The following is a 72,089-nucleotide window of genomic DNA, read 5'->3' as shown; positions in this document are numbered from 1 at the left end:
CTGAGGGTCTGAAATGGTAAGACCTGCAGAGAAGTTAAAATTTCTGACTAAAAAAAAAATTGACTCTTTTTTTTCCTTAATCTGATACTACTTTTGACTATATATAAACTGCCCCTAGTACAGGAAAATACAATAGTCATATCAGATTGCATACTTATCTCATACATATTTATTATGCTTTTATTATTCATAATCCTTCTACCTAATGGCTTCGCAGGTGGCACACGTGGTGAAGAACCCGCCTGCCAAAGCAGGTGAGACCTAAGAGACACGGGTTCCATCCCTGGGTCAGGAAGATCCCCTGGAGGAGGGCATGGCAACCCGCTCCAGTGTTCTGTCCTGGAGAATCCCATGGACAGAGGAGCCTGGTGGGCTACAGTCCAAGGGGTCGCACAGAGTCAGACACAACTGAAGTGACTTAGCACATGCACATGCTACTTAATTACAAATAAAATCATTAAACATCAAATAATCTTATAATAAAATTACTAATTGGTATTCCTGACTTCAGGCAGATGGTAAATAATGATCCTACTTAATAAGATAACATTTTGTTGCTTTAGTGTTAATTTCTCCACCATGTACAAAGTAGCATTCAGATGAATTCATTAATAATAGGGCATCGAGAGGCATCAGCTATCCTGTGCCCTGACCTTCAAGTAGTTTCAGGCTAAAATTATTGTATCCAAACCGCATAGACTATAATCTTTGAACTTCTGCCATCTATTTATCTATTCAATAAAGCAAGTTTGAAAAGATCACTTAAGCAAGATCCTGGCTTCGTTAGATTAGTTATCAGATCATCTCAAATACACACGGGATGACTTTCTAACTAGGCTGTGTCTCTGGTGGGTTCTTCAGCTTCCGTAAGACACAGAATACCCTCTCGCCTCATTTCCTGCCAAGGCAGCATGGAAATATACACATGTCCCTATCAGCCTTCAGAATTTAGTCAAGAAAAGTAATCATTCAAGACAATTTTCTCAAAAGATATCTGGCCCATCCATTCTTCTAGGTATTTCACAATGAAAATGGCGATGGGTCAACGATGGATCAGCAGAGACCCGTAAGAGCAGAACTGCTTAGCTGCTCTAACCTCATCATATGTATAGAGGTCCACGCAAAGAGGAGCTCAGCGAAACAAAGCGACACGTCAGCAAGAACGTGTTCTCAAGAACGTATGAATCACATCACAATGTTCTTCAGTTTAAAAAATCGGAGATAGTTTCTATTGTTTTAAAGAACTTCAGCGATTTTTTCAAATTTTGATTTTTCTCTGTCTTTTGTCTCATTTTCAACTTAAGTTTCTGTCACATATAAATGACTATGAATATTTTTGAAAATAAAAATATGTACATACAGATATACATATTAAATATATATATACACATCGCATATGTATGAAATACATAATACACAGTGCATAACATATAATATAAATATATGACTAATTCTTCTAGCAACTGTCTCAAATCGAGTCACTAGCCTTTTTGAGGAGAATGTTTTTAACCAAAGAAATAAGTCTACGATAACACAGTTTTACCCCAAGGGAAGGCATGAGGAAGGTATTAGTGAGTAGGTAGAAAAATAGCCAAGTGACACTCAAATTACAAGTTAGCTGTTACCTATGCCGTCTGATCACTGGACCACTGTGATGTACACACAGTTTTCAAAATCAATTTCTTTCTAGATTTAAGGCAGAAAATTGGAGCCTAGTCTTATCACTTTGATCCTGTTATTGATTTATCTTGGGCCATCATTAAGCTATTTGGTAACTTTCTTTTCCCATATTGTTTCTTCTTTTATCTCTACTTCATAGTCAGGAATAGCATACCCAGGAGATCTCCTGGACTTTAAAAATTAATCTATTCATAATTTGTTAAGGAACACTCACTCTGTAGGCAGCACAACTCTAGACTTTGGGGATTATTAATGAGTCCAAGCCACAGTGTTTTTCTGTGTGTCCAGCCAATAGTATAATAGATTCATATCCACTGCTGTGTGGGTGACACAAAAATGCAAAAGAGATAAGAAACAAAGGCTGTTTTTCTTATGGGAGGGGATGTCTGAGTTGACATTTCAAGGAGAAAATCTGGACCCTGAAAAGTAGAGTGATTTTGGTATGGTAGCTTTAAAAAAATGATATAGAATTTCTGAAGATAGGATAAGTAAAAATGTAAATATAAGCATGCTTTGCAGAAAATCCATAGATTTTGAGAACTTTGAGAAGCAGTATAGCATAAAAATAATAATCACAATAGTCATAGTTATTATTGTGATTATTAATAAGAATAATATTTACTAAGCAGTTAAAGTTTATATGCATTGGCTAATTAAATCCTCACAACCCTATGCTTTAGGTATTATCAGTATTCCCATTTGACATATGAGGAAATTGAAGTTCAGAGATGTTAACTCTTTATCCCAAAGTCACACAACCAGACCAAACATGATGGCCCCAGAGTTCACCCAACCAGGCATACCCTTCATATCTGCTGTGTATTTCCTGTGTGCCCTTAGGTGAGTTATTTCACTTGTCTGGGGTCCAGCGGTTTCATATGTAAAGTGGGATTATATGGAACTACCTTTCCAGAGTCATTAAACTCTTAGTAAGTAGTTGCTACATGTTACTCATTTTCACTGTTACTGTTTTCATCCCATTGTTCTTGCTGCTGTAGCATAATGTTCTTTTAGTTAGAAAGGTAAGTGGAGGCTGGAAATAGAGATCTATCACATTGTAGGTCCTTGAATGTCTGGTATTATCTGCACAAATATGAATATTGCTGTCTGTAAGTTACCCCAGGACAAGAGTACCGCTTGATGCTTCTGAGTGTCATGAAGTCTGGTGGAGAATTGAAGAGCAGATTTATACTAGATACTGAATGCACCAATGAGTTCGCTCACTCATACTCCTCGCTTCTTGAGATATGGATCGGCAAGTCCACGGCTTGTCATGGAGCTGTGTGAGATAACTGAATGGTTCATGAGGCTCTCCCACTGAAGCCACGTGGAACCAGAGAGCCACTGTGGTGACAGAAGGAAATGGGGAGGAAGAAGAGATGGCAAGCCTGCCCTTCACCACCTGGAGCATCAGCTGTGGGGAAACTGTCCAAGTCCACAATGCTTGCCGGAAAGTTCAGACAAATATCAGGGCTGAGTGGTTTTGCCCCTCCTTCCTGCAGTACCCTCACCTGTGAGACATCTTTGCTAAGAGGATTAACCCCAGCAGGAGGGCCATTCTGAAGAGATTCAGAATTGCCAGCCTCATCCCCTGAGGATCTGAGAATCCACCACCATCTATGTGTTTATACTGCCTTCCTGCATCTCTATCAGTGGTTCTTAAAATATTCTCCCACTTTTATAAACCCTAAACTGGACTAAGGTTTTCTGTTTTTAAGTGGAAACTTTAAAAGAATAAAATGTAAACACTAAAAGCTCATAGGTAACACTCTTCTAGGTACAATTATGGAACAGTAAAAGCAAACCTTAGACAAAGAGTTTCAGATCACAAAATTATACTTTTTTTTTTTTGCCAAATACAGTACAAAACAAATAAGTCTAGTGAGTTTTTCATAGACTATATTATTTTCAAGAAATTCATCTTTGATCCCTGAGCCTACAGCCCTCTCAAAGACTTTCCAGAAACCCTGAAATGGAAGCAAAATGAGGAAGCCAGCACAATGCCATGAGCCAGGATACAGAAATGCTATTTCAATCGCAACTGTTTTCTAACAGCTTCCTTAACCTCGTGATCTTCGCCATTGTGGTGTGTTCAGTATCTCTGCACACTTGGAAGTACGAGACACTAATTTCCATGTCCCTATTTTTACAGGAACTGAGAAGCAAGGATGACTAGTGAGGTGGGGACTTAAAAGACATTCAAAAAGATGATGGCTTTTAAGGTAGCGTAATGTCGGGCAGAGAAGTTATGCTCACACAAGACATTAAGGCTTTAAAGAATTGCAGGAGTCCATTAGAAAGAAATTGCTCGCTGAATTTTAGCCCTTTCTCCTTAAAAACACACTCCTACTACTTTTCATAATTTGAGACAGACTTTTTAAATGCGTGTGATGCTTTTAGGAAGTGGGATCTGTTCTTTTAGGTCACTCTATTAGCTAACTTAGGAATCTTTTTGTAAGAAGCCCTGCTTTATGTGATCGCCAACATTTGATTTTTGGTTTGTAGGAAAGCTCACATCAACTTTTATGGCAAATGCATTTTATTTAGTCAAACAGTCACTATGTCAGAACTCTTTCTGCACGTGTGTGTGTATGTTAGGGTCTGGATTGTAATGGTTATCGAAATGGGGCATAGATTTTTACACCCTAATGAATAAGATGGGTATTAAGAGCATAGTAACAAAAACAAGTGGTAATTGCTACAAATGAGACGTGTGTGTTTTCGTGATAAAGTCTAGCAGGTGAGAATAAGAGGGATTCTTGTCTAGACCTGGAAGGAGGAGAGGCTATTCTACTCACCAGTGAGTGAGTCAATCCAGGATAGATGTCAAGGGTGATGAGAGAAAAATCACAGCCTCATTTAGTACCTGAAGTCAAAAATTATATAAAACATTTCCTTATAATAAACAAAAGCAGTTTCCTTTGGTTTGTAAAATCTCTTTTTAGAAACACACACATGAATTTTCTTTCTCTACTTAGTTACTCTCCTGCCCTAATCCTGAAAATTCAGACCCTGACTGTTATAATAGCTGAAACTGAAGTCTATTGGACTAACGGTGCAATCTAAAATGAATTTTCTTAAGTCCTCGTGAAAGGTCACAATTAGGTCCAAAGATTTTTTTTTTTTAGTGAAAACTGGAAGCAAGTCTTAAATTGAGTGTTTTGCTTGCTTGTCCAGGTTGGATCCTCTTCAGTAAAAATCATAAAAGAGCAGACAAAACAAAAACACAACCCTCAGTCTAATAACTTCACTTATTGAAAACAATTCCTCTGTTCATCAGTGGGCGATAACAGAATTCCTTTTCATTTTTCTTGTGGACATTGCCAATGAAGATACACATTCCTAAATGACCATTTTAAATGCTTGCCCTAGAAATAAAAGCCAGACACTGTGTACAGAAAAAAAAAAAAAAAGCCTTGCATCTGAAATCACTTTCCTGCTTCAACACATTTCACTATCTGAATTTATGGAGCTGTCTGAATTCCCATAATAATCATGGGATAATGAATCCCTTCGGCCAGGTAGCTGCAGGCTCTAAAACGGACTATTTGTTTTTAGGAGGAAAAAAAAATTAGTGGACACGGACACAATATTAATGGCTTGCTTAATCCACTCCTTGTTTTTCTTTTCTTTGATTAAAATATTCTGTGATTGTATGGGCAGCGCTCATCGTTTTATACCAAGCGATAAAACTCAAAATAAAATGGCACATCTGTGTCTCTGCCAGGGAATTTTTAGTCACTGAAAAAGGTAAAAAGTTTTGTCTTAAAAACCAATCACTTTATGATGTGTTTTTTAAAACTAAAATGCATTCATCTTGCACTTGAAATGTGTATCATGAATGTAATTCATTTTCTTCAACCATTAACACGCAGGGAAGGTCTGTATCAAACAAAGCAAGCAAATTGGGCCCTTTCTCAGACTTCTGGAAACCCCAAAGTTTTAGTAGTACACCTTTTAGTGCCTGCTTTATTTATTAATTTATAAGGTTTTAATCATATGTGGATCACTTATCCAAACATATGCAGTCATTCTGGCTTCAGTATGGAAGTTTCTGCTGTTTGGAATGTGCACAAATTAAAACCCTGCTCTACGGGGGCGCTCAGCTCAGTGTCTGTGCGACCTAGAGGGGTGGGATGGGGTGAGGGGTGGGAGGAAGGTCCGAGAGGGAGGGCACTTATGTACACTTGTAAAGCAATTATAGTCCAAGATAAAAAATAATAAACAAACAGTTTAAAAAAACTTTTAAAACCCTGCTCTATAGAACATGGCTCACCTTTAGAGCAGGATGGACAGTGAAGATTCTTGACCCTCTCATTTTACATATAGTAATAATAACAAGCGCTGCATTGGGCACGAAGGTTAACACATTTAAACTAACCACAAACCAATAAGATGGTGCGTTTGCTGTCCCCATTTTACAGATGGAAAAGTGCAGAGCGGCTGTAATGCATTGCCATGGTCACCGAGCTTGGAACTGACAAAGTGAGAAAGGACCCAGGTCTCCAACCCCTTGTAGAGGTCATGGCAAGAGTATTGTGAGAATCCACAGAGCCACTGCAAGCAAATCACTTGAGCCAGTATTTTTTGGCCTCATTTTTTTTTAAATTTTTATTTATTTATTTATGGCTATGCCTGGTATTTATTGCTGTGCACGGGCTTTCTCTCGTTGCAGCTTGCGGGCTGTAGGCACAATGGCTCAGTAATTGGGAGGCATGGTGGATCTTCCAGGATCACAGATAGAATCTGTGTCCCCTGCATCGGCAGGCAGATTGTTAAATGCTGGACCACCAGGGAAGTCCCTCATTTTATTTCTTTACTTTTCAGATCCATTCTAACCAAACAGAGAAATCCCAAAAACTTCCGAGGAAAAAGGAAATGCTTCCCTACCTTCCTCATCTCTGTTTAGGACTTCTTTTCATCATGAGTAGTACTGGAAAACTACACTTAGCTTAGGACCTAGAAGGCCTCTAAGAAACTGCAGTGGTTTGATTTATCCTTTTATTGCAAACCTAGTTACAGAAATTCTTCACATTCTACACACAGAAAATCTTTCAGATCATGTGAGCAACATTCAAAACAGTGACTTAAACAGATAAAGAATTCACCTGTCGATGCAGAAGACGCAAGAGACACGGGTTCGATTCCTGAGTCAGGAAGATCCCCTGGAGTAGGAAATGGCAATCTTCTCCAGTATTCTTGCCTGGAGAATCCCACGGACAGAGGAGCCTGGAGGGTTACAGTCCATGGGGTCCCAAAGAGTCAGATATGACTAAGCGACTGAGCACACACACAGCTATACGGTGATGTTAACATAGCCATAGTCAAGAAGAACTGTATTTCATCCTGAGGTCTTCCCCTAGTCAGCACGATGCTTTGCATTCTGTTTTCTTCATCTCATAGCAAGCTCCCTATTGCCCATCTCTGAGAGCTGCGGCTAAACCTGATGCATTTGCTTTGTTCTGCATGGCAACCAAGGCCCAAGTCGCACTGCAGGTAACTGGCTTCTAGAAGTGCTCAGAGAATTCCTCTCTGCCCTGTTTGCAGTCGGCCTGTTCATCCCATGATAGAACTCTGCCATCTATCCTGTGCCCATTTCCAGCTCAACAAAAAGCGAATTACATGAGGTAGAACTTCAGAGTTGTTCTCATTCAACATTACAAATGGTTCTCGGCTGACATTGATGAAACTCCTCAAATGTCTGATGGGACGCTGGTGACAAAGATAAATGCCATCGGCCTGTGTGAGAGCAGGCGCTCGTGTGAGTTGGGAAAACAGTGAGTATGGTTTAAAACTTTAGTCTGGAAGTCACCTTTAGAGGAACATTGATTTTAACCATTATCAACATTTAGTTTCTTTCTGTTTAAATAATGAACATTGTCTACATTATTTGCTTAAGAAAATGCCAATTGCTATAATGACAGGGTAATATTTACTTATCAAATGAGATAGTATGTAGAATATTTGAAATCATCTCTTATGTAAAGGTGACTTCCCTCCGATCTTGCATGGTCCTAGAATAGATGTATTGTAATTTTAAATATACAGTAATTATTGATTCGCTTGGCTGTCTGCTTCAGATCATAAGCTCTAAAGGACAAGACATATGAACAGATAAATAAGAAAATGAATGAATGAGGGGACAAATGTATTCTCATTCATCCCACTGTGCTTGGGCTTACAGAAAACTACAATGAGTACAGACCATCCCTGTTAGCACGATCATTCCTTTCTCTGAATCTAGTCAATCACTAGGATCCACTGCTCTTACTACCTAATTTTTAGGATAAGACGTGTGACCTCTTTCCTTACTCTGCTACTGAAATCCAAGCCTTCTTCACTTGTACCTCAACTCCAGTTGTTTTTTAATCCCCGCTTTGAAACTCAGCTTTCATAAGACCACCAGCAACATTCGTTTTCCCAACATGCAAATCTGAGCCTGCCATGCTCCTTGACAGGCTTCATCACTTGCTCACGGATGGCGCGCAAGGACCTCCCCGGTCTGACTCACCTATGGACACACCCTGCCCCTCTGGTGGTACAGACTCTAAGAGCCCTGCCTACCCTTCCACTGGCACTGACTGCTTTTTGTCACCACGCTCTATTCCTCTCAACCTTGATCTAGTCCTCCGCGGCAGGGTGCAGTTCAGGTTGCCTCTTCCAGGGGGCGCTCCAGCGGTCTGTGGATGCTCCTCCAGAAGGGCGCCCCATCCTGTCTCACAGACAGCTTGGCATGCACACCCCACGTTGTTCATAGGAGCCGTGGCAGCAGCCAGTTCCACACCTGGCAGAATGATTAGCATGGATATTCCTCATCCATCCTTATTCTCTTCACTTAAAAAGTGCCTGACTCAGAGAAAACACAGAAGGGATGAAGAACTCAGGCGAACCTTGTGGAACAAGCTGCCCCATCTCTATTGACGCAAATTAAACACTGGTTTCTCCAGGACAACACGTCGCAGCCTTCTACCTCGTGACCGAGTGTAACTTTATGTTTATAAATTTGAAAGTAATGAAAATCAGATTTATCTCCCTCATTTTGGATTTGGCTAGTTGTCCTGAACAACCAACCATTTAAAACACCTTCCATTTCATGAGAAGTCATTGATTTTTTTTTTTCCTGGAAGTTGTACAGGTAATAATTTCCTAACCAAAACTGACTACATAATTGGTCTGTCTTTGCATTGGTAGAAAAACAAAAAGTCAATTAGATGGTTATTTTCAATTTGTTTTTCCCCCACTGCAAGTATTTCAGTTGTACCCACACATGTTCAAAATTAAACATATTTATTACCTTATAGTTCAACTTATTAATAGTAAAACGTGTAAAATCTCCAAAAGCAGAAAACTGGTAACCAGTCTAGAGTTCTTCCATTTTTGGCCAGCAAAGCTGAACCCCGAAGTCAGGAAGAAAATTCATGTGTGTTCTTGGTATTGAGGCCATACCTGTTCTGTCTGAAATCTTGCCTTTGTCACAAAGGTTGAGTTGACATAGAATGTGGCAGATTGATAAGAAGGGCAACAGTAAAATATTGGCCAGAAATTACGCCGGATGCAGGCTTTGCCCACAGATAAGGGGGAAAGTCCCATTCAAACCTTCCAGTCTTTGTGTCTAAACAAACAATAGGTACCAGTTGTACAGAAATCCCTGGCATAACAATAGACTATAATCACTCTGTGACATAAATCTTTAAACCGATCCTAAGCTTCTGGATTAAAGTGAGTCATGGAGTATCAAAGAAAAGGGTGGAGGCTCTGAAACATAAAATAAGGAAATGACATGAAGTGTCATTTATTAAAGCTGCCCTAGACATAAAGGGGGCACCATAATACTCATTGAGTGATGGCTGCAATCAGGGCTCTGGGACAGGCCATTGAGATCTAAAATGAAAAATTGAATTATTACTAAATAAAAGGTTCTGTTTTCATTGTTGAATTTATTCATGTATTTAATACAATTTGGTTATCTTGGGGGTTATATTTGAAGGTCAAAGAATGAAAGGGAAGCATTTAACCTATTGCAAAGATGTCCCTTGGTTCTGGGGAGTTCTCCTGGATTTAGAAAAAGGTTACATCTCTTATTTAGGCTTTATGAGAGTAGACATTTCTAGGGAAGGACAGAGCACCAGGGGATGGAGAGAGGCAGAGACAGAGATAGATAAGGGCTGCCCAGGTCACTCAGTGGTAAAGAATCCACCTGCCAATGCAAGAGGCGGGGGTTCCATCCCTGGGTCAGAAAGATCCTCTGGAGAAATGGCAACCTACTTCAGTATTCTTGCCTGGAAAATTCCATGGAAAAAGGAACCTGGTGGGCCGCAGTCCATGGGGTCACAGAAGAGTTGGACACGACTTCTCCACTGGAAAATAACAACATAGGTGAATCGGTTCACATAGTTATGGAGGCTCACATGATTACGCAGGCTGATCTGCCATCTGCAAGCTGGAGACCCAGGAAGTCCTGTGGTGTAGCTCCAGTCCAAGGTATGAAGCTCTAGGGCCAGAAAAGCTGATGATCCAAGTCCCAGTCCAAGGCCAAGAGAAGACTGATGTCCCAGCTCAGGCGGTCAGGCAGAGAACAAATTCCCCTGCGTCCTGCCTTCCGTTTTCTTCAGGCCTCCAATGATTTGGATGCGGGCCAACCACACTGGGGAGGGCAGTCTGCTTTACTCAGGGCACTGATTCAAATATTCATCTCATTCAGAAATGCCTTCACATACACACCTAACATTTCTCTAATGTCTGGGCACCCCATGGCCCAGTCAGACCGACACACAAAATTCAAGCAGTGAGTCACTGTGTAATGACTACAGTGATACATATTAGACAGTGATATCTACTGCATTCGTTGGGTTCAAATGCTGTCATGTCCAGCACATGGATTGTAGTCCACCAGGCTCCTCTATCCGTGGGATTTCCCAGGCAAGAACATCGGAGTGGGTAGCCATTTCCTTCTCTAGGGGACCTTCCTGACCCAGGAATTGAACTTGCATCTCCTGCGTTGGCAGGTGGGTTCTCTCCCACTAAGCCACCAGGGAAGCCCATCATGTCTATTAGACAGCTGCTAATCTCCTACCATTGAGCATCTACCTAAAACCTCATATTTGTATGACATTTATGCTTTAATTTGCTTGCAAAGGTATTTAAGCTCCCAGCCCTAAAAACAGCAGAAAACTACTTCTTCTCTTGAATAAGAGTTCTTAATTTCAACTAAGAACCAACAATTTTTAAAAAAGCGTAGACATACTGCAGATTTTTTTTGTCTGCTTGCTTTTTGGGCTTTTTCACTTAACTTTCCCTCTTGTTGAGCTGCCAGTGGTTTCTCCTGATCTTTCTTCTTGTCAGAGTCTCACAGCAAATATTCACTTAAATAACACAGTTCAAGTCCCTTGGACTGCAAGGAGCCCAAACCAGTCCATCCTAAAGGAAATCAACCCTGAATATTCATTGGAAGGACTGATGCTGAAGCTCCAATACTTTGGCCACCTAATGCAAAATGCCGACTCATTGGAAAAGACTCTGATGCTGGGAAAGATTGAGGGCAGGAGAAGGGGACGACAGAGGATGAGATGGTTGGATGGCATCACTGACACAATAAACATGAATTTGAGGAAACTCCAGGAGATAGTGAAGGGCAAGGAGGCCTGGTTTGCTAGTCCATGGGGTCACAACGAGTTAGACACGACTTAGTGACCGAACAACACAACACATTTTGAAGCAAATATTTATAAGTCTTCATCTTTTCCAGTCCTTTTATTTTCTACTGGAAGATTAAGTTTACAAGCTGTGACCTCAAAGTCTTCCAGAAACTTTAACTCCAATGCCAGTGGCCCCTCCAGTAACTCAGTGTTAGTGTGATGCTCATTTATCATGCTTTTATTGTAAAATATCACCCTCTGAAAAGCAAACATTTTTTCCTGAAGTCAAAGTTATGGAAAAGAGAAATTGTGTTTTGTTATTAAGAAATTGAAAGGTGATTGATCACAGCAAGGTGAAATCTTTTCCCTACCTAGGTATATTTCCCCAGAGAGCTTTCCTTTAAAGTCCTGTAGTCATGTTTTCAAATGTCCAATGATTCAAAATGAATTCTTACAGCCTTGACAGACTTGGCAAGCCTTAGTTGATACTTCGCTGCTGTATTATCTATTAATCTAGTCTTGGAGAAAGGGGGGAGAAGAGACGACTCTATTTGGCCATCTTCCTAAGCAACTTTCTCTGCCAGGCAACGTGTCTGATCTTTGATTTTGAACCATGCCCAGGGAAACAGAAAGTCGGACAAGAGACATGTTTCCAGGGGAACCTAAAACTGTCTTGACATAAGTTACTCATCCTGGATGCATTATCAAGTAAGAACAGCAGGCCATTGAATTAGGGTCTTGCTGCTGCAAAAACCATGCAAGTACAGTTCAAAAACCAAAGCCCAAACTACCGGCTATTAAACTTTTCAAGATAATGGCCCCTGAGCATGTAAGCAGTGATTTTTCAAATGTGTGTGCCACCTTTTTGGCAATTACACACCATAGAACACATATTCATTTTCTTTCCATTGGTGTTTATAAAGAATATGCCAGGCTTCCCTGGTGACTCAGGGATTCTTTACTCAGGTGGTAAAGAATCTGCCTGCAATGCAGGAGACCTGGGTTCTATCCCTGGGTCAGGAAAATACCCTGGGGAAGGGACGAAGTACATTCTAGTATTCTTGTCTGAATTTTAAGGCCAAAAGAGCTTGGTAGGCCAGAGTCCATGAGTCGGATATGACTGAGCGGCTAACACTTTCACTTTTCTCTCTTTTTTTTCCCAAAGGGTATGCCAGTAAATCACTGCTGCCTAAAAAGTTTCCAGCTCAAAAGCCCGTGTCTCCCGTCATTGCTGCAAATTTCCCATCTCTGTGTTCCTGCACCCATCCTATCAAAGCCGACCCAAGAGTTCAGTTGAATTCCAAACAGAATTGAAAATAGATTTTAATGGTCAACTGTCATATATGTGTGTGAGAGTACATCAACCGAGAAAAGGTCTATTAAATATTCATGGAAATCATTTTTTTTGGTCTCCAAACAGCACAGTTCAAATTAAACTGCCCTCATAAGAAAAGCCGTGTCATCACAGGTAACTCCGTACTACTGCTGAGATTGCCAGTCTCTTTTCAAATGTTGCCCGAATGGATGGAAAGGTACAGGTCTTTCAGATTTAGCATTTTCAGCAGACTTTCCAGCAATCTGTAGTGATTTCAGTGTTCTCAAAGACCCTTGTCAGTCCTTGCAAAGGAAGCTGCTAAATGCTGTTTACCCACCTATGGCTTCTAATTTTTAAATATACCTTTTTTATTTAATATTTATTTATTTGGCTGCATAGGTTCTTAACTGCTGCACACAGAATCTTCATCGCACCATTGGAACTGTTCGCTGTGGCACACAGACTCTCTAGTCGGGTGGAGCTCAGAAGTCGTGGGCGACGCCTTAGTTGCTCTGCAGTGTGTGCGAACTTAATTCCCCCACCAGGGATCGAACCCATGTCCCCTGCATTGCAAGGTGGATTCTTAACCACCGGCATCAGGGAAGTCCCTAGATAACTTTCTTCGGACATAATGTGCTTTGACTGTTAATGGAAAAATAACATCACCTGTATAAAAGTTGTGCTGTTTGGTGCTCTTCTTTCTATTTTTTGACTTGCTTGGTGGCTCAGATGGTAAAGCATCTGCCTGTCATGTGGGAGGCTGGGTTCAATCCCTGGGTCAGGACGACCCCCTGGAGAAGGAAATGACAACCCTCTCCAGTACTCTTGCCTGAGAAATTCCATGGACAGAAGAGCCTGGTAGGCTACAGTCCATGGGGTTGCAAAGAGTCGGACACGACTGAGCAACTTCACTTTTCTATTTTAAGGGTTACTGCTCTTCCCTCGAGAGGAACCCAACAATAAAACTGCATGGGTCACTTCTGGACAACGACTGTATTTTTCCTTCCAGTTAATGCTTTGACTTGTTAAGTTCTACACAGCATAATATGCAAAATTTCAAGTCCTCTCCCCTACTGCTTAATGGATGAGAATGCTCCCTGCACCAGCTGAGATCTGCATGACTTCCAAATTGTGTGGCTGGGGTGGCGGGTGGGGCTGAGGAGAGGCAGGGAGGTTGTCTCCTAATTACCCACAGCTGCAATTTGCCTTGGCTGTGTGTTCACACAGGGTTGTGATGGAGGTCCCCAATTTTGTTTCAGGAAGGAAATGAGTGTGATTCTCTTTTTCATGGGAAAAAGCAAATAAACAATTACCTACTCTGTCCTTCAGCTTTGAAATGGTCCTGTCATACTCTCATGTAAGAAAAAATGATACTAAGTGATAGAATGCTGAGGTTTGACTTGGAGAAAAGTGTCCAAATCAGGTTACCTCTCCGATTATTTTTCTTTTGTACAAGACCACTATAAAATGATATGATGAGATTTGCAAAGGCTGTTTTACCCATGAGGCTCCAGAAATGTTTCAGGACGATTCACCCATGACCTGTGGTTGAGCTGATGTGCCAAAAGCCCTTCCTCCCAGTGGCATGAGAAGCAGAGACCAGAGTGTCTGCTCAACTGTGTTGTCATGAGAAGGGGCCACAGGTGAGGGGCTTGATTGAAAGTTACCAGACCAAGACTAGATGCAGTTCTGCTGGCTAAACAGAAGCAAGCAAAGTACATTTTCACAAAAAGTTCTCAAAGGCCACAGTTCAGTTCAGTTCAGTCGGTCAGTCGTGTCTGACTCTTTGTGACCCCATGGACTGCAGCACACCAGGCCCCCCTGTCCATCACCAATGCCTGGAGTTTACTCGAACTCATGTCCACTGAGTCACTGATACCATCCAACCATCTCATCCCCTGCCATCCCCTTCTCCTGCCACTTTCAATCTTTCCCAACATCAGGGTCTTTTGTGAAATGAGTCAGTTCTTCATATCAGATGGCCAAAGTATTGGAGTTTCAGCTTGAGCATCAGTCCTTCCAATGGATATTCAGGACTGATTTCCTTTAGGATGGACTGGGTGGATCTCCTTGCTGTCCAAGGGACTCTCAAGAGTCTTCTCCAGCACCACAGCTCAAAAGCATCAGTTCTTCGGTGCTCAGCTTTCTTTATAGTCCAACTCTCACATCCATACATGACCACTGGAAAAACCATAACCTTGACTAGATGGACCTTTGTTGGCAAAGTAGTGTCTCAAAGGTCACAGCACTCATTAATGAGAGCATCATTAAGTCACCTTTGAACTTCCTTTGCTTGGTTATATTTTATAATACACTAAAGGAAAAACTGTTTTATTGCTTTTGCTGAAGGCTTAAAGTGGGCGCTACTAGTAAAGAGCCCACCCGACAATGCAGGAGACATAAGAGATTTGGTTTCCATCCCTAGATCGGGAAGATCCCCTGGAGAAGGAAATGGCAACCCACTCCACTATTCTTGCCTGGGGAATCCCAAGGACAGAGGAGTCTGGTAGGTACAGTCCATAGGGTCCCACGGAGTCAGATACAACTGAAGCATCTTAGTATGCATGAAAGCTTAAGAAGAGAAGGTTTATATTGATCTAATGATTATTATCTTCTCCCCTGTGTTCTTAGAGGAGAGGAAAGCTAAGGGCAAATATAAAAAGAAATTACTTAACTCTACTACTTCCAATGGCCTGGATGATAAGTATTAACTCAAGTTCCAAGTCAAAAGAAAAAATATGCCTGTGTGTGTTAAGGTGGGGGGGGTTCACTTATTACTCCATATAATCTATTAAAAATACAAATAAATTTATTTCAGCTATTTACTTCCATTTAATCTAACATCCAGGGTGCTTTTATTTAGGACTATAGGATACATTTTAAAACTACAAGAATCAAAGTAACTCCTCTTAGCATCCCAAACAGTTGGTGGAAATTGCATATCTCGGCTCTTCTTTCTAAGCTCATGGGAGTCCTGGGTGTTATAGTGAGTGACAGGATGTCCCGGCAGAGTCTTCTGTCTTCATTCAAGTTACCTCCTCTGAGCAACAAGAAGCAGAGAGACAGGGTGTGTGGACTGGCCAGCTGGTCAATTCCCCGCACTCCCAGAAGACCAAGTGATCCCTGCCTGACCTTGGCAAAGGTCTCCATGTACCTTGAAGGAAGTGATGCTTCTCAGGCCCTGGAATCTCACTGCTGGTTTCAGGTAGAGGTTACAGAGAGATGATGAGAGGGGTGTCTGAGCTAAGAAACCCTGAAAACAAGCCAGAAAGCCTCTAAAGCTAGCGTTGCCTTTCCCCCAATCTGGAGTTATTCATAAAATTTGAAATCTATGAAAAATGAATTTAACTTCACTATGTTCATTTGGATTTGTTCTTATTTTAATTTCTGGCAGAGCCAGCTTGCAGGAGCCAGAGGATGCTCTCTCGATGGCAAAGACATCAAGTGACACTGTCAAGGTTACCGAGTGTCTGATCGATAGAACTGTACAGACAGGAGAGCGATGAGGCGGCCAGGCTGTCAGGTGATAAGCAGACAGATGGGGAGAGTGTCACCGCAGGGCTGCTGGTATGAGGGGACACGCCACCTGCCCTAGACAGAGCAGGTGAAGTGGAGCAGGAGGTGAGAGACCTGAGTTCTCCTTGGACCGAACGGGCTCAACTCAGGTCTCCCCACATTACAGGTGTTACAGCCGAAGAAACAGCAAGAGGAAAATGTAGCTGGAACTATTTTAATGACACACAAAATTAGACAAGAGAATAGAGGGGAATAATTAACAGCAGAATAGTGCAAAGTGGAACTCAAAGTAAGGGCGGGAGAAATAGATGTATGCCTTCGGAATGTCCGCTGATGACAGCTGTTCGACAGCCGTGATGCAGAGCAACTGGCATTCAAGCCTTTTCCTCCTTCTTGAGAGCTCAGGACACTGTGGTTCAGAGAAGTGGCTTCCTCATAGCCACAGGGAGAGCCCTGAGTGGATCAGATCATGGATCCCCACTGCATCACACTGCAGCCTCCTGGAGGGCACAAGTACGAATTATTAATATTTGATCCTTGTGACCTGAACTGACTCTACCTCCCAAAACGATTCTGACCTTGTGACTAAGAGACAAAAATATTTGCAGATATCCCTTTCTCCCTCCTGCACAGAATGGCCAACACATTAAAAGAAGCCAATGGTCCACATGCCTAGAACCCTGGAAACACCCAGAAGGGAAGCTATGAGGTCCTAGAGAAAACACTTGACCCAGAGGCAGAATTCCTGTATCCAAATTATAGTCCCACTCTGACCAAGTTATTATGTGACTTTGAATAAGACACTTAAGCATTCAGAGACTCTGCCTCTTCACCAGATTGACGGGCTTAAAATATGGAAGAGTTATTGCATGCAAATAGAGCAGTGGGCACCTACGAGGTGTTCGATATGTCTGTAGGCATCACCCCGAGAGCCACTGCTGTGTATGAAGAGGAGGCCCTCCTGCAGTCAGGCTGTGAAGGTGTACACTGCGGGCTCAGCGATCTGGGTCCTTGTGGAACATGGAGATAAAAGTGAGCCCTGAGGACCCAGAACAGTTGATGGGAACAGGCAGCGCTGGACAGCATGGCTCAAGAAGGTTGAAGCAAAGACCTGGAGGAGTGTTCAAGTCAGAAGTTCATCTTTAGCTCCCCAGGTCAACATCTGGAAGACGTGTTGTGTAAGACAATTCAATGAAGATGTCTTAGGGTCTGATTTGGTAGCTGTTAATTTATGTACATCTTTTATCTCTTACCAAAGCTTTTCTGCAGTAGGGTGGGAAGTCATCTTTAAATGAAAACATTTTAAGAAAACTGGCCCGGGACTTCCTTGGTGGCTCAGTGGTAAAGGCTCTGCCTGCCAATGCAGGAGACACAGGTTGGATCCCTGGTCCCAGAAGATCCCGTATGCCTTGAGCAACTAAGCCCATGTGGCACAGTTACTAAGCCTGTGCCTTAGAGCCAAGGAACCAAAACTACTGAGCCCATAGACTGCAACTACTGAAGCCCATGAGCCCTAGAGCCCGTGATCCACAGGAGGAGCTAACACAATGCAAAGTCCATGCCCCACAACTACAGAGTAGCCCCTTCTCCCAACCAGAGAAAGTCCACACAGCAATGAAGATCTAGCACAGCCAAAAAATAAACAAATAAAATTATTTTAAAAAAAAGAACCTGGCCTGGGTACCCAGTGATAGCTTTGAGGTTATTAGAGCTTGGAATATTTTTTAGTAAAATTCTTTGACTTTAATGATATAAACAAAAATTAAATCATTTGCCTGGCCTGTAGCACATGAATTAAAGGTTAAGCTTTACTGCCTCCCTTTATATAAACTTCTTGTTTTGTTCATTTACCAACCCACTTTATTGACACATCTTCTATGATACTCAAGTGCTATGGTCCACATCATTGTAATTGACTAAATTATCATTTAATTACCATTCATCAGTTATTACTTAATTAATTACAAATTTTGTCACTCTAGGCACACTGTTTGCTCAGACTGTTAAACATATTCAGTAGCTTTAGATGATCTCTAAAAGTTGAATGAAAACTAAGATCATGGCACCTGGTCCCATCACTTCATAGCAAATGGATGTGGAAACAGTGGAAACAGTGGCTGACTTTTTTGGAGGGCTCCAAAACCACTGCAGATGGTGACTACAGCCAAGAAATTACAAGATGCTTACTCCTTGAAAGGAAAGTTATGACCAACCTAGATAGCATATTAAAAAGCAGAGACATTACTTTGCCAACAAAGGTCCATTTAGTCAAGGCTATGGTTTTTCCAGTAGTCATGTATGGATGTGACAGTTAGACTATAAAGAAAGCTGAGTGTGAAGAATTGATGCCTTTGAACTGTGGCATTGGAGAAGACTCTTGAGAGTCCCTTGGACTGCAAGGAGATCCAACCAGTCCATCCTAAAGGAGATCAGTCCTGGGTGTTTATTGGAAGGACTGATGTTGAAGCTGAAACTCCAATACTTTGGCCACCTGATACAAAGAACAGACTCATTTGAAAAGACCCTGATGCTGGGAAAGATTGAAGGCAGGAGGAGAAGGGGACAACAAAGGATGAGATGGTTGGATGGCATCACCGACTCAAAGGACATGAGTTTGGGTAAACTCCAGGAGTTGGTAATGGACAGGGAGACCTGGTGTGCTGCAATCCATGCAGTTGCAAAGAGTCAGATATGACTGAGAGACTGAACTGAACCTAACTGATCCATATACTTTTTAATATTAGTCAAGTTGACATGTTTGATGGAGTACAAAATGAAGCAGGGCAAAGGCTAACAGTTATTCCAAGAGAACACGCTGGTCATAGCAAATACCCTTTTCCAACAACACAAGAGAAGACTCTATACATGGACATCACCAGAAGGCCAACATCAAAATCAGACTGATTATATTCTTTGCAGCCAAAGATGGAGAAGCTCTATACAGTCAGCAAAAACAAGACTGGGAGAAGACTGTGGCTCAGATCATGAACTCCTTATTGCCAATTTCAGAATTAAATTGAAGAAAGAGGGAAAACCACTAGACCATTCAAGTGAAAGTGAAAGTTGCTCAGTTGTGTCTGACTCTTTGCAACCCCATGGACTGTCCATGGAATTCTCCAGGTCAGAATACTGGCATGGGTAGCCTTTCCCTTCTCCAAGGGATCTTCCCAACCCAGGGATAGAACCCAGGTCTCCCGCATTGCAGGCAGATTCTTTACCAGCTGAGCCACAAGGGTAGCCCAAGAACACTGGAGTGGGTAGCTTATGCCTTCTCCAGGGGATCCTCCTGACCCAGGAATTGAACCGGGGTCTCCTGCATTGCAGGCAGATTCCTTACCAATTGAGCTATCAGAAAAGCCTGACACTAGGTCATTCAGGTTACAGTGGAAGTGAGAAATAGATTCAAATGATTAAATATGATAGACAGAGTGCTTGAAGAACTATGGACAGAGGTTCGTGACATTGTACAGGAGGCAGGGCTCAACACCATCCCCAAGAAAAAGAAATGCAGAATGGCAATATGGTTGCATAAGGAAGACCTACAAATAGCTGAGAAAAGAAGAGAAGCAAAAGGCAAAAGAGAAAAGGAAAGATATATCCATTTGAATGCTGAGTTCCAAAGAGTAGGAAGGAGAGATAGGAAAGACTTCCTCAGTTATCAGAGCAAAGAAATAGATGAAAAACATTAAAATGGGAAAGACTAGAGATCTCTTCAAAAAAATTAGAGATACCAAGGCAACATTTCATGCAAAGATTGGCACAATAAAGGACAGAAATGGTATGGACCTCACAGAAGCAGAAGATACTAACAGGTGGCAAGAATACTCAGAAGAACTATACAAAAAAAGAGCTTCATGACCCAGATAACCATGATGGTGTGATCCCTCACCTAGAGCCAGACATCCTGGAATGCAAAGTCAAGTGGGCCTTAGGAAGCATCACTATGAACAAAGCTAGTGGAGGTGATGGAATTCCAGTTGAGCTATTTCAAATCCTAAAAGATGATGCTGTGAAAGTGCTGCACTCAATATGCCAGAAAATTTGGAAAATTCAGCAGTGGCCACAGGACTGGAAAAGGGCAGTTTTCATTCCAGTTCCAAAGAAAGGCAGTGCCAAATAATGTTCAAGCTACCACACAATTGTACTCATCTCACACACTAGCAAAGTAATGCTCAAAATTCTCCAAGCCAGGCTTCAACAGTATGTAAATCATGAACTTCCAGATGTTCAAGCTGTATCTAGAAAAGGCAGAAGAACCAGAGATCAAATTGCCAACATCCAATGGATCATTGAAAAAGCAAGAGAGTTCCAGAAAAATATCTACTTCTGCTTTATGGATTACACCAAAGCCTTTGACTGTGTAGAACACAATAAACTATGGAAAATTCTTCAAGAGATGGGAATACCAGACCACCTGACCTGCCTCCTGAGAAATCTATATGCAGGTCAAGAAGCACCAATTAGAACCAGACATGGAACAACATACTGGTCCCAAATTGGGAAAGGAGTATGTCAAGACTGTATCTTGTTACCCTGCTTATTTAATTTAGATGCAGAGTATATCATGTGAAATGCTTGGCTGGATGAAGCACAAGCTGGAATCAAAATTGCTGGGAAAAATATCAATAACCTCAGATATGCAGATTATACCACCCTTAAGGCAGAAAGTGAAGAGGAACTAAAGAGCCTCTTAATGAAAGTTAAAGAGGAGAGTGAAAAAGCTGGCTTAAAACTCAACATTCAAAAAGCTAAGATCATGGCATCCAGTTCCATCACTTCACGGAAAACAGACAAGGAAACAATGGAAACAGTGAGAAACTTTATTTTGGGGGGCTCCAAAATCAATGTAGATGGTGACTTCAGCCATGAAATTAAAGGACTCTTGCTCCTTGGAAGAAAGTCTATGACCAACCTAGACAACATATTAAAAAGCAGAGACATTACTTTGCCAACAAAGGTTTGTCTAGTCAAGGCTATGGTTTTTCTAATAGTCATGTATGGATGTGAGTTCAACAATAAAGAAGGCTGAGTGCTGAAGAATTGATGCTTTTCAACTGTGGTATTGAAAATCCCTTGGATAACAAGGAGGTCCAACCAGTCCATCCTAAAGGAAATCAGTCCTGAATATCCATTGGAAGGACTGATGCTGCAGCTGAAACTCCAATACTTTGGCCACCTGATGAGAAGAACTGACTCACTGGAAAAGTCCTAATGCTGGGAAAGATTGAAGGCAGGAGGAGAAGGGGATGACAGAGGATGAGATGGTTAGATAGCATCAGTGACTCGATGGACATGAGTTTGAGCAAGCTCCAGGAGTTGGTGATGGACAGGGAAGCCTGGCATGCTGCATGCAGCCCATGGGGTCGCAAAGAGTTGGACATGACTGAGTGACTGAACTGAACATCTTCATGGTTAAAAGGAAAACTAATAGAACATAAAATAAACAACAATGCTCTTAAGCCACTTTATTCTACTTCTTGTTTAGCTTCATTCCCAAGAGCTAACCACTGTCCTTGCTTTTTCTTTATGTTGTTCTTTATTATCTTCATAAATATTAATAATTTTTACACCACTACTTTTATATAGGCATTATCTACTAACTCCAGATCATGGAGGTTGTGAACTTACCAAACTGATAACCCTTCCCACAATTATTTTTCTCTCTCCAATTTTTGAAAGCTCTTTTTCTGGTAGCTCCATCTATAAGATCAAATAATATGTTTAAACCCACTATTTACTGTTCTGCCAACAGTAAATACTATCCCTTGAGTACTTAGCCTGTAAATGGTGCATTATTGATGAACCTTTCTCCCCCATCTTCAGTTAACTATAAACTTTTACATTATCGAGATTAATGATATTTATATTCTGGCTTGAAATTATGGTTAATTTGGAGGTTTGACTATAATTTAAGCACTGCAGTTCAAAATCAGTAGAGTATTTACATTTCTAGTAAATATTACTCCCTGGGGACCCATGCTAGACAGAGGTCAACACATTTCCTTCCCCCTGGGTCAGATGTCATGACACACAAGCCATGTAGAAATGCCTGTTCCCAGCATATGAATCAACAGCTTTTTCTGCTGATAATTTACCAGGTATTAAATCCACGCCATGTTTTTCTTTTTGACCTATTTGATCCATATCATTCTTACAGTATTTTTTCCTCCATCCTTCTAACATTGGTGTGTAATATTAATTAAGAGATCCGGGTCATCCTTTAGCTCCATGAAACATTTTTTGTTGTATCTTTAATTTCATTTCAAAGTTTATTTCTGTTCATTCTTTCTGGAATGCTTATTTATCAGACATTGGCCCTTCTCTACTATTGTCTTATTCTTTAATCTTTCTCTGATATTATATGTTAAGCTGTTTGTTGAATTTTCTGGGGCTTTTACTCAATTATTGCCACTAACCTTTCTATTTATTAACATGCTTATGTTAACAATTATTTTTAATTTTTAGGAGATCTTTGTATTTTTGATTACTCATATTTCATAGCATCCTGAACTTATCCTTAGATTTGCATTTTCTTTATTTCTCTGAGGATAATAATTAAAGGTTTTATAAAATCATGATAGTAATAATAACATTAAAAATACTTGACTCATCCTTAAATTTTCCTGGCTTCCTCTTGAATTTGTTGTCATGATTACTTATCTTTTTCTTTTGCATGTGGGCAGTCTTCAGCTGACTGGTAATTGCTGATTTTCATTTTCCCTATTCTGAATCTCAGTATATTTCTTTGGTGAACTGCTTCTTGAATGGAAGCCAGTCTGGGGGCTCTGTTGATATGGGTGGGCTTGCAGACTTAATGGATAGGTGGACAGCAAATAATATCAGGAAGCTCTCTAAAGCTAGTTCAATGAAGGATCTATTCTGGGCAGCCCACCTCACACCAGCAACTCTAGTTCTTCCCAGGAAGTTTATCCAGTTTTGGGGTGGGGGAGCATATAAACTCTCTAAGTTTTACCTAGGGCTTTCCTTATGACTCAGACAGTAAAGAATCATCCTGCAGTGTGGGAGACCTGGGTTCAATCCTTAGGTTGGGAAGACCCCCTGGAGGAGGCATGGCAACCCACTCCAGTATTCTTGCCTGGAGAATCCCCATGGACAGAGGAGCCTGGCAGGCTACAGTCCATGGGGGTCACAAAGAGTTGGACACAACTGAGTGACTAAGCACTGGTTTTGTCCAAAGATGAATGCTGAATCTCCAATTTCTTTGTTCAGAGACAAGAAAATTAATTAGAGATCTACCCAGGAAAAGTTTCTTGGATACAGTTTGAATTAACTCTATGTTTTGCATCCATCTCACCCCCATCCTGGAAAGCTGGTAGACCCCAAGTCAAGAGTTTCTCTTCTCAGTTTTATAGACAAATGATCTTTAACTTCCACTATCCACTGTAGTTCAGAGCTTCTTCAAGCCTCTTTCATCCATCAGTATGTTTTCTAAATTCACGGAAGTTTGAAATTCACCACCTGTTGACCAGTGCTCTCCTTTCCACTGTCTTTGCTCTTGTAAGTCTATTTGCATTGCTAATTCTATATTATATGTGTAGTGGGTTTGGGAGAAAAAGGGGAAAACTATATGGGGGAAGGCCAACCCAGTCTTTGGTCCAACGTCTTAAATGGGATACCCTTTGACATGTCAATAAAAGGCATTAGTGCTTGAACAAGAATCCCAGAGTGACATTGTGTCAACGTTCTAAACAGTCTATGCTGCTTCTATCTGTGGAAAACAAGCATGAAATTAAATGACATCTAAACTCTGGAATCACACTGTCCAAATATATGACTACTTAAACTTAAATTCAATAAAATTAAATCTAATCTAAAATTCACTTCCTCAGCCCCACCAGTCACATTTCAAGTACACTACACCATGTGTCTAAAGTCTACTGTGCGTGCATGCTAAGCCATGTCCAACATTTTGCAACCCCATGGACTGTATCCCACTAGACTTGTATGTCCATGGGATTTTTCTAGGCAAGAATACTGGAGGGGGTGGACAATTGCTACTCCAGGGGATCTTCTAGATTCAGGGACTGAACTCATGTCTCCTGCTTGCCAGGTGGATTTTTTACTGCTGAGCCACCTGCGAACCCCAAGGCCTACTGTACTAGGTGGCAAAGATAAAGAAGATTCCCTACATGGTGTAAGGACACAAGCATAGATGTTCTATTGAACAGCATGTCGCTAATGTAAACTCAGAACTCGTAGATAAAGAACTAATCAATGAATTTAGCATAGTTGCAGGATACAAATCAATATACAAAAATCACTTGAATTTCTATATACTATGAAAAATCAGAAAGAGAAATTAAGGAACCAATCCTGTTCACTATTACAACAAAAAGAATTAAGTATCTAGGAATAAATTTACCTAAGGAGACAAAAGAACTGTGCAAAGAAATTTATAAGACACTGATGAAAGAAATCAAAGACAAGATAAACAGATGGAGAGATATTCCATGTTCCTGGGTAAGAAGAATCAATATTGTGAAAATGACTATACAACCAAATGCAATCTACAGATTCAGTACAATCACTATCAAATTACCAATGGCATTTTTCACAGAACTAGAACAAAAAATTTCACAATTCATATAGAAACACAAAAGACCCTGACTAGCCAAAGCAGTCTTGAGAAAGAAGAATGGAGCTGGAGGAATTAACCTTCTTGACTTAAGATTATACTACAAAGCTACAGTCCTCAAGACAGTATGGTACTGGCACAAAAACAGAAATACAGACCGATGGAACAAGATAGAAAGCCCATAAATAAACCCATGCACCTATGGGTATCTTATTTTTGACAAAGGAAGCAAAAATATACAATGGGGCAAAGAGAGCCTCTTCAATAAATGGTGCTGGGAAAACTGGAGAACTACATGCTAAAGAAAGAAATTAGAACACTTCCTAACACGATACACAAAGATAAACTCAAAGTGGATGAAAGACCTAAATGTAAGACCAGAAACTATAAAACTCTTGGAGGAAAACATAGGCAGAATACTCAATGACATAAATCAAAACAAGATAATCTATGACCCACCTCCTAGAGTAACAGAAATAAAAACAAAAGTAAACAAGTGGGACCTGATTAAACTTAAAAGCTTTTGCACAGCAAAGGAAACTATCAGATCAGATCAGATCAGTCACTCAGTCGTGTCCGACTCTTCGCGACCCCATGAATCACAGCACGCCAGGCCTCCCTGTCCATCACCAACTCCCAGAGTTCACCCAGACTCACGTCCATCGAGTCAGTGATGCCATCCAGCCATCTCATCCTCTGTTGTCCCCTTCTCCTCCTGCCCCCAATCCCTTCCAGCATCAGAGTCTTTTCCAATGAGTCAACTCTTCGCATGAGGTGGCCAAAGTACTGGAGTTTCAGCTTTAGCATCATTCCTTCCAAAGAAATCCCAGGGCTGATCTCCTTCAGAATGGACTGGTTGGATCTCCTTGCAGTCCAAGGGACTCTCAAGAGTCTTCTCCAACACCACAGTTCACAGTCACCATCTGCAGTGATTTGGGAGGGGCAAAGGAAACTATAAGCAAGGTGAAAAGACAACACTCAGAATGGAAGAAAATAATGGCATATGAAACAACTCTAACAAAGAGTTAATTTCCAAAATATAGAAGCAGCTAATACAACAACAGTTGGCTTAAAACTCAACATTCAGAAAACTAAGATCATGGCATCCAGTCCCATCACTTCATGGCAGATAGATGGGGAAACAGTGGAAACAGTAGCTGACTTTATTTTGGGGGGTTCTAAAATCACTGCAGATGGTGGTTGCAGCCATGAAATTAAAAGACACTTACTCCTTGGAAGGAAAGTTATGACCAACCTAGACAGCATATTCAAAAGCAGAGATATTACTTTGCCAACAAAGTTCCATCTCGTCAAGGCTATGGTTTTCCCAGTGGTCATGTATGGATGTGAGAGTTGGACTATAAAGAAAGCTGTGTGTCGAAGAATTGATGCTTTTGAACTGTGGTGTTGGAGAAGACTCTTGAGAGTCCCTTGGACTTCAAGGAGGTCCAACCAGTCCATCCTAAGGGAGATCAGTCTTGGGTGTTCATTGGAAGGACTGATGTTGAAGCTGAAACTCCAATACTTTGGCAACCTGATGCAAAGAGCTGACTCATTTGAAAAGACCCTGATGCTGGGAAAGATTGAGGGCAGGAGGAGAAGGGGATGACAGGATGAGATGGTTGGATGGCATCATCGACTCGATGGACATGTGTTTGGGTGGACTCCAGGAGTTGGTGATGGACAGGGAGGCCTAACGTGCTATGGTTCATGGGGTCGCAAAGAATCAGAACATGACTGAGCAACTGAATACAACTCAATACAATAAACAACCCAATCAAAAGTGGGAAAAAGACCTAAACAGACATTTCTCCAAAGAAGACGTAAAGATGGCTAATAAACACATGAAAAGATGCTCAATATTGCTTATTATTAGAGAAATGCAAATCAGAGCTACAATGAGATATCACCTCACACTGGTCAGAATCAGTCAGTTCAATCACTCAGTCATGTCTGACTCTTTGCGACCCCATGGCTGCAGCACACCAGGCCTCCCTGTCCATCACAAACTCCCAGAGTCTACTCAAACTCATGTCCATTGGGACTTCCCTGGTGGCTCAGACAGTAAAGTATCTGCCTACAATGCAGGAGACCTGGGTTCAATCCCTGGGTTGGGAAGATACCCTTGAGAAAGAAATGGCAACCCACTCTAGTACCCTTGCCTGGAAAAGCCCATGGATGGAGGAGCATGGTAGGCTACAGTCCACAGGGTCACAAAGAGTTGGACACGACTGAACGACTTCACTTTCACTTTCACTTTTATGGCCATTGAATTGGTGATGCCCCCTGGTGGTAGAACCAGATGCCATGATCTTAGTTTTCTGAATGTTGAGTTTTAAGCCAACTTTTTCACTCTCCTCGTTCACTTTCATCAAGAGGCCCTTCATCAAAAAGTCTACAAACAATAAATGCTGGCAAAAGTGTGGAGAAAAGGGAGCACTCTTGCACTGTTGATGGGAATGTAAATTGATACTGCCCCTATGAAAGATGGTATGGAGATTTTTTAAGAAACTAGCAATAAAACCACCATATGACCCTGCAATTCCACTCCTAGGCATATTCCCTGAGGAAACCAAAATTGAAAAAGACATATGTATCCCACTGTTCATTTCAGCACTATTTACAATACCTAGAACATGGAAGCAACCTAGCTGTCCATGACAGATGAATGGATAAAGAAATGTGGTACATATACACAATGGAATATTACTCAGACATAAAAAGAATGCATTTGAGTCAGTTCTAATGAGGTGGATGAACCTAGAACCTATTATACAGAGTGAAATAAGTCAGAAAACAAAAGATAAACATCATATTCTAACGCATATATATGGAATCTAGAAAAATGATACTGCAGAATTTATTTACAGGGCAGCGATTGAGAAACAGACATAGAGAACAGACTTATGGACATGGGGAGAGTGGAGGAGAGGGTGAGATGTATGGAAAGAGTAACATGGAAACTTACATTACCATATGTAAAGTAGATAGCCAACAGGAATTTGCTGTATGGCTCAGGAAACTCAAACAGGGGCTCTGTATCAACCTAGAGGGGGTGGATGGGGAGGGAAATGGGAGGGAGGTTCAAGAGGGAGGGGACATATGTACACCTATGGCTGATTCTTATTGAGGTTTGACAGAAAACAACAAAATTCTGTAAAGCAATTATCCTTCAATTAAAAATAAATTAATTAAAAAAAAAAAACTAATCATTGAGGGACCTCCCTGGTGATCCAGGAATTAAGACTGTAGCTTTCAATGCAGGGGTTGAGAGTTTGATCCCTGGTCAGGAAGCTAAGATCCCTGATGTCTCATGGCCCAAAAGTCAAAACACAAATCAAAAGCAATATTGTAATGAATTCAATAGTTTAAAAATGGTCCATAGCAAAAAAAAAAAAACTAATCATAGAAAGGCAAGACATAACTGATGGAGCATGGGGAAGGGCTCTCCTTTAACTTTGCATAAAAATGTCCCTGCATATGTTTTGGGAAGGGAATCTGTTCTCACAGGTCCTTTGTTTTCCATCTGGAGCAGCTCAATGGATTAATCTTGACTGTATGAATTGACAGACGGCTTGGCCACTGCAGACTTGATGAATAGGTGGGAACTCTGAAAGCCTACAGTGCTTCCTGGAGGCAGCGAGCAGGCGCGGCAATGTTTATTCTGTACAGTGAAGCTTAGAAATGTGGAGGATCTTAAATTACCTCTGAGAGACAGCACACAAGCACAGGCAAAGAGAGGAGACAGAATCTGACAAGGACTTTGTTCTGTTTAACATTCCAGTTCATGGGCCAACCTTGAGGTGGGGGAAGGGACCAACCGGTCAGACTGCAGGAACTCTTCCCTGAACTGCTAGCTGTAAACCTTTGAAACAGAATGCTGATAAGGAAGAACTACTTCTAGCTGGCCCTACATTGTTGTTTTTTTATCTACTTCGGGGTCCTTTGTGATGAACTGGATACAGTCTCAGAAGTGGAAAGTAATGGAGAAAGTCAAAGATTTGTATTGATCCAGAGATGATATGGGATCGGGGGACAGGCTTATGCGATTCAGCACCTCGGGAATTTAATGCACTTGGTTTTATGCCCAAGTAGTAGGTACAGAGTACAAAACAAAACTAGAAATAAACTGCACACTAAAATAGAGCTAACACTGAGGTCAGTCAGTGACTCCCTTGGGAATTTGGAGACATGACATAGATACACTACCATGTATAAAATAGATAACTAACGAGAACCTACTATGTAGCACAGGGAATCCTACTCAATGCTCTGTGGTGACCAAAATGGGAAGGAACTCCCAAAACGAGGGGGTGTGTGTGTACAGAGGGCTTCCCAGATGACTCGGGGGTACAGAATCTGCAGGAGACATGAGTTCGATCCCTGGGTCAGGAAGACCCCCTGGAGAAGGAAACAGCAACCCACTCCAGTATCCTTTGCCTGGGAAATCCCTCAGACAGAGGAGCCTGGTGGGCTACAGTCCATGGGGTTGCAAAAGAAGTCAGACACAACTTAGCACCTAAAGAACAACAACAACCCTAACGAAGGCACATCTTTTTGAAGTATAGTTTTTCATGAGAAAATTAATAGTATGTCATAATACCTTTTAATACAAAATGGTCAAGAATTTACGGATGTAATTCTTTTTCGACTTAGAGAGCCTGAATAATAACATGGGGGAAAAAAATGCATTTTCAAGTCAGATTTTCAGCTTGAATATCTACAAGTATCAAATTAATTGGGAGGTGTTTTCATTTCCATGTTCCATGTGTGCAAGATGGACACATACTTATTCATGTCATATTATCTTTGCTGTATCCACCTATCCGCTCAAGAAATACAAGTTGAGAGCCTGATAGAAAGGACACCTCATGGAGAGAAAAATGAATCAAACACAGATTGCTGCTCAGAAGTTGGTAATTTTGCAGAGATGATGAGACTAAATAACTAGAATCTAGGGCAGCCCTGAATCTCCATTTGGGCCAAATTTTCTGATTTTTCTCCAGAGCTTTAAGATGAGGTTAATGATAGTCCTGAGTCGTCTTATTCCAGCCACTCCTTCCCTCCTCACGTGTCTGCCAAGCTGGAACAGTAAAGTCTACCTGTGACCCACTGGGGGGGAGGTCCCAGGAAACCAAGGATGAATGGAAAACTGAAAATGTTAGTCGCTCATTCATGTCCGACTCTGTGATCCCACAGACTGTAGCCTGCCAGGCTCCTCTGTCCATGGGATTCTCCAGGAAAGAATAATGGAGTGGGTTGCCATTCCCTTCTGCAGGGGATATCCCAGACCCAGGGATCAAACCCAGGTCTCCCACACTGCAGGCAGAAACTTTATACTATCTGAGCCACCAGGGAAGCCCAAAAGATGAATAGAGGAAGCAGCATTTCAGGGCAGCCCTGTCTGCTTTATCCCTGAATTTCTTTCCCAACAACTTAACCAGAGAGCATAAAGGGATTTTATTTCCATGCACATGGATTTCTAGAGCTAAATAGAAAGCAACACATCTTTTCTGTATTTTAAGGACATAGCAGTCAAGAAAGGAAGGAAAGTCCGAACAGAAATGGTTCTACCACCACGAGCCTGGGAGGGTTCTGCAGAATTGGGATTTGTGAATGCCCTGGGAAGCTAAAAGGGTTGCCTTTGAATTCACATCCAGTTCCTGGGCAAGCCAGGGTCTGGTAGGCAGGGGGAGTGTTAGGTAACCTGTGGACAAGGAGCTTCCCCCATAGAGGTTTTTTGGGGGATTAAATAAAGCAACAAACCTGAAGGGCCTATAGCAGTTGCCACAGAGAGGATGCTCGGTGAGTCTTGGTTTTTGTTTTCTTTTTTCCTCTTTAGCCACTTGATGTCTTTAGCAATTAATTAAGAGTGAAGTGAAAAATTTTAATTGTATGTATATAATACACAGGTTGTGTTGTCATGCTGCGCTCAGTTGCTAAGTCATGTCCGATTCTTTTGTGACCTCATAGACTGTAGGCACCAGGCTCTTCTGTCCATGGGATTTTCCAGGCAAAAACACTGGAGTGGGTTGCCATTTCCTCCCCCAGAGGATCTTTCTGACCCAAGGATCAAATCCACATCTCCTGCATCTCCTGCACTGGCAGGCGAATTCATTACCACAAGAGAGTTCCAGAAAAACATCTATTTCTGCTTTATTGACTATGCCAAAGCCTTTGACTGTGTGGATCACAATAAACTGTGGAAAATTCTGAAAGAGATCGGAATACCAGACCACCTGATCTGCCTCTTGAGAAATTTGTATGCGGGTCAGAAAGCAACAGTTAGAACTGGACATGGAACAACAGACTGGTTCCAAATAGGAAAAGGAGTATGTCAAGGCTGTATATTGTCACCCTGCTTATTTAACTTATATGCAGAGTACATCATGAGAAACACTGGACTGGAAGAAACGCAAGCTGGAATCAAGATTGCCGGGAGAAATATCAATAACCTCAGATATGCAGATGACACCACCCTTATGGCAGAAAGTGAAGAGGACTCAAAAGCCTCTTGATGAAAGTGAAAGTGGAGAGTGAAAAAGTTGGCTTAAAGCTCAACATTCAGAAAACAAAGATCATGGCATCCGGTCCCATCACTTCATGGGAAATAGATGGGGAAACAGTGGAAACAGTGTCAGAATTTATTTTTTGGGGCTCCAAAATCACTGCAGATGGTGACTGCAGCCATGAAATTAAAAGATGCTTACTCCTTGGAAGGAAAGTTATGACCAACCTAGAGAGCATATTCAAAAGCAGAGACATTACTTTTCCAACAAAGGTTCGTCTAGTCAAGGCTATGGTTTTTCCTGTGGTCATATATGGATGTGAGAGTTGGACTGTGAAGAAGGCTGAGCGCCAAAGAATTGATGCTTTTGAACTGTGGTGTTGGAGAAGACTCTTGAGAGTCCCTTGGACTGCAAGGAGATCCAACCAGTCCATTCTGAAGGAGATCAGCCCTGGGATTTCTTTGGAAGGAATGATGCTAAAGCTGAAACTCCAGTACTTTGGACACCTCATGCGAAGAGTTAGCTCATTGGAAAAGACTCTGATGCTGGGAGGGATTGGGGGCAGGAGGAGAAGGGGACGACAGAGGATGAGATGGCTGGATGGCATCACTGACTCGATGGACATGAGTCTGGGTGAACTCAGGGAGTTGGTGATGGACAGGGAGGCCTGGCGTGCTGCGATTCATGGGGTCGTGAAGAGTCGGACACGACTGAGCGACTGAACTGAACTGAACTGAACTGAGCCACCTGGGAAGCCCCATAATATCCCAATAAACATATACAAATATAACATTTATATACATTTTCTCTATATATAATGCTAGAAGAAAACAAAGTTGTTTTCTTACTAATGCCTTTTTTAAAATATACTGCCTTCAGTCACATTTGTATTTCTTTCAGTGCACATTCTGGAAAATTCCTTACCTTTTTTCTTTCTTTTTCATGCCCCAGCACCGTGCAAAGTTGGACACTCAGTAAATGCATTTGATGACGATAATAAGCTTGCCATTTCAAAGGATGGCTAATTTGAGTCGTTGAAAGGTTAAACAGCTTGCTTGGAACTACCCGACACTTTCTTGTGCAGCCTGGGAGCCAGGCCCCTAAATGCGTTCATCTCTTCCTGATCTCACTCTTTGATCCTTCATAGGTAATTGATAAACAAAGCCATTTCTTTGCTTAACAAAAGAATGGGTCTTCCTGACTAAATGAAAGTCTTGGTTACCCAATTTATTCTCTTAACTCCGCAGAACAAGCAATTGATTTCCTTCCCCATTTTCAATCCTGAAAACATCGTCACATTTCATTCTTGCTCTTGGAGTTATTAGATTTCAGTTCTTGTTTCCACATGCTTTATATGCACAAGTCAAGTGTAACCTGAAAGATATTAAAGTGGATTTGCAATGAAATGGCCCAGATCTGGGAAATCTGTCTTATTTTCTCTTAACTCCTCTTTTGTTTAATGTGCTTATTGGTATTTTCTTGGATGGAGCTGCCGCTGCCGCAATGACACATTTCTGCTGACAGCCCTGAACTTTCAGACGGAATCTCTGTGAATAAAGGTGAGAAGGAGGCTTTAATTAATGTCCTAAGCCTGGGAATGAAAACAAAGAACAGGAAGGTTGGGAGATGGATCTGGCTGTCAACACAAAATGAAATAAAAATCCCCGAAAGCTTTGCACCAACAAGCAGCCCCACCCCGTGCTGCTGGGCACCTACCCTCTCCTGGGCCTGGGCCATGACCCAGGGACCATAGACCGATGCTTCATTTGGAAGGAATCAATGAAGCAACTTGCCACAGAAATTCTCTACCCAGGGCACCCTCCTGATCACTCCCATCTCTGCCATTAATGCTGCTTTCAAATCCCCGATGATCTTAAATTCCCTGAAAAGAGCTTGAAAGCTTCCCCCAGTAATTATGGCCCTAGCAAGAAACAATCAAACTGGGGAAAAGGACTCAGAAAGAATCCTTAAAGTCAGGCCCGGCCATTGTATCTGTTTTTAGATTTTAGATGAGAAATTCGTGTTACACTTTAGGAGGCCTCTTTGGTGAAATAGTTTGAACGCCATCGCCCAAGGCTAGAATTCTCTTTCTTTAGAAAGAGATATATTTCAGAATCAGGATATGACTTTGAACACAGCCTGGAAATCCAATATTGTACAACAGAGATGTGTTAGCACCAGGGTTCAAGGACAACTGAAGATTGAATACTTTTCCTCTTTTAGTACCTTTTCTTTGTCTGAACTGCTCGCTGCCCTTCTCTATGATCAACTGATGTTCCTGTCTACATAGGAAAACTAGTCTAAAACTTAATCATATTAAACAAATATTTACAGGGCACTTTAACCATCTGCCAGGCATTGTCCTAGGAGCTGGAAACCCAATGAGCTGTTAGTTGCTCAGTTGTGTCCGACTCTTTGTGACCCCATGGACTGCAGCCCACCAGGCTCCTCTGTCCATGGAATTCTGCAGGCAAGAATACTGGAGTGGGTTGCCCTTTCCTTCTCCAGAGGATCTTCCCAACCCAGGGATTGAACCCAGGTTTCCTGCACTGCTGGCAGATTCTTACTGTCTGAGCCACCAGGGAAGCTCAGAGGTTACTTTAAAAAGCAAAATTCCTGTTTTTGTAGATGAAACATCATATTAACCCCTCAAAACACAACTGCCCCACTGAAGGTGCACACAGCGGTCTGGATATTTGTACATAAGGAATACACACTTGACTCTGATCTCACTCTCTTCTCTGCTTATCTTAGACTTGCTGTTCTGTCTCAGGCTGATTGTAAATTCCCCAAGGGCAGGACCACTACCTCTGTTGATCTCTCTCCAAATATGGAGCTGTGCCCACCGTGACTACTCAAAACACATAATAGGCATGGCAGACATTCAGATATTTTCTAGTCATCCTAAATTACACTCTTGTGACACACAGAGAAAGCTATTAGGCTTATTATTTATATTCTTGCAACGTGAGTCAACTGTGCTTGAATAGTTTGACCAAGGAGACAAACCAAGAGGTCAGGATGAGACCAGACTGTGAAGCTTTGGTTTTCCATCCAAATATCTAACCTAAAGAAAAAAGGGGGGAAAGGGGAGGGAGTTTCTCTCAAGCGTGCAAAAGGGTCGTGACGAAGTATGATGTTAGAAGACCTCAAGCAAATGGAAATGCTGCTGTTGGTAAGAACAGCACCTACACACGATTAGGACTTTATACCTTTCATTGAGTCATTGATTCAAAAACAAGTATCATCAAGTGACAGAACCACAAGAACAGGGCAAGATCCGTTCGGTACCTGCCTTCAGGGATCTGGTCTGTTTTCTTATTGAAACCAAGTGGGGCCTGGGCATGGAGGCCTCTTTTTGCCCCCATTTCTTGTACGCAACATGACCTTTCCTGATCTCCAAAGGGCAAACTATCGAACCCTGGTTAATCAAGGGTGTTCTTGTGGTTGTTCAGTAGCTACGTTTGACAGTTGTGACCCCATGGACTATAGACCGCCAGGCTCCTCTGTCCATGGAATTTTCCAGGCAAGAATACTAGAATGAGTTTCCATTTCCTTCTCTAGGGGATCTTTCAGGACCAAGGGTCAAATCTGCATCTCCTGCCTTGGTGAATTCTTTACCACTGAGCCACCAGTTCAGTTCAGTTCAGTAGCTCAGTCATGTCCAACTCTTTGTGACCCCATGAATCGCAGCACACCAGGCCTCCCTGTCCACCACCAACTCCTGGAGTTCACTCAGACTCACGTCCATCGAGTCAGTGATGACATCCAGCCATCTCATCCTCTGTTGTCCCCTTCTCCTCCTGCCCCCAATCCATCCCAGCATCAGAGTCTTTTCCAATGAGTCAACTCTTCACATGAAGTGGCCAAAGTACTGGAGTTTCAGCTTTAGCATCCTTCCTTCCAAAGAAATCCCAGGGCTGATCTCCTTCAGAATGGACTGGTTGGATCTCCTTGCAGTCCAAGGGACTCTCAAGAGTCTCTTTCAACACCACAGTTCAAAAGCATTAATTCTTCAGCGCTCAGCCTTCTTCACAGTCCAACTCTCACATCCATACATGACCACAGGAAAAACCATAGCCTTGACTAGACAAACCTTTGTTGGCAAAGTAATATCTCTGCTTTTGAATATGCTATCTAGGTTGGTCATAACTTTCCTTCCAAGGAGTAAGCGTATTTTAATTTCATGGCTGCAGTCACCATCTGCAGTGATTTTGGAGCCCAAAAAAATAAAGTCAGCCACTGTTTCCACTGTTTCCCCATCTATTTCCCATGAAGTGATGGGACCAGATGCCACGATCTTTGTTTTCTGAATGTTGAGCTTTAAGCCAACTTTTTCACTCTCCACTTTCACTTTCATCAAGAGGCTCTTTAGTTCCTCTTCACTTTCTGCCATAAGGGTGGTGTCATCTGCATATCTGAGGTTATTGATATTTCTCCTGGCAATCTTGATTCCAGCTTGTGTTTCTTCCAGTCTAGCATTTCTTATGATGTACTCTGCATATAAGTTAAATAAGCAGGGTGACAATATACAGCCTTGACATACTCCTTTTCCTATTTGGAACCAGTCTGTTGTTCCATGTCCAGTTCTAACTGTTGCTTCCTGACCTGCATACAGATTTCTCAATAGGCAGGTCAGGTGGTCTGGTATTCTGATCTCTTTCAGAATTTTCCACAGTTTATTGTGATCCACACAGTCAAAGGCTTTGGCATAGTCAATAAAGCAGAAATAGATGTTTTTCTGGAACTCTCTTGCTTTTTCCATGATCCAGCGGATGTTGGCAATTTGATCTCTGGTTCCTTTGCCTTTTCTAAAACCAGCTTGAACATCTGGAAGTTCACGGTTCACGTATTGCAGAAGCCTGGCTTGGAGAATTTTGAGCATTACTTTACTAGCATGTGAGATGAGTGCAATTGTGCAGTAGTTTGAACATTCTTTGGCATTGCCTTTCTTTGGGATTGGAATGAAAACTGACCTTTTCCAGTCCTGTGGCCACTGCTGAGCTCCCAGCGAAGCCCCCTAATCAAGGGAGGGGCAGTCAAGAACCACCTGAGGCATGATTAAAGAGATCAGAGAAGCTCCTGAGACTCTGTACACACCCTAATCTTGTCAACAGCCTCATCCATGAAGTATTGTTATAAAGTGAAAGTGAAAAGTGAAGTCGCTCAGTTGTGTCTGACTCTTTGTGACCCCATGGACTATAGCCTACGAGGCTACTCTGTCCATGGGATTTTCCAGGCAATAGTACTGGAGTGAATTGCCATTTCCTTCTCCAGGGGATCTTCCCGACCCAGGGATCAAACCTGGGTCTCCCGCATTGTAGACAGATGCTTTACTGTCTGAGCCACCAGGGAAGTCCTATTGTTGTAAAACTCCTCATCAAATTCTCCCAGGTTGGAATACATAGACTTTGAAGGTCGGAATCTACTATGTTCCCTTAATAAAGCTATTCTTTTCTCCTTCACCCAAACCTCTGTCTCCAAGATTCAATTTGGCACTTGTGTACAGAGAAGTTGAGCTTTAAGCATCTTTATCAACCTTCTAAGATCATTTCAGGGCAGTTTGGCAGGCAGTATCATCCTTAGGCAGTACAGCCTAACGTGTTAAACTTTATAGACTTCAGAGTCGAAATGCAAAACACAAAGTTAACTCCTAGTTAACTCTTCAAGTTTCATTATATTCATAATAGTGTTCAAAGTAGGGTTAGAGGAACCATACTGACTGAAACCGCCCATCCTGGCCAGGTACCATAGTAACCATTTGTGTGAATTATTTTACAACAGAAAGCCCTGATAAGGGACACAGAACTAACAAGCCACCACCAACCGGAAGAATCTGGGAAAGGTCAGAAGGAGGTGCTACGTGTTCTACCACCTCCCAGAATCCTCCTCACTGGCATCCATGTTGGCTGAGCAACGCATGCAGAACTAGGAAGGACCCTGAGTCAAAGTGCTTGGCCAGAAACAACCGAGAAACTAGCCGCATCACCGTAAAACCCGAGACTGCAAGCCCCGGAGTAGAGCAGTTCCCCTGAGTTCCCTTACCCTGTTGCTCTCTGCCCGGACACCCTTCTCCCAATCAAGTCTCTTGCTTTGTCAGCCAGTGTGTCTCCTCAGACAATCCATTCCCAAGTGTTAGACAAGAGACTCGGTTAACAGACTTCCTTCAATGGTAGCATCCATCTTTGGGGTGGGTTGGGGGTGGGGGTGGGGCATTAGAGTCAGGATTCAACATAAAGGGATTTATTACAGGAAGTGACTTACCCTGTTGTGGGAGCTGGCTAAGTAAGTGTGAAGTCCCCAGGGAAGTGGTCAGGAAGGGAGTGGGCAGGCTGGAACCCCTAGAGCTGAAGCTGGGCACCCACCCCTGGTGGTTGCCAGAAAGAAGGACCCAAGGGAAAGGAGAGATTGCAGACACAGCAGCTGTTGTCAATCTCTAAGCTCCCAGGAGAAAGACTAACCCCTCTTTCCTTAAAGGCCTTGCAACTGCTAAAGTCAGGCCTGCCCAGGGTAATCTCCCCTTTGACCAGCATGAAGTTAACTCATCAGGGACTTTAATTATACCAGCAAAGTCCCTTCACAACAGCACCTACGTTGGTCTTTGAATAACTAGGAAAATAACCATAGAAGGGTCTCTGACTCCCTTGGCCTAGAGCTCACTCCTAGCCCACCCTCACCTGATTGATTCTAGTCAGGATGACTCAGCACAGATGCATTCTGTGGGGTTATTGTGAAGCTTAAAGAGATGATACACACAAAATGTCTGGGAAATGCATAGCAAGTTGTATCACCACTTAGCAGATGAGAAAATCAAGCTCGGAAAACAAGCCAATAAACAAAGTGAACACACCATGGTTGGTCTGTAGAGCAGAGAATGAAAAAGCTGGTTTTCGTTCAGAACCCTTTGCTCTGACCATGGTCCCTGCTCCACAGTTTGTGTTTCTTTGCCTGAGTCCTGAGTCAGTGCACGGGGCCACAAGTTAAAGAGAAGAGTGAGAAACAGCTGTAAAGTGAGCGGGTCTGAGGTGAAATGATCAGCCACTTCCAAACAGAGATCTCCCCTGCCCTGGACTTCAGCCTGGGATTCTTAGGCACTCTTACAGGGCAGGCTACTTGCTCCATGAAGGTCCTGGGTCACTCAGTCATGCCCAGCTCTTTCCAACTGTAATGACTGTAGCCCACCAGGCTCCTCTGTCTGTGGGATTTTCCAGGCAAGGATAATGGAGTGGGTTGCTCTTTCCTCCTCCCAGGGATCTTCCCAACCCACGGATAGAACCCACGTCTCCTGTGGCTCCTGCACTGCAGGCAGATTCTTTACCACTGAGCCACTGGGGAAGTCCACATGCCCTACATCCTCCCATAATAATCCACCTCTTCTTTGTGAGCTCCTGGAAAGCTGAGTCTAATATAAATCCATTTTCTAATATAAATCCATTGTTCTCTCTCCATCTTCTTTAGAAGCAGTTCTCACTTCAGAAATGCCTTGTCACTTCCTTTCAGTTGACTATTTTTAGGCTACAAATTTAAAATTTATGAAAAGCCTTTCAATGATTTAAGACCAAATGTTGTTAGGGTAGGTTGGAGGGATATTTGGGTGCTTAAGAATGAGCAACACTCTTTCTCCACCCACTATTCTTACTGTGAAGCAAATAATAATGGACACAAAAGCACACACAGCTCAAACAAACTGTCAGCATAAATTAATTCTCCTGCTGTAACTTTGGCAAGGAAACAGAAGCAGCCAGTTACCTCGTCCTGGTTCAGCCTCTTTCCTAGATATTGTCTCAGAAATCAGCTAGAGCACTGCTGACCCTGGTCAGGCAGCCCCTTGAACTGATCTCATTCCATCTTCTCCTGTGACTGAACTTGAAAATATCCATGTGCTAAGACAGCAGTCAAAATGCTCCCCCAAGGTTACAAGTTACCCAGTGATGCATTGACAGAGTTCTAATCTTTAAAGCTGAGTTCAGCCATCTTTGTTGCTGTTTTCTAACCATTAAATTGTATATGACTCTTTTTTGATCCCATGGAGTATAGTCCGCCAGGCTCCTCTGTCTATGGGATTTCCCAGGCAGGAATACTGAAGTGGGATGCCATTCCCTTCCCCAGTGGCTCTTCCAGTCCAGGGATGGAACCAGTGTCTCCTGCATTGGCAGGTGTAGTCTTTACTATTAAGCCATCAGGGAAGCCCTTAATCATCTTAAACCACCAAATATTTATTAAGCTTCTTTTTTTGTATCAGAAACTCTTCTTGATGCTGAGATCAGAGTTGAGAACAAGACAAAGAGGGTTTTCTGCTCATGAGACTTACATTCCAAAGAAGCTCCAGAGACATTAAATAGTAAACAGGTAAACAATTCAAACTGTGCAAGTGCTGCCAGCTGCTAAGAAAAAGAACAGGATGGTCCAATCAAGAGTGATTATGACTCCAGATTGTGACTTAAAAATACAGAAAACTTGTTATCCAAATAAATAGTATTATACATCCTTTGATAAAGATCATTTATCAGTTATTATGAACAATTCTATATATTTGATGCATTTTGTTCAGAAGTTGCATCCAAATATAATGCCATACATTTTGTAAAATACTTATGTATCCACCCAAAAAATATGGGATAAAAGAAACGTTAACATTTAAAACAACTTTCTGGCATAATACTTCTCATGCGAAGAAGAAATAGTAGGTGTCTATTTTACCATCCTTGATGGAAGATTAATATCTAGAAATCAAGAACAAGCCACATTTTAGTCCAAAACAGAGATGCAGAGGTGAAGAAAATGCCCCTGGGTCCTCGATGGACCCCAGTGAGACTCACAGTAAGTTCACAAGCATCCCTGGCAGTCCAATGGCTAAGACTCCGCCTTGCAAAGCAGGGGGTGGGGGTTCGATTCCTGGTCAGGGAGCTAAGATCCGACATGCCTCCTGGCCAAAAGACAGAAACAACATTGTAACAAATTCAATAAAGACTTTTAAAATGGTCCACATTAAAAAAAAAATCTTAAAAACCACTTACTTAAAATTATCCAGATTATGAAAACTGTGATTATTTCTTTTTTGAACAGGGAGGAGGATGGTCTCTGATGGGCTTAGTGTTAATAGTCAGCAAACAGAGCACTTGAGTTGTTTCAGAGGCTGATGGAACAGTGACAGATTTATAGCAGATTAAGGAGCTCAATTTTATTTCTTCCTCAAATCTACGCAATTCTGACCTATTTTTTGCAGTCCATGTCCTTAGGAATTTTCCTCTTAGTGGCTCAAAGATATTAACAGTCAAACCATTTTATAAATGACAAGCTCGGCTTTATTTTTTTTTCGAACCAGTGTATTAACCCATTAGCCAAAAATATATACAAAAAGCAGCCTTGGTAGCCTGTAGAGAAGATAGACAGCAGTGTAGTGAAAGTCACTCAGTCATGTCCGACTCTTTGCGACCCCATGTACTATACAGTCATGGAATTCTCCAGGCCAGAATACTGGAGAGGGTAGCCTTTCCCTTCTCCAGGAGATCTTCCCAACCCAGGGATTGAACCCAGGTCTCCCGCATTGCCGGTGATTCTTTCCCTGCTGAGCCACAAGAGAAGTCCAGACAACAGTGTGCTTACTGAAAAAAGTTAAGCTCAGCCAAAGAAAGTGAAAGTGAAATCACTCAGTCGTGTCCAACTCTTTGCCACCCCATGGACTGTAGCCCACCAGGCTCCTCCATCCATGGTTTTCTAGGCAAGAGTACTGGAGTGGGGTGCCATTTCCTTCTCCAGGGGATCTTCCCGACCTGGGGATCGAACCCTGGTCTCCCGCATTTCAGGCAGACGCTTTACCGTCTGAGCCACCAAAGTTCAAAAAATTCACTCAATTTTTTAAGCCACAATCACTTACATATTCCTCATCTTCCTCTCTTTTTAAAACTATACCAAGCCCTTTACATCACATTAAAAAAAAAAAAATTAAGAAAAATAGTCCCCAGAGGATTTCCTCTATACACATAAATTTCTTTGGCTGCTTTAAGATTCTGTTTGGGGCTGTGGAATGAGTCAGTCCTCTAGTAAACATCTTGCATTTCCTATCTCATTTAATCTTCTGGACAATGTTATGAAAGAATTATCTTCATCATCATCATGATTCCTAGTCTATTAATTAGAAGGTTCAATTCAGGTTCAAAGAGCTAATGCAAGTCAGAACAGTGATTTTAACTATATAGCCTTTGACTCAGAAGTCCCAGGAAAACTCTGCCTAGATTTCATGAATACTTCATCAACCTCTCTAAAGCACTTACTCTCTACTTTATATTGGAAATCCTTATACAGTATACATACGTTTCCTCTGTAAGCTCTTTGTGAGTAGAATACATGCCTGTTATTTCCTTGCAGATGGGGGTTGATATAGCAACATCTAAATAGCAACAATCTTCACCATTGCAATCATCATGAACACTGAGATCTTATTCTGTACCTGGGATCCTGCTAAGTGTTTTGAAAAGTGAAAAAACTGTGAAAGTGTCCATCGCTCAGAGGTGGCCAACTCTTTGTGACCCCAAGCTTCTCCGTCCATGGGATTTCCCAGGCAAGAAAACTGGAGCAGGTAGCCATTCCTTCTCCAGGGAATCTTCCCAACCAAAGGCTCAGACCCAGGTCTCCTGCATTGTAGTCAGATTCTTTACTATCTGAGTCACCAGGGAAGCGCTGCTAAGTGTTTTAATTAACTCTAAAATTTAATCTTCAAGTTAATTCCAAGTTACGTAAGTACCAATAGTATTATTGTTATTTTTTTAAGTGGGGAAACTGAGTCTTAAGGAGGTTTCTTTCCAAGATAACAGGACAAACAGATGAACAATTGTATTAATATTAAACACATCCAACAGGATTATTTAAAATATATTTATTGAGCATCTAAAATATGTCCCGGGTGCACTTCTAGCTCCTAAAGAATAGAGTAGAACTTAACTACAGTGGTGGGGAGACAGAAATAGAGACTGCACACTGGTGATACTTGCCATGGCAGGAAAAAGCAGGAAAGAATACTTTTTTTTTGTTTGTTAAACAAAAAAAATATTTGTTTATTTCTGTGACAGATCTTAGTTGCCGCACACAGGATATTTGATCTTTATTGCAACATATGGGGTCTAGTTCCCAGACCAAGGATCGAACTTGGACCCCCTGCACTGGGAGCTTGGAGTCTTAGCCACTGGACCACCAGGGAAGTCTGAAAGCTGTTTCCTTCATGAGAATTTAATGCATTTTCATTTTACAGAGAGTGATCAGGAAGGGGAACCACAGGAAGATAACCTTGAGGGAAGACCTGAAGTTTGGGGCTGTTCCTGATTGCTCAAAGGACAAAGTCCACGAGGTGGGGCAGGCTTGGTTTATCAAAGGAGGGCAAAGAGGTCACTGTGGCTTTGCCGGGAGAGAGAGAGAGAGGGGGCATAGTAATCAGCAAGGAAATCAGAGATTCACCGTGGGCTTCTCTCTGGCTGTATAGGACTTTGAAGGGACTTTGGTTTTTACTGGGAGAAATAGGGAAGCCATAGGAGGCTTTTGAGCAGATGATAGTCACAGTCAGACTGTGTTTTATAAAAACATCATTCTGAGAATATGTTCAAGACAGTCTATTGGAAGTAAATGTGGTGGAAGAGAGGTCAATAAGAAAGCTGTTGTAATAATCCAGTCTATGGGTAATGGTGGCATAGACTAGGTACCAGGAGTAACATTTTAAAAAATAGTTAGATTGTGAATGTATTTCTAATGTAGAGTGAATAGGATTTGCTGACAAATTAGACATAGGGTATTTAAAAAAAAAAAAAAGGAGTACTTAAGGATAACACTGGGTTTCTGATCTGAGCGACTGAGTGGATGGGGCTGGGTAGAGAGAAGAGAAGGAAGGTCAAAAGTTTAGTTTAGATTAGAGCTGAAGTTTGAACCCCTACTAGATAAATGGAGCTGGTGAATGGGCAGTTAGTCCCATGAGTCATAAATTCCCCGACTGGACAGAAAAATCAGGGGAGTTCTGCCATATGGGTTCCTTAAATCCATGTCACGAAGTATGCTCACTCAAAGAATGAGCCCACACAGTGGGAAGAGACCCAAGGACTAAAAACTGAGCCACTCCCAAGCTTCGAGATAAGGAAGATATAGAAGCATCAACAGAGGAGACAGAGGAAGAGAGGCTGTCATGCAGCAGGGAAAACAGGGGAGTGTGTGTTCCTGGAAGCGGAGTGAAGAAGCGATGCCAAAGAGGAGGACGTGACCAGTGTATCAGATGCTGATGATAAGACAGATGAGATGTGCCCTGAGAGCTGATCTGGGTTTCCCCTGGGCAGTCACCGGAGACCCACAGTCCAGACTCGGTGGGGCAACCACCGTCACGATATTGAAAGGTCATTTAGGTGAAACGTCCCCGCACATGGGAACCTGGGCTTTTCTCCTGATTATTAGTACCACTGGGGGAAAGGTCAATCTTTCTCATTGCAGGTTTTCTCATCCTCTATTAAAGGAATTCAGCTGGCTTCCATTATCAGACCTTTTTCTTTTATGAGATGTTTGTTTTTGTGTTTACGTGTGTATGTACATGTGTGTGTTTTAATTTCCAAGCCAGAGCTGCTTTGATCCCAGGGAGAGAGAATACTCAGAATTCCATCCAGATGAGTATTGCTGCTAAGCCCTGTGTTTGCTTTTCCCCTCCCCTGCTAGCTGAAACTCTACAGAGGCCAATTAAACTGCCTACCCCAGCATCAAACACAACATACACTATCTCGACATGGAGGTGATTATAAACAGCCAACAGAATGCTAGCAAAAGTACTGAGCTGTGCACGGGGTGTTTTCACTTTACATGAACTATCTTTTGAGTAGAAACACATTGCAACTTGCAGCGCACTCAGGTTCTCGGGAGGGTTACCGTTAACGACAGGAAGACACCTGCCCTGAACTCCTCCTCATCATTAGTGAGGTCAGATCATTCCGTTCCTATGTGTATTTCAGTTTGGGCATTTTCTGGGGCCCCCCTGATTAAGTTTGATGCATGACTCACACACTAAAGTCTTTATGAAAAAAAAAGGTAAATAAAACATGCTAGCAATGTTTGAAAACTCAGAGGAAAAGTAATTCCTGCTGAGGGGAGAAGGAGGCCAGAGAGTTTCTAAGAATACAAAAATATCGAAGTTTGTGCACCTCACAGGAATACTTGTCTGAGCCTATTCGGAACAAACATATTGGAAAATTATGTTTTCATTGAAAAATTGCCTCTATTGGAAGTGCTGGAAAGGGCCAGTATGTTAAACAAGGAAATCATATTACTCCCAAGTAACAGCTGAATCTACATGACTTTTCTCCTTTATGATTTAGGAAAAACAAAGCAAAACGCATGTTAACTTCACAGATATGCAAAAATTGGCATGAAGGAATTCTGAAAGCTTTTAAAGTTACCAGCCAGTAGACAGTAACAAACTGCAGAGACGCTGCTGATTGTCACAACCAGGTAATGTATCTGGTAGCTGGTTGTAGTACTGGTGGGCTAGGGGCCATGAGGGAACCCCAGCAGGTCTCTTTTGTCTCCTTTCTGCACATAAATGAGACGATTTCGTAAATTAGTAAGAGGAGTTGTGTTGATAGTGTGTTATTAGGTGCTAACGTGTGCTTGGAAGAGGGTTACCCCAACCCCAGGTCCTGCTCCCCTTCCAGGCCGCTGAGCATGTTCAAACATCAGTTCCTTGAAGAGTGGCCATTCATTCACTCATTGGCTTGTTTACTGGGTTGGCCAAAATGTTTGGGTTTTTCCATAACATCTTACGGCCAACCCAATACATCCTCAGTCATCCCACTGAGCACTGCTTTGTGCCAGGAGCTTATAGGGTCTGGCCACTCAAGATGGCTGTTCTCTTGCTCTCTGCATATCCCCTGCCTGACCAGGGCCTGCACCACTACACCCCACTCCCATGACTGACCTTCCTTCACACTTTCCCTTTGCCCCAGTTAATGACTGCCCTAATCTTTAGATCACAACATCTCCATGATATCTTATCAAAGGGGCAGTGAGGGGGACCCTCTGCTGGTTTCCCACCTGAAATCAGTGCCCCTATAACTGGTAACCTGCCCTTCCTCCCTGGAGTGAAGACCTCCTCCATGTCCTGCCCCCCGCTATCCACCACACATGGTGGGGTGCCGCTCCAGGACCTTGCTCCATCCAGGAGACCACTGATGTCTCTGTTGCTGACTCCCAGCCCTATGGTCTAGAAGCTGAGTAAGCCCAGCCCTGTAGATCTGTGGGGTGCAGCCCCAAACAAGCTCTGTTTGTTTGCCTCCAACAGAGGGATTTCCTTGGAGATGATTTCAGAGCTGATGCAGTGGTAGGTTCATGCCATGAGAAGCCAAAGGAAGGAGCTATTTGCTCCCCTTCTTTATATCCTCACACACTCCATGTGCACACCTGTAAGAAGGCATGAGCACAACCCACACAAAAGCCTAAGTGTGTCCGTTCTTATCTCAAATGTCCCATCTCCCCTGAATCCTCCAATCTTAAACTGATCCCCAAATTATTTCTTCTTAGTCCTCTATTTTGATCCTTCATAACATCACCACAAGTTACAATGTGCACATAACATGTGTGTGTGGGTTGATTTAATCAACATCCCCAGCATCCATGGGGACAGACAGCTTACTGGGTTTGATCACCACAATACACTCTGTGCAAAGTATAGCACTGGGCACACATTCTATTAATTGAATGTTCTTAAAAAGTGTTAATGATCAAATACAGGGGCGTCAGAGGATGAGATGATAACATAGCATCACCATACTCAGTGGACATGAATCTGAGCAAACTCCGAGAGACAATGAAAGATAGAGGAGCCTGGCATGCTGCCGATGGGGTTGCAAAGAGTTGGACACGACTTCGCAACTGAACGACAGTTGCCCAGAATTTCTTTGTAGGTGTGCCACTCTTTATTTCCTAGAAATGTTTCAGTCTTGGATAGCTCTAATAATATATTTTCTGTCCATTTGGCTTTTACTCTGGATAACTTGTGCTGGCGTGGATATTTTTCCCTAACACTCCACCCAAGTTTCCAATGCCTGACTGAATTTGGATGTCCAGAGCTATGTCTTCTATTTCCTGTTTTCTAATATAGTCTCGAGTACAAAGTCATTTGGATCCCTGAGAGAGAAAAATTGAGAGGGTGGGGATGGAACGTTACTTTTACTGAAGCTATCCAGAACTGGTACTTATGACTCCATGACGTTGAACGTCATCAGAGAACAGAGGTCTCAACCCAAATCACGTCAATAGTTCATCCACATCTACCACTTTCTTCCTCCTCCCAACAACTTCAGGGTCCTCCTCCCACCCTCCGCCTCCAGCTTCCTTTTGGTTACTCCAGGGTGTGTTGCAACATCCTCCACTTGTACATATTTTCAGCGGTACCAGTATTCTACTGAGACATATAGCACCTGATTGCTTTGTTTTCAAATTACTTTCATCAGCAAATCCCATCTCAAAATTCATGTATACTAAAGCTAAAACTACTTATGACTGAAGGGAAAGAATATAGAGTGAGATCTGTATATATAAGTTCTATTGAATTTTCTAACACTTGGTGAAATCTATACACCATATGCTAGCAAACTATGGATTCATTCAGTGCTTCTTCAAAAATGGTAGTTCTTTCTTATTGCTTCTTTGAATTATTGTACGCATTATCATGCTTTCAAATTGTGGTGCTGGAGAAGGCTCTTGAGAGTCCCTTGGACTACATGGAGATCAAACCAGTCAACTTTAAAGGAAATTAACCCTGAAGTATTTCCCCAAGTATTTGCCAAATCTCAAGATGCAACCAATCACCCAGTTGCTCAAACCAAGCAACTCCAATCTACTTTTGATGCAACCAATCACCCAGTTGCTCAAACCAAGCAACTCCAATCTACCTTTGATTCCTCCCTTTGCATATGTAATAATTATCACGTTTTACTGCTTTTATTTCAAATTTTATCCTGTGTGTATATACCTTCCCTAACTTACACTCAACCACTGCATACACCAGGCCAGCTCCTTACCTGCTCTATTGTAAGATCCACTTTACCAGGTCCTAGTTTCCACTGTGGGCTTCCCTGGTAGCTCAGCAGTAAAGAATCCACCTGCAATGCAGGAGACACAGGTTCAGTCCCTGGGTCCAGAAGTCCCCTGGAGAAGGAAATGGCAACCCACTCCAGTATTCTTGCCTGGAAAATCCATGGACAGTGGAGCCTGGTGGGCTACAGTCCATGGGGTTGCAAAAGAGTTGGACACAACTTAGAGACTAAACAGCACCAACCACAGTTTCCATTGCGGCCATTACGCATCCTCCATACAAGCAGCTAAACAGATCTCATTTTAAAAGAGAAACCATATCACCCCCTTGTTCATGACCTTTCGATTGTTCTCTGTGGTTTATAAAATTAGATCAAGACACCTCACTGTGTCCTATAAAGTGACATGAGATCTGTCCTACCTCAGCCCTTCACCTCCCTGGTGGCCACTCCCTTCCTTCCCCATTGGACTTAAGTCCCATCAGTCTCCCTTTCAGGTCTCTAAACTTCCCAAGGTCTATTCTCTCCTTGGGAACAGCAAGATGCCGAAGGTGAATGACTCTGCCTCATGGTAGCAAAATGTCTCAACATTTAAACACCCTTAAGCTTAGTGTTGATCTTGAAGCATGTTGCAAGTGTTGATCAGCAGTATTGATCAGTTCCTTGACATGTACATAATAAGAAATTGTTTTATAATTGTATCCTGACACTACCGGTTCCTCAAAGTCAGAATCAGGGTTTTCTTATTTCCTAAGACCCCCTGGGACCACAGAAGTTTGCCAGATGAATGAATACATGAGTGAATCAATACAGCATGTGGAAGCATCCATTCATCAGGACTTTCTCTACCCTTGAAAGATAAGCAGTGTTTCATCTTCCCCCAATTCTTTCTCTCACCTAGCTGAGACAGTCCTGAATTAAATTCACTAGACTTGGACTCTACCCATCTATCTAGTAAATGTGTGATCTTAAAAAAAGTACCTCTCTTGAAGTCTTGAGTCCTTAATTGTGAAATGATGGATTTAGAGTAAATTGGTGGTTTTCCAACTTTCTAAATGAAACAAAGATTTTAAAATAAAATTATATAATGAGCCATAATTTGTGAATCATTTAAAAATGATGCTGCCTTGGTTGAAGGGGCTGGGGTTCTTGGAGCCCTGCCAATCAGTAAACTGCTCTGTCCCCCACTCTGTGGACCCCAGAGGCACCTCCAGAGATGCTGAGGGCTCTGCAAAGCCCGGTTCAAAAACCACTGGGCTCAAAAAGCCTCTGAGGCCCTGGGTGGATCTAACATTTCATGATTCCAACTCTGAAATAAACAACAGATGTTGCCAAGTAAAGCCGAGTGAAATGTATTCATGCACTCCTTTAAAAATTAAATGGAAGACTTTTCTCCCCTTTAAAAATCAAGCAAAATTCATTGCTTGGAATTCTGACAGAGTATACAAAGAGCCTTTTAAATGCTAAAGAACATTCATAAATGACTTTGTCACAAAGTGTTATAAGATTTTGCAAAATTGAGCTTATGTAGGTTTTCATTGACTTGAAGTGTTATTGATTAGAAAATACCTTCTACCCTCCGGGCCATGCGTGCCTCAGAAGGTTTCAGATCCAGGAACTCAAGTCAGCTCACCTATGTACTGGAAAGGTCAACCCCACCATGGAAACCCATTAAAACACACGCGAACATTCACTCAGCTTGGAGGTTGAGAGTGGCAGATCCAATCTCACCCGGAGCCACACTGCAGCCTCCGGGAGGCTGATGTAATTCTCCTGCGACTCTGTGGTTTAAATGGAATTGATTATTTAAAAATATTAGATATGGCATTGCTTGCTTTTTCACATTGCATTAAGCGCTCCCGCATAGAAGCAGAAGTGAAGTAGACAAATACACAGAGCCGTGCGAACTGCCCCCCTCATGCATATGCATGCACACACCTGCACATGGGGCACACATATACAAAGAGGAGGCAACATTAATGGTTTACATATGTGTGCGGATTCACATTTGTAAAACACTTTAATATACAGCAGTTCATTCAATCCCCCTAAGAACCCTGTAAGCTAGGTATTTAAGAGCTTCTATGGACAAAAAAGTGCACTAAGTGATTTCCCTGCACTTATCTGGTTTAATTGTTCCCACATTTTAGCTGAAAAGATGGAGGCTCTGAGAAGTCAAAAGGCTTATTCAACATCAGGACACCAAGAGGGCAGATTAGTCAATAAAAACCAGGGCTGTTGACTGTTGAGGACATCATTTCTCTATCATTACAGGTTCCATTAAATATCAAAACAGAATGTAGGTGTGTTTCTTGGGGTTTTTGTTTGGCATAAACATTTGCTCTATCAGAGCAGTTTTGGCTAAACACAGTTGTTCTCGATTGCTTTTTTAATGCCGAAGCTGGTTTTTCATAGGTCCATTCATGTCCACTGTCTGGGCTCTCCATTGTGTCAGATGACACCATTTATGACAAGCTGGGGGACATCAGAGCTGCAAACCGACCCACCTAAGGTTCTGCTTATTGACTTTGAGCTCATTCATCATCCCATTGCTCATCGATAGAAAGATGATTCTGATAAGAGGAACGGCACTGGGGCAATGGTTTGCCTCATCCTCCAAGCATCCCACCTCCCCCGTGGAATGGTTAACTCGACCCCTTGCTTTCACTTCCACCACTGCAGTCCATGTTATAGTTTCCCTTCCATGTGATAAGATATATGATCTTCCCTGTCTGCTTAATTTACAGCTGGCAGGATTAGCTCTCTGGTCTTGTAGGAACAAGAGAAATGTGATGATTACCTTTAGTGGTTTAGGAGCCTTACGCCACTGGGTCTCATTAATAGGGCATCCGCCAAGAAGTTTCATTCACATAGTAAGCTTAAGCCCATTGTGCAAAATCTCAAGAGCCTGCCACAGCCTGGAAGTTGTGAAAATGATCCCGGATTAAGCTGTTCTGTGAAGAAGGAATGAGAACTACCCAAGATAAACTACCAGTCCTGTAACTAAATGGTACAGCGTTTCTAGGGCAGAAGAAAGATAAATGATTTCCTTGATTACAAATCTCTCCCTCTTGTAGAAAATCCTATTCTCCAACTCTGAGACCATGTTATTGGAAGAGCACCACCTGCCACTGGCTTAGCTCTAAAGAAGAAAGAGTTCAATATAGTACTGATGGATTCTCTCAGTGGTTGCATTCATCCCAGCCAAGCTATTCTGACCACTTCCTGCAGCAGCAAACCTCTCCTCCGCCCCTGCTGTTCTATGTGGAAGCTGATCTTTTTTCCTAGGAGACAGGACAATAGAGGGAATCCGAAGATGCTGTGCTATAGTCCTGCTGTTGGCCCCCCAGTCTACCTTGGAGCTCATGGCATCCCTGACAATCATCCTGGGACTCAGTTTATCTATCCATAAGTGGAGTTCATGGGGTTCTCAAGGCAAAAATACTGAACTGGTTTGCCATTCCCTTCTACAGTGGACCACATTTTGTCAGGACTCTCCACCATGAACCATCCATCTTGGGTGGCCCTACATGGCATGGCTCATGGTTTCATTGAGTTAGACAAGGCTGTGGTCCTTGAAATCAGATTGGTTAGTTTTCTGTGATTGTGGTTTTCAGTCTGTCTGCCCTTTGATGGAGAAGGATAAGAGGAAGCTTCCTGATGGGACAGACTGACTGAGAGAGAAGCTGAGTCTTATTCTGATGGGTGGGGCTGTGCTCAGTAAATCTTTAATCCAATTTTTTGTTGATGGGCAGGGCTGTGTTCCCTCCCTGTTATTTGACCACAGGCCAAACTATGGTGGAAGTAATAAAGATAATGGTGACCTCCTTCAAAAGGTCCCATGGACACACTGCTACACTCAGTGCCCCCAACCCTGCAGCAGGCCACCACCAACCCACGCCTCTGCTGGAGACTCCTGGACACTCACAGGCAAGTCTGGGTCAGTCTCTTGGGGGGTCACTGCTCTTTTCTCCTGGGTCCTGGTGTGCACAAAGTTTTGTTTGTGCCCTCCAAGAGTCTGTCTGCCCAGTCCTGTGTAAGTTCTGGTGGCTCTATGGTGGGGTTAATGGTGACCCCCTCCAAGAGGGTTTATGCCATATCCAGGTCTATTGCACCCAGAGCCCCCGCCCCTGTGGCAGTCCCCTGCTGACCCGAACCTCCACAGGAGACACTCAAACACAGTTCTGGCTCAGTCTCTGTGGGGTCTCTGGGTCTTGGTGTACACAAGGTTTGTCTGAGCCTTCTGAGTGTCTCTGGCGGGTATGGGGTTTGATTCTAAATGCAATTTCACTCCTCCTACCATCTTGCTGGGCCTTCTCCTTTGCCCTTGGACAACGGGTATCACCTCAAAGTTGCTCCAGCACCGCACAGTGAATGCAGAGTCAAGTGGGCCTTAGGAAGCATCACTACAAACAAAGCTAGTGGAGGTAATGAAATTTCAGTTGAGCTATTTCAAATCCTAAAAGATGATGCTGTAAGAGTGCTGCACTCAATATGCCAGCAAGTTTGGAAAACTCAGCAGTGGCCACAGGACTGGAAAAAGGCAGTTTTCATTCCAATTCCAAAGAAAGGCAATGCCAAAGAATGTTCAAACTACCGCACAATTGCACTCATCTCACACACTAGCAAAGTAATGCTCAAAATTCTCTAAGCCAGGCTTCTGCAATACGTGAACCGTGAACTTCCAGATGTTCAACCTGGTTTTAGAAAAGGCAAAGGAACCAGCAGTCAAACTGCCAGCATCTGCTGGATCATTGAAAAAGTGAGAGAGTTCCAGAAAAACATCTACTTCTGTTTTATTGACTATGCCAAAGCCTTTGACAGTGTAGATCACAACAAACTATGGAAAATTCTTCAAGACATGGGAATACCAGACCAGCTCACCTGCCTCCTGAAAAATATGTATGCAGGTCAAGAAGCAACAGTTAGAACCGGACATGGAACAACAGACTGGTCCCAAATTGGGGAAGGAATACATCAAAGCTGTATATTGTCAGCCTGCTTATTTAACTTATATGCAGAGTACATCATGAGAAATGCTGGGCTGGATGAAGCACAAGCTGGAATCAAGATTGCCAGAAGAAATATCAAAGACTTCAGATAAGCAGATGACACCACCCTCATGGCAGAAAGCAAAGAACTAAAGAGACTCTTGATGAAAGTGAAAGGGGAGAGTGAAAAAGTTGGCTTAAAACTCAACATTCAGAAAGCTAAGATCATGGCATCTGGTCCCATCACTTTCTGGCAAATAGATGAGGAGACAATGGAAACAGTGACAGACTTTATTTTGGGGGCTCTAAAATCACTTCAGATGGTGACTGAAGCCATGAAATTAAAAGATGCTTGCTCCTTGGAAGAAAAGTTATGACCAACCTAGACAACATATTAAAAAGCAGAGCCATTACTTTGCCAACAAAGTTGTGTCTAGTCAAAGCTTTGGTTTTTCCAGTAGTCATGTATGGATGTGAGAGTTGGACTATAAAGAAAGCTGAGCACCAAAGAATTGATGGTTTTGAACTGTGGTGTTGCACCAAAGAATTGATGGTTTTGGACTGTGGTGTTGGAGAAGACTCTTGAGAGTCCCTTGAACAGCAAGGAGATCCAACCAGTCCATCCTAAAGGAAATCAGTCCTGAATATCCATTGGAAGGATTGATGCTGAAGCTGAAACTCCAATACTTTGAATGCCTGATGCAAAGAACTGACTCATTTGAAAAGACCCTGATGCTGGGAAAGATTGAAGGTGGGAGAGAAAGGGGACAACAGAGGATGAGATGGTTGGATGGCATCACCAACTCAATGGACATGAGTTTGAGTAAGCTCCAGGAATTGGTGATAGACAGGGAAGCCTGGCATGCTGCAGTCCATGGGGTCAGAAAGAGTTGGACACAATGGAGCGACTGAACTGAACTGAAATGTAGTTAGCATAAGTCACCCAGAAGTTCTTAGTACAAAATCAAGTGTGCAGTGACTATAAACATCTGTATGTTCCTAGAAGGATATGACACTAGAACTGTGGTTCTCCCCAAGGAAAATGCCTTCTTACATTTGATTCTTTTTGCTGAAAGAGGAGATTTGACACACTGCTGATTTCTAAAGTAAATTTGAATCCTGCATGCCACAGTCAGGAAGGAGCTCATAGCTATGTAGGTATCAACTGGGTGACTCCTTCTAGATTTAATACCTTCCACACATGTGAATTAAGTATGCTTACATTGTAGCTTGGTCCTCTCGGTAGTAACTCAAAAGCTTTTATTACTCTACCTGACTCATTGATGTATCTACCCAATTTCTGGCCATCAATTCAATAGAGATCAGCAAAATCTCTCTAGTAGAAAAAGTGCAAAGACAGAGAGAGGAGAAAAAACCATGGGGAGCAAGATTAAAGGTGTCATGATAATAGCAAAAATACCTTGAGAAAGAAAATTATGATTCTTCATCCTACATTGGCGGGGAAACAAACTCATTCAATCATGATTAAGGTGAACATGTTTTCCATACCAAAAGCTGTTGCAATAAATAGTCTCACTAGAAACTTTCATACCACTTCTGAGAGTGAAATATGGTATGAGAGATGCAGCTTGAGTCCTGATATAGGAGTGTCTAGAACACATCACTAGATTTGGAATCAACAATAAAGTAAATTTTAAAATGACACCATCCAGAAAAAAAATCAAAGATATATGTTCACTGAACTCATACTCTCAGAGTAAATTTACTGTTTTATATCAGTGTAATAGTGGGTGGAACTGACGGGAAGACCTTGAGCACTCCGTCTCTGCAGGCACACTTTCTGCAACTGGAAATTGAAGGGGAGGTATTAGATAACCTTAAAGTCTCTTCCTGAGATAATAAGCTAATAAATTCTATAATCTGTTCTTATGCTATTATGATCTTCCTTCAAAGGCATAGCTTGCATGCACTCACACACAGTCACTCACACACCCACTCATAAGCTTGGCATTTGCCATTATTAATTTCTATTATGGCAACTGTATTCTTTTGGTCTTTCAGTTAGAAACATCTCTAGGTCTTTGCCCAATGAGATAATAAGATGATGTCTAAATATTTAATAAACAACCAGAATGTACACTTCCTAAGACCCCTGGGCTCTTTAGCCACAACAACTCTACATCTTACTTGTCCATCTGCAACTCCATAATGAAGTGAAAATATTCAACCTCAGGTATCCCCAGCTCCCAGAAGTTTAGCCAAAGGTGGGTTCACCACCTTCTCTCTACTTTCTGGCAATAGAAAGAATATAGCTGGGACTAGTAAACTCATACCCAACAGCCAGGTTGCTCTTTTTCAAGCTCCAGTTTCTCTACCTGTAATAGTGTGTGCTTAGGCAATGGCACCCCACTCCAGTACTCTTGCCTGGAAAATCCCATGGACAGAGGAGCCTGGTAGGCTGCAGTCCATGGGGTCGCTAAGAGTCGGACATGACTGAGCAACTTCACTTTCACTTTTCACTTTCATGCATTGGAGAAGGAAATGGCAACCCACTCCAGTGTTCTTGCCTGGAGAATCCCAGGAAGGGGGAGCCTGGTGGGCTGCCGTCTATGGGGTTGCACAGAGTCGGACACGACTGAAGCAACTTAGCAGTAGCAGCAGTCGCTTAGTCATGCTCAACTCTTTGCGACCCCATGAACTGTAGCCTGCCAGGCTCCTCTGTCCATGGAGATTCTCCAGGCAAGAATACTGAAGGGGATTTCCATGCCCTCCTCCAGGGAATCTTCCCAACCCAGGGATCAAACCCAGGTCTCCCGAATTGCAAGCAGATTCTTTACTGTCTGAGCTACCAGGGAATCCCAATATAATAATAGTGTCTACCTAATAACTGTTATGAGGGACAAGAAAAGTCATGCCTATATATCATAGTAGCTGGTACAAATGTTTTGTTCTCTGAGGCTATAAAATAAGCCCCAGAATCTGAAAATAGCCTCTATCATCAAAGAGTATTGATGCTGTACCAACTCATTTTCAGAGAGTTGGCCTCTGGCTGTCCATCCTTGAATGCCCTGTGTTCTGTGATTCAGTGCTTTTCCACCAATGACTGCAGAGAATGGCTAAAGAGAGAGAGAGAGACAGAGTGAAAACCCCATGAGCTGGAACCCATGCCTATGGGAGAGAATATGCCAGATGCCCCAGTAACATCACAGTTAGGAGAAGATGTGTTTTTGATAAGTGAATTAGTAATTCCTTTTTTTGTAAATTTTAGTGAACACATTAAAGATGTAAACAGAGACCTATTTACGAGGGTGGCTATTGACATTTATTTAGAATAGTAAAACCAGATTATGAGGAATGTCATGTTAATTTCATGTGTCAACTTGGCTAGGCTCTGGTGTCCAGTTGATCAAACACCAGTCCAGATGTTGCTGGGAATGTGTTCTTAGATGTAATTACCACTTAATTCAGTAGACTTTGACTATTAGCAGAATACCCTCCATACTGTGGGTGCGCCTACTCCAGTTGGTTGAAGACCTTAAGAGCAAAGACTGTGAGGTTCCCCAAAGAAGCAATTTTGTTTAAAACTTACAACAAAGCAATTCTGCAGATTCCAGACTCCAGAGAGCAACATCAACTTTCCCTCACTTTGCAGACTGCTGGCCTGCTACAGAGATTTCAGACTTGCCAGCCCCTACAATCACATGAGTAAATTCCTTTAAATAAAATCTCTCTTTCTCTCTCTCTTTCTCCATAAAAAGTAGATAAGAGATAAATAGATGATAGATAGACCATCCTATTGGTTCTGTTTCTCTGGAGAACACTTACTAATATATTGAAAGATCACAAATGCACATACATACACATATGAGGACTTAAATGAGAAAAAAATTGAGTAATTGATCCCTCAAGATAGGGTATGAGTGGTTTTATTATCTATAGTTTTTTTCATCTTTTGTCTAAAATTAATATACAATACTTAAAAATTAGAAACATATATATAAATGTTAGTCAACCCAAATAGTAGTCTTCTCTTCAGTAGTACCATAAAACCCAAAATAAATTCAGTTCAGTTCAGTTCAGTCACTCAGTCGTGTCTGACTCTTTGCGACCCCATGAATCGCAGCACGCCAGGCCTCCCTGTCCATCACCAACCCCCGCAGTTCACTCAAACTCACGTCCATCGAGTCAGTGATGACATCCAGCCATCTCATCCTCTGTCGTCCCCTTCTCCTCCCGCCCCCAATCCCTCCCAGCATCAGAGTCCTTTCCAATGAGCCAGCTCTTCGCATGAGGTGGCCAAAGTATTGGAGTTTCAGCTTTAGCATCATTCCCTCCAAAGAAATCCCAGGGCTGATCTCCTTCAGAATAGACTGGTTGGATCTCCTTGCAGTCCAAGGGACTCTCAAGAGTCTTCTCCAACACCACAGTTCAAAAGCATCAATTCTTCAGTGCTCAGCCTTCTTCACAGTCCAACTCTCACATTCATACATGACCACAGGAAAAACCATAGCCTTGACTAGACGAACCTTTGTTGGCAAAGTAATGTCTCTGCTTTTCAATATGCTATCTAGGTTAGTCATAACTTTCCTTCCAAGGAGCAAGCATCTTTTAATTTCATGGCTGCAGTCACCATCTGCAGTGATTTTGGAGCCCAAAAAAATAAAGTCTGACACTGTTTCCACTGTTTCCCCATCTACTTCCCATGAAGTGATGGGACCGGATGCCATGATCTTCGTTTTCTGAATGTTGAGCTTTAAGCCAACTTTTTCACTCTCCACTTTCACTTTCATCAAGAGGCTTTTTAGTTCCTCTTCACTTTAAGCCATTGTAAATCATTAGAAGCCTTCTCTTAAACGCTACTGCATGTGATAGCTCTTTTATTCATTAGCACCTTAACAAACGCACAAGCTTTCAGGAATGTGAGAGTAGGTGACAGACTAGAAAATACTGGACTGAGAAAATGGTGAAGTAACATTCTGAACAAAACACCTTGCCTTGAAGAAAGTGGAACTTTCCTAAGAAAGGGAATGGTGGTGGAATGTTCAGGAAAGAGAGGTTGAGGGACTTTAAGGAAACACTAGGAGGCTGCTGGGAGAACAGGAGAAGAAAGATGAGTAGCTCCTAGAAAGAAGATGAGGCTTTGAAACCACACGCATAGACTGGCTCTGAACCAGTCACGCATTGGTAGCAAATGGAATGTGCCCTTGGTGACAGATTGCCAGAGAGCAGAGGCACCAGATGCTGGTTTTAGTCAAACTCACTCCGTTGGGTTGAATTTCTAAACAGAACAATGCCCAAGACCAATGGGTGTAAAAGACAAATATTACTTTTAACAGAACCCTTAAGAGTAAACGTTTGTTGCTATTTTTGCAAAACTTTAGAGTGCTATGTCAATAATGGAAAACATTTGCCTGAATTTTAAGAATACCATATTTTTTTTTATAAAGATAAAACTATCTAGGGACTTTCCTTTTTAATGGAAACTTCTGTCAAAACCTGTGTGTGTCTGTTGTAGATGATGAAAAATGTAATTCTGAGAGACTATGAAAAATAATCAAATGATTTGGTTTGGGGAACCCTGTTGAAAGACTGCATGATTCCTTTCAGCATCTGACCACTGCCTCTTCCCAGCCCCCTTTCTGGTAGCTGAAGCCCTCCGCTGAAGCACCCTGCCCACCTGCCTCGTCCAGCGTAGACCGTGCTCACGGCCCCAGCATTCCACACACACTCTGGTGGCACTTCTCTTCACTGGCCACAGACTTGGTCTTGTGGCTCGCTTTGGCCACCAGGACTGCAGCAAATGTGATACGAGCAGAGACACGCACATTTTGGCTTCCTCTTGGGCTCTTTGCCTCCACCTTGATAGTATGCCTTAGCTGCCCCGCCTAAGAGGAAGACATAAAGCAGACACATGTCTCAGCTACCTCAGCTGAGGCCCCGACTGTGAAAGGGTCCAGATGAAGGCACTAAAGACAACTAGCCACCAATAAAGCAAGACCCAGTGTTCATTTCTGATTCTCACTGAATCAACTGTAGTTGAGCTGTTGTTTGTTACACAGCGTCATCACAGCCTTAGAAAGCTGATACATCTAAGTAACACATCACACTCGGCCTTTCTTCCATTCCTTACTTCACACCAAAACCAACCAGTCTTGTCGTCTTCCTTCCAAGTCCTGTTGTTGCTGGCTACTTTATATGACTTTTTTTAGTGTGACTTAAGAATGGATAAAATTATGCCATCTTGGGTCGTTTTATCAGGAACTTCAAAGGTATCAAGAGAAGAAAATTTACACATTTCCCACTTGTGACAAATTCATACAGGACAGACTATGAGATGATAAAAGATGAAATTGCAGAGCTGAGATTTATGGGTAGGAAGATTGCCCCCCCCACCAAAGGGAAAGGCAAGAAGGGTGCCCAGGCAATATGTTGGGGGCACATATCAGACAAATGCTGGTATCAGGAGGGCCAGCCTGGAGGGAGAAGTGTGTTGAGGGCAGCAGGCTCTGCATGGCCACATGACTCAAGCTGCCAACTACATCCACAGATTTAGAAAGGTCAATGTTATTACAGAGAATAAAATCAAGTAATGGAGCTCGGTTTGCAGGATTATTGGCAGGACAGAACCCCCCAGCCCTAGAGGGAGCACAATCAGGGTCTCAGTTTTAAAGCAGCAAAAAAGGGAATGACCTGGACTGGCATCTTCCTGGCAACAAAGTAGAAAGTGGATAATTAGAACCAGTGGAAAGTCCAAGCCTCGCCAAAAGAAATGGCGGAGAGCATGGATTTGATGCTGTACACTATGATGAGTATTGAAAAGACTTTTCTTTCTTTGGTTTTTGTAGGTTTGAGCTGGAAAATAATTACAGAATTATTTTGTAATTTACAAAATTTCTTATAAAATGAAACTTACAGTTTCTTGCCCTGCACTTGAAAATGTAAATCAGTGTGCCATGTGACTTGGATAACTTTTCACATTAAAAAAAAAAAAAATGTTGGTCTTTACAGCTCAACCAGATCTGTAAGTGAAAATGCAATCTATAGAGGAACTTTTCAAGTTGTATGTAACTTGAAGGGGTATTTATGCAGACACAGAAGACAGGTAAAACAATTATTCAGAAAATTTAAACTCTTGAAAATCTTTAATTAATGAAAATACTTATGCTTCAGCCTAAATTATTCCAGGGGACTGTCTCAATTGATCAAATTCATCAACCATTGCTCAACTTTATACCTCATTTTGTCTATATACAAACAAAGTCTTAATGGTTACTCTAATTGCATGCAATAAGCTTCCAACTCTAGAGTCATGGAAGTCAGATCTTAATAATTTAATACTCCCAAGCCTTCCAAAATTGGTGACAAATTTAAATCTAAAGTAAAAGCATAGATCCTAGTAGGGCCCAATTGCTAGACGTGTGTGTGTGTGTGTGTGCACGCGCGTGTGCATACATGCTTTAATACAAGTATCGGGTACATAAAGTGTAAGTCACATAAAAATTTTCTAAAAAGTATACATCTGATTCATAATTAGCTTTCTTCATGAACTGGGCTGTAGATTAATCTAATTACATTGCCTACCTACAGTGGAATATTGGCTTTTATTTGCTTCTGTTTGTTTTACTCCAAAGTCTCAGACCCATTTGTCAGTTTTATTGGCTGTAGGCAGGGAGAGCAAGAGGCAATCACTCAGTAGGTTAGGGTGTAAAAAAAGCCAAGCAGAAGCCTCCTAAAGTAAATGAGAGTAACAAAATTAGAGAAAGTGCCCTCTCTTCCATGAGAAGAGATTCATTGGCTCTCCCTTGGCACTCTGGAGGTCAATATTTTTCCCAGGAACCTATGGAAAGACTCAGGGCTTCCCAGGTGATGCTAGTGCTAAAGAACCAGCCTGCCAATGCAGGAGACATAAGAGGTGGAGGTTCGACCTTACTTGGGAAGATCTCCTGGAGGAGGAAATGGCAACCCACTCCAGTATTCTCGCCTGGAGAATTCCATGGACAGAGGAGCCTGGTGGGCTACAGTCCATGGGGGTCACAAAGAGTCAGACAAGACTGAAGAGACTTAGTATGTACACAGCATAGAAAGATTCAAGGAAAACCTAATATGATGTGTTCTGCAAGGGACAACATGAAATCCAGAGAATCAACCCTCCTTCAATTGGAGTTCCCAGTAAAGGATTTTTTTTTCCTTTGCCAGGTTGATTGTAGGATGATTTTCAGGCAAGAATACTGGAGTGGGTGGCCATTCCCTTTTTCAGAGGATCTTCCAGATCCAGGGATCTAAACCAGGTCTCCTGCCTTGCAGGCAGATTCTTTACCACCTGAGCTACCTGGGAAGCCCTGTATGATGATTTACATCCCAGAAGATATCAGAGAATCCAGAAAAATTCAATTATAATTAAATATAACTTAACTGGTGACTCTCCATCCTCATATGTAGCAATGGGTAGAACTGGGCTCTTCCATGGCTATCTTCTTGCTTCCAATCTCCCTTGCCTTTTTAGAAAGGCACAACATTTATTGGAAGATAGTTGCTTTACAAAATTGTATTGGAGTATAGTTGTGTTCGTTTCTGCTATACAACAAAGTGAATCAGCTATAGGTGTACATATCCCCTCCCACTCCTGGGCATATACCCAGAGAAAACCACAATTCAGAAAGATACATGCATCCCACTGTTCATTTACTAGGGCCAGAACGTGGAAGCAACATAAATGTCCATCAACAGAGGAATGGATAAAGAGGATGTGGTACATACATACAATGGAATATTAGCCATAAGAAAGGCAAATTTTAGATAAACTCACATGCTGCAGAATGACCTTGACTCTCATTACCCAAAGCATCCAAAGTCAGGCCCTGGCCAGCTTCCCCCAGCTTGGACCCTTTCCAGTTTTGTATCTCATGGTGCCTATCTGAACACAGACTGAATGACGTAGAGCTTGATTCTTAACCTGTGATTGCCAGCCCCTCAAAGACCAAGCCTGAGCTCTTTTCTTTTCCTTAACCCTTTGCTAGCTCCCTTTTACTACCACCAAATGGTGCTATCAACATCCCCCAGGGCTCTACTCAGAGCAACCTTCATGGCAACCAAAGTTATCCACATCTGGAACCTTGGGAAAAGCATAGTTTGGGACAACTCCACAGTGTGAAAATGTTTACAACCATGCTATCAAGTCCAAGTAGAGGGAAGGAAAGCAGAAAAGATGTCTCCAGGTGATCGCATGATACCCAGGACAGTCAGACATCTTTGGTGAAAGGGGGTGGGTCAGTATGCCACCCTTAGCCTTAGAGACCGAGCACGTGATGGTGTCTCTGGATGAATCTTAGAGTCTAGAGCAGTCAGCAAGCACTCTCATCTCTGAGTGACTGGCCATGCCTGAAGCTCCTGGAAGATAACACCATTGCTTCCCCATATCCTTCACAAAGCAGATCACAGTAGGAGCTCAACAAATATTTCTTGAATCAGTCCTTCCCTTTAGAAGACCCATCATCATCAACCGACATACACCTGATTGTTTAGACTGACAGATTTGCTTGTGAGTTGTATGGAAATAAAGTCTATTATTTTTTTTCTCTTAGTAGTAAACTTAAATGCACTCACTAAGACTTCACTGGTGGCGTTAGTGGTAAAGAACTTGCCTGCCAATGCAGGAGACTTAAGAGACGCGGGTTCAATCCCTGGGTCAGGAAGACCTTCTGGAGTAGGGGATGGCAACCCGGTCCAGTATTCTTGCCTGGAGAAGCCCATGGACAGAGAAGCCTGGCAGGATATGGCCCATAGAGCCGCAAAGAGTTGAACACAACCGAAGCAACTTGGCATGCATGTACACATGCATGAATTATAGTACATTTGGAAAATATAAACATCCAAAGGCACATCCCTGGGTATGATTCACTTTTTCGTGAATGCATTGTCTTCATCTTGTCATATGATTGTTATTCTACAGTATTGTTGCCAGCTACATAGTAGTCCATGAAATATCATTACTATTTGATTCAATTATCATTGTTCAGCAACTAGAATCGTGAATGGCTCAGAGCAATAGCTTAATATCTATTTTTAAAAAGAATAAGTGTACTTAGTAGACATTCAGTTTTCCCTCCATTTTTCTCTATTAAAAATAACACTGCCACAAACATGTTTGTAGTTAAATTTTTATTTGTTCAATCGCTTAGTCATGTGACCCCCATGGACTACATGACTTTTTTTTTATTTGTTCAATTACTGCTTCTTGTGACCCATGGAATACAGCATGCCAGGCTTCCCTGGCATTCACTATCTCCCAGAGTTTGCTCAAACTCGTGTTTATTGAGTCGGTGATGCCATCCAACCATTTCATCCTCTGTCGTTCCCTCCTCCTGTCTTCAAACTTTCCCAGCATCAGAGTCTTTTCTAGTGAGTACGCTCTTCGCATCAGGTGGCCAAATTATTGGAGCTTCAGCATCAGTCCTTCCAATGAATATTCAGGGTTGATTTCCTTTAGGTTTGACTAGTTTGAAGATCTTACAGTCCAAGGGACTCCTAAGAGTCTTCTCCTGCACCACAGTTCAAAAGCATCAATTCGTCAGCACTCAGCTTTCTTTATAGTCCAATTCTCACATCCATACATGAGTACTGGAAACACCATAATTTTGACTATATGGACTTTTGCTGGCAAAATAGTAGAAATGAACTTAGTAGACATTTGATTTTTCCTCCATTTTTCTCTATTAAAAGTAACACTGCCATGAACATGTTTGTGGTTAAATTTGTATGTAGATACATAATTCATTCTTTGGATGAATTCCTGAAAGTTAAAATGCTGGTTGAAGAGTACAAATTTGCTGGATTTTAATCCCATCACCATAAAATTTTCTAGAGACGGCTAAGGTCCCCCTCGCAGAAACAGTTTGCATCACTCAGAGCTGCCAACAGTTTGTTGCCCTAAGTGTCACCTTACAACTAAGAAAAAAAAATCTATTTTTCTCTCCTCTTGCTCCACAAGAAGAAACCAGATCTAAGCAATTAGGGCATATTTGTTACCAGGACATCTATCTATTAGATGTGAAATAAAATGGGCCGGGGGGGCGGGGAAATCCTTTACTTTCATTCACCGGAGACCAAAAGGAATGCCTGTAGGGTGTGCGGTACTGTCCAGCCACAGGAATGAGTAAATTGGATGCTAATGAATGTTTTGCTTCAGTCCACTTGGCCGTCCATCCAGTAGTTTGTTTCAGTAACTGCCGCAGAAGATGGACTCTGACTGCAATGTCAGTGCCATCCTGTGATCCACAGGCTGTTGAGAACCAGAGAAATGTCACCTACTTCAGTCACCTGCCTTCAGGTAGGGCTGCATTGAAAATTTGCTGAACAGAATACATCCTGCGGTAACATGCATTACTGCAAGGGACTGCTGGGGACCTCCCCAAGGAATTCAAAGACAATATGCAAATCAACTAACACTTAAATAGCCTAAAATTATCGAGCCACATTTGCAAACACTATCATGTTTAATTGCAAGCTTTTCCTTTTGTGTGGCACTTTACATAATTCAAAGATAAAACCTTAAACACCTGGAAACCCCATCAGCACCGAGTTTTCAGACAGCACCGAAAATCTGTGTCACAAGCCATCCTGAGATCAAGTGCATTTCTTATATTTTTATGAACTCTTTCAAGTGAATATTAGAGCGGTTCCTTAACACCTTTGTTTTCTAAATATCAGTATGACCACTAAGATTATCCACTTCAATTACATGCAGTTTGTAAATTAGATTCTTTAATGCACACGTGAAGTGATCATTTTCAACTTATGTTCCTGAGACTGTGCATCTAGGCTCACAATATCCAGAACCAAAGGTAATTTAATACCTTTTCATTCCTTCCACACTTTAATCACACAGCTACTTTTTTTCATTACATAATGACTTGTTGACCTAGAATTTTTTTTTTGAGCACAGAAAATCTTAACAACAAAAATAATGACTCCAAAATTACCAAATGTGATTATGGGAACTATTTGATCTTACCACGTGAGAGGTACATCAAAGGATGACAGTCCAGGCTTCACAGGGCAGAGACTTCTGGGAACAATTATTTCCGTTGTTAAAAAAGGGAGGGGGTGGAGGCTGGAAAAAGAGCTATCTCTGTTTCTCTTTCAGTTAGATATCATTCATAACTGACTGTATATATCTCAAGGTGTTTTTAAATGTGTGAAACTTTATTTCTAGAGGGACATTCTATAATATGATTAATAAATTAGATGTAATAAATGTAGCCTGGTCATAGTATCTATGAATATAATAGAAGCAAAGCAAAGAGTCATTACAATGCTGTGTGCCCAGTTGCTCAGTCGTGTCTGACTCTTTGTGATTCCGTGGACTGTGGTCCACCAGGCTCCTCTGCCCATGGGTTTCTCCAGGCAAGAATACTGGAGTGGGTTGCCATGTCCTTCTCCAGGGGATCTTCCCAACCCAGGGATTTAACTCACATCTCTTGTGTCTCCTGCATTGATAGGCGAATTCTTTATCACTAGTGCCACCTGGGAAGCCCCCACAGAAACGCTGTGCTGTGCTTAGTCACTCAGTCGTGTCCGACTCTTTGCGACTCCATGAACAGTAGCTTGCCAGGCTTCTCTGTCCATGGGATTCTCCAGGCAAGAATCCTGAAGCGAGTTGCCATACCCTCCTCCAGGGGATCTTCCCAACCCAGGGATCAAACCCAGGTCTCCCTCACTGCAGGTGGATTCTTTACCATCTGAGCCAAACATGCTACAAGATTCAAAAGACAAGATAGAAAAAAAAAACAGATTTACACTAGTTTCCAGATAATTTTGACATAAACCCAATGTGATAGGCAGAGAAGGCAATGGCAACCCACTCCAGTACTGGAGTGATAGGTAGTGTTGTGATAGGTAGTATTGTCCACCACGTTTTATAGAGAAGGAAACTGAAGCATTGAATAGTTAAAAATAAATTGCCCAAAGTCAGAGAGAAGAATTGAAACCCAGATTGTTGATTCCTAACCACTGGGCAATAATATAAGAATCTGATTCATCACACGTGATTGTCCAGCAGCTGATAAATGAAATGACTCTTGTTCATGCTACTGTAGAGAGTAAAACTGCCAGCATGACTGTGAATGAGTCACTTTGGCTCTGAACCTTTGTAACCTCACCTGAAGAAGAGTCTTAGATCTCTATATGTCAGAGCCATCAAATAATCTTAAAGATACTGTTCAGGTCTGAGATTTTCAGGTTTTGTAATATTAAAAAATATCAATTATTTGAATAGCCATTTTATATAACTAAATCATTGACTGTGTCTGCATATTACTGTTTCCATTTTCCAAAAATGTTGGACCAGGATTTCAAATAATATAAAGCTTTATAGGTTACCATTATCTACTGTCACAACAAAGTATTAATATATTAGGTCATAATACAGAGATGCCAAATTAAGTCAATAAAATGAATTTGAGCCACAATGAAAGGAATCATTAAATATAGATAGCCTAAAATATATCCCAGTGATTATGAATTTGCCAGTAAATGATTATCTTCAAAAAGAAACGATGGAATTCATAAAACTTTATAAACTCCCCTTAAAACAATAAAAGATTTATCTTCCCAGAATTGTCTTGTGAAATATTCTCTAAGGGAAGAATTTTGTCAATCTGCTTTAAATGAATTGTTTTCCCACTGAAGTAGGTGAAATCAAGGGCAAAATGGATTTCCATTTCCCAGAGAGAAGAGGATGGCGTCATTGTCTAGGGGTCTATCAAACACCCCACGGTATGCACTGACCATGTATAGACATAGACTCCTGAAACTTTAAAAAATTTTTCATTTTGTATTGGGATATAGCTGATAGTTTCAGTCTCAGCCACACACGTAGCTGTATCCATTCTTCCCCAAACTCCCCTCCATCTAGGCTGCTATACAACACTGAGGAGAGTTCCCTGTGCTATACAGCGGGTCCTTGCTGGTTATCCATTTTAAATATAGAAGTGTTTGTACATGTCCATCCCAAACTCCCTGACTACCCCTGCCCTGCCTTCCTCCATGGTAACCATAAATTCATTCTCTAGGTCTCTGTTTCTATTTTGCAAGTAAGTGCATTTGTATTATTTCTTTTTAGAAAATATTCAGAGGATATTTCTGTCTAACTTACTTCATAGAGTCCTGGAAACTTTTGCTTTCTCAACAAAATATAATATTACTCGTCAGATTTTTCCCAGTTACTTTTTAAGAATGGGTGGCTCTTGGCCCCTATAATTCCTCCCCAAACTCCTACAGAAATGCATTGCATGATATATTGAGTTAAAAGTTTGAAGCTTTGAAGCTAACGAAATGTTTCACATTTCAAACAGTCTTGTGAGTCAGCTGAAGATAAGTTGTGGCAACGTGGACTGGCACTCTAGAGCTTCTGGAAACGGCTTTTCTGAAAAATCCGTATCTGAGAAAGAATGTCACTTCCTTCTCTCATTCTCTGGAATTGGACAACACACGTGAACGGGCAGGAAACAAAGGATCAGAAGGCAGGAAGTGTCTGCAGTGTCTTTTTCCCACATCAAGACAGTGACGGTGAAGCCCTCACAGGTAGAGAGAAGGCCTACGGACAGGCCCTGCCACTCTGTTCAAGTCTTTGGCACGCACGCGAGCATGCTCAGTCGTGTCCAGCTCGTTGCGACCCCATGGACTGTAACCCTCCAGGCTCCTCTGTTCAAGGGATTTTTCCAGGCAAGAATACTGGAGTGGGTTGCCAATTCCTCCTCCAGGAGATCTTCCCAGCCTAGGAATCAAACCTGCGTCTCGGGTCTCCTGCATTGGCAGGCGGATTCTTTACCTCTGCACCACCTGGGCAACCCTTTTCTTTGCTCGAAAGAAAACCAATTCTCTGGTTCAATGGGCTGACTGACAGCAAAAACACTTCTTGGACCAGGGGTGTGATAGTTTTATTTTAATGTATATTAGTGTTTTCTAGACATCATAACAACAGCTACAGCAGCTATATGTCCCATGTTTGCATACATGCTTAGCTGCTTCAGTAATGTCCAACTGTTTGTAGCCCACCAGACTCCTCTGCCCGTGGGATTCTCCAGGCAAGAATACTGGAGTGGGTTGTCATGCCCTCCTCCAGGGGACCTTCTTGACCCAGCAATCCACCTGCATCTCTTATGTCTGCCACATTGATAGGCAGGTTCTTTACCACTAGCACCACCTAGGAAGTACATGTTGTGACTACAATTTAAAATAAATGCACCATCAATCCTGAATTGCGTTACTCTACTTATTCCCATGAATGATTCATTTTATGTGCAAATAGTTGAATGTACTGTCTCCAACTTCCCCTGCAATCCATGATCAACATCTTTGTTTTTTGAACTCTCCATTATCTGTGGAAATTGATTTCAAGTTTCATTATCTGCACATTATTGCAAACCCTTTATGGTAAAGGTTTGAAAGAAACAAGTTTATATATTTAAAAGTATTATATCTTTTCAAAATCTCACTCTTCTTAACCTCCCAAACCTGCTGCAACAATTATCTACATCTCCCAGTGTGGCTCAGTGCCCTTTCCTTCCTCAGACTACAAAAGCAATCACAGTTTTAAAATTCTTCTGCAAAAAACTAATGACAATAAGCAGAATAAAATGTCATTTGGAATGACAGGAGTGAGCTTAGGAAAACATAGCATTTACAGGACAAGCCCCAGGTTTGCTACAGCCAACAAGATGCATGGTTCTCCCTACCATGTTGACAAATACAGCAGCTGAGGCTGTTGTGCAGTAATAAAGGAAGCCAGGAAGAGGCCAGGAGAAGGCTCTTGGCAGGGTTTGGAGCTTATTGCCTTCCAATAAAAATAATCGCCTGCTCTGCAGACCTGTAAAGTCATACCCAACAGGGCCTTCTTGCCCAAAAGGCTACACTCTGGGAACCCTCCAGAGAGTGCCATCCAGACAGCCAAGGAAGAGTCCTAGTCCTGCAAAGCTATGGTTTTTCCAGTAGTCATGTACAGATGTGAGAGCTGGACCCTAAAGAAGGCTAAGCAACAAAGAATTGGTACTTTCAAACTGTGGTGCTGAAAAAGACTCTTAAGAGTCCCTTGGATAACAAGGACTCTCTGTTATCCAGTCCATCCTAAAAGAAATCAACACTGAATGTTCATCGGAAGGACTGATGCTGAAGCTGCAGCATCAATACTTGGGTCACCTGATACAAAGAGCTGACTCATTGGAAAAGACCCTGATTCTGAGAAAGATTGAAGGCAGGAGGAGAAGGGAATGACGGAAGACAAGATGGTTGGATGGCATCACCGATTCAATGGACATGAGTCTGAGCAAACTCCGGGAGATAGTGAAGCACAAGGAAGCCTGGAGTGCTGCAGTCCATGGGGTCGCAAAGAGTCAGACACAACTTAGCGACTGAACAAAAACAATAATGTACTTAATGCATGTCTCTCTTGGAGCATGTATCTGATTGTATCACAAATATTTTTATATGTATCTTCCATCCTTAATAGAAAGCACTTAGCATGATCCCTGGCACAAAGTGCATCCTCATTCACTGTTCGATGTTGAAGGAATAATGACTAATTAGTGGTCCTATTTTAAAGCATATCCATGATGACTTTATATTGACACCCGGTGGAATTTTGTCTGCTTTAAAACTCATAACTGTAGTGTTTAATCCACTTTAAAACTGCCTCAGTACCTTGAATATTTTTGCATCTTCTCTTTCAAGTTTTTACAGCTGCATCTGGAATATAGTTTCAATATGATTCGTATATTCACTGCAAATTTAATTCATCCCACAATATTAGAAGATTGGATGAAAAAATAGTTACTCTATAATCATTATTTGGAAACAAGCTGCAAAATATTTGAGGAGACATAATTTTATGTATGCTATACCCCATCTGCATGAGAAAGTCTGAATTCACATTTCTAAATTGTTTATTATAAGGTTTGGTAATAATGTATCAGCTAGCAGCTTGGATTGTAAAGTTTAGTGGTGTATCCCGCTACAACGGGCATGGGGTTGGTAAACTTCTCTGTGAAAAGGCCAGATAGCAAATATTTCAGGCTTTTCATGCCATGCTGTCCCTACTGCATATTCTTCTTTGTGTGTATGTACACATACATACCCTTGACAATCTTTTAAAAATGTATAAGCCACTCTTAGCTTAAATGCTATAAAAATTTTTACAACAATTTTTTTTAAAGACCATTAAAGACTAAACTGGATTTTTCTCACAAGGCATGGTTTGCCAATCCTTGTTTTACAACAGTTGTTTATACCCTACTAATTATTTTGTTATATCCTGATTTATCAAGTACGTTATTGGGTGAGTCTTAAATAAACCAAGTGGTGCATATGTTTTCTACTTTCTCAATCTTTCAAAGGTAAAATCAACAAGACTTATTGACCAGCTATCATGCTAAGAGGGAGAACACATCATCTAAAATTACTGTAGGTTTTCAACATAATCGATTTGTTGAAAACGATGAAAAACATATCTGAAGTGGTAGACACAGATTTTAACTTAATATGACATCCGTATCTTTCCAAACATCGCTTGGAGGCTTACATTGTGCTGAATTTGAAAATAAGGGAAGATCAAGTTTTTTGGAGGAGAGAGGCCCTTATAACACTTTGTGGTGGAAATATGCAGGAGACTGATGCATGTTACAGTCTTTAGACAGAAGAGAATCTTGCAAACTATAAGCATGTCATTTCTGTTGTTCAGTCGCTAAGTTTTGTCCAACCAAAGGTGACCCCGCAGACTGTAGCATGCCAGGCTTCCCTGTCCTTTACTATCCCCCAGAGTTTGCTCAAACTCATGTCCATTGAGTCGGTGGTCAGTGATGCCATCCAACCATCTCATCCTCTGTTATCCCCTTCTCTTCCCGCCTTCAATCTTTCCCAGCATCAGGGTCTTCCCAATGAGTTGGCTCTTAGCATCAGGTGGCCAGAGTATTAAGGTTTCAGCTTCAGTATCAGTCCTTCCAATGAAATTATAAGCATATAGGCAATATTTTAAACCAAAAGTGCGGATAATAATGCCCATAATGAAGGTGTAAGAGGAGAAGAATCAACAGCTATAAGAAAAACTTGGCAGCACCTGTGAGGGCTCATGTAGAACGCAGTAAGATAACCGCAAACCATGGACGAAATGGTCTCTTCTCTGAAGTTCAGAAATGCTCATCTGGTCCACGTGTCCCTAGAATATGTTCTAAAAGCTGTGGTGGGAGAGAAATGGCTAAAGGTAGAACAAGACAATCCTAACTTGTTTATCTAAATCCCCTAGGTGTTGAAGAAAGCTGAATGACGTGACAACTACTGCTCTTTGCAGGCACCGCTTTCAAAAAAGTTTTGGCTTATTTAGATGGACTGTCACTGATTAAAGGAGTTATTTCATTTTCTGGTTTGCATGCTTAGAATCTATCTTTAAATAGCTATGTACACAAGATATATAATAAATTCTCATTGAGGGATAATACTACCATTTTTCCATAGTCCTATGGAAATTGATTCAGCTCTTTCTTGCATTTTTTCCAAGTATATAAAAATGCAAAGGTGGTCTTCAAGTAATTTCCATTTAGGTTCTTTGTAGTGAATGCTTTTTATTACCATTTACTGTTGATGACTAACAGTTACCTTTGTCTTGTGTTGTTTTCTAGAATCAGAGAAATTCCTTGAGGAACTTAGTGGCCGCAATTCAAAGTTATAGGATGAGCAGTAGTCATTACGCTGTACATCTTAAACTTATCCAGTGCTGTGTAACGATTAAATCTCAATAAAATGAGAAGAAAATAAACACAACAAACCAAAATTATAGTGTGTAGTATATTTTAAAGAAACATGAGTTTAATGGAGAATTGTTTAAAAAACAGCTTTACCTGTAATTGCTAAACTCATACCTTCTTGACCAACAGTGAACATTTTTCATTCTTAAAAGAATGCTTCAGGTGAAGATTGAATGAAAATGTAAGAGATGATCAGATTTATGTTCCTCCTCACCCAAAGCTGACAATTTCAGAGTTAAAATTTGAATCTGTCTTTGCTCTTGAGTTGGGTTCTAATACTATGTAATTTCATGGACTAGCTTTTCCCTACCTTTCAAATTACAAAATGGAACATTGGCAAGAAAAGGTCATCTCAGCCAGCCATTTTTTCACAAAACATGGCACAGTGACATTTGAATTCAACCTTATGTCTACTGAACTACTCACTAGACTTACTTTGACAGATTTGAGTATGATGGATGCAGATTTCCATCCAAAAGGTTTGGCTAGGCCTCAGAGTAATATAACCTTTCTTAAAGGTTATTTTTAACCACTTGCTAAAAATTCCTGGAGGAAAGAAAAGTGACGTGCCCTTTAGTAAAAATGAATACAATAATATACCTACAATTGATACCACTGCAGTCAAGTTTGGCCAATTGCCCGAATAAGAACCAACTTCTTAATAGCCAGGGGCTGTCCACTTCTGGCCTGGCACCTTGAAAAGGGGCTAAAACTAAAGATTATGCAGAAACTGGGCCACAGTCTAACTCTGAAACAAAGAGAAAGACGGGGGAAAAACATAAGGTAGCTTTTGCAAACTCTTCATTAAATTGTCAATTACTCTGATACTGTTTTTATAAAGTCATATCAAATATAATGCAATGGATTTATTCATTAGGAATCTCATTGACTCAGTGAAGGTTAATCTAACAGTTAAACAGTGTTTGGTTTTATTTTCAAAAGATTTTAATACGATTCCATCTCTGAGAGATAAAGTGGAATTAAGAAGTATAGCAATCAGTACATCGACTGGACCAGCCAAATTAGCAGCACTCCATTTGAGA

General features: G+C 41.8%; 2 long non-coding RNA genes across 2 annotated transcripts; both read right to left on the bottom strand.

The window, feature by feature from the left end:
* Nucleotides 1-16,344: 16,344 nt before the first annotated feature.
* LOC132346794 (uncharacterized) lies at nt 16,345-30,882 on the bottom strand. Its single transcript, XR_009496744.1, has 3 exons — nt 30,509-30,882; nt 21,775-21,846; nt 16,345-16,646 (listed from the first exon to the last, which is right to left on the bottom strand). It is a non-coding gene; the product is annotated as an uncharacterized lncRNA (long non-coding RNA).
* Nucleotides 30,883-39,449: 8,567 nt separating this feature from the next.
* On the bottom strand, nt 39,450-47,502 carry LOC112449139 (uncharacterized). The gene is made up of 2 exons (XR_003037634.2): nt 47,292-47,502; nt 39,450-40,177 (listed from the first exon to the last, which is right to left on the bottom strand). It is a non-coding gene; the product is annotated as an uncharacterized lncRNA (long non-coding RNA).
* Between the last annotated feature and the right edge of the window lie 24,587 nt (nt 47,503-72,089).

The sequence above is a fragment of the Bos taurus genome, chromosome 12, assembly GCF_002263795.3.
Source record: "Bos taurus isolate L1 Dominette 01449 registration number 42190680 breed Hereford chromosome 12, ARS-UCD2.0, whole genome shotgun sequence".
NCBI classification, from domain to species: domain Eukaryota; kingdom Metazoa; phylum Chordata; class Mammalia; order Artiodactyla; family Bovidae; genus Bos; species Bos taurus.
Note: the sequence above shows the minus strand (reverse complement) of the source record. Positions and strands in the feature narration are given on the sequence as shown.